Source organism: Lygodium microphyllum, chromosome 8 (assembly GCF_053477565.2).
Source record: "Lygodium microphyllum isolate KBCC chromosome 8, Lygodium_microphyllum_v1.1.10, whole genome shotgun sequence".
Classification (NCBI taxonomy): domain Eukaryota; kingdom Viridiplantae; phylum Streptophyta; class Polypodiopsida; order Schizaeales; family Lygodiaceae; genus Lygodium; species Lygodium microphyllum.
Window position 1 is genome coordinate 156,949,933 of NC_141142.1, and position 72,089 is coordinate 157,022,021.

The 72,089-nt window shown below is 42.9% G+C and overlaps 1 protein-coding gene across 3 annotated transcripts; it reads left to right on the forward strand.

Moving 5' to 3' along the window:
• Positions 1-22,232: 22,232 nt before the first annotated feature.
• On the forward strand, positions 22,233-56,618 carry LOC148033038 (serine/threonine-protein kinase Nek2-like). 3 transcript variants are annotated; one of them, XM_087683751.1, is made up of 15 exons: positions 22,233-22,879; positions 22,981-23,339; positions 23,469-23,535; positions 23,639-23,704; positions 24,380-24,426; positions 24,523-24,568; positions 24,670-24,765; positions 24,848-24,890; positions 25,057-25,106; positions 52,632-52,713; positions 52,800-52,849; positions 53,073-53,146; positions 53,379-53,430; positions 53,536-54,165; positions 54,261-56,617. In XM_087683751.1, exons 2-15 carry the CDS (start codon positions 23,239-23,241, stop codon positions 55,443-55,445), a joined length of 2,589 nt encoding a protein of 862 aa, XP_087539877.1. In that variant the 5' UTR covers positions 22,233-22,879; positions 22,981-23,238; the 3' UTR covers positions 55,446-56,617. The 3 variants fall into 3 exon arrangements, with proteins under 3 accessions (XP_087539877.1, XP_087539878.1, XP_087539879.1); XM_087683752.1 differs by having other exon boundaries at positions 24,670-24,750; positions 54,261-56,615; XM_087683753.1 differs by lacking the exon at positions 22,233-22,879 and having other exon boundaries at positions 23,250-23,362; positions 54,261-56,618.
• The last annotated feature ends 15,471 nt before the right edge of the window (positions 56,619-72,089 follow it).

Here is a 72,089-nt window from a genome sequence, read left to right on the forward strand (position 1 = left end):
CTTTGCTTCATCCACACATTGTTATGAGAAACCAGCCCGCGGTCTTCTAACTATGTAATATCTAAGTATGCACGAGCACTCACATAATATCTGCACCGAAATATATACATAGTTTGGGTCCTCAAGTGTAGGACAATACTATTAGCTTTCTTAGAGTTCGACCTATCTCCCAAACTAATTGAACTATGTCTTGTGCACGATAGAGAAGACTAGCACTACCCCTAGGGAGAGACCACCTATGAGAGGTTTTCAATTGCAGGTATTGAAGACTCCAACAAAAGTGTCGTTCGCTCTTCATCGACACCCAACTTTGAATTCTTATCCTTTATCATCCTACAAGCCCACCAAGAATCATCATGTGCAGAATCCCCAACAAATCACCACTTGTGCTTGCCATTAGTGCAATCCCCAATAAAGAAAAGCCCTACCACCAACTCCAACAACCCTACCACCAACCACCTAGGCCACCAATGTGCCCCCAACGACCTTCCTTCACACCACCACCAACACTCCTCCACGGCAACCATTGATGTCCCTTCCACCCACCTCTTCAATGCATGCCAAAGCTTACTATCTATGACGGTGAGTGCCATGGGACTGGCACTCGTCTAGGAGGGGGATAATGTTAACCGTTAGATGAACAAGGTGGAAAATCTGGAAAAGCTAAAGCAGAAGACAAAGGCCAAGGCAAAAGTGAAACGGAAGATGAAGGTGCGCTAAGAAAAATATGGAAGCACAAGAAATGCAAAAAAGTCCTAAATAAAGGAAAAAGGTGCACAAGAAAAAGCGCAAGTTAATACTTTTGTAAAAGAGTGCAAGCGCATCATGGTTTAATTTAAAGAGCGCCAGGCTCTCACCCATGCAATTTGTAAAGGTAGATGGGCAGTAGGAAGGAAGCTAGGAAGATAGAAGGGCAATGGGAATGGCCGGCCATGTAAAAAAGGGGATAAGGCGATGACGCCCAAAAGGGATTTAGGGTTTTGTATATAAAATTGAAAAGTGAATGAGAAGCTCATTCTTGTGTGTGGCCAAAGGTGGGTCTCCTCTTCTTCTTCTCCTTCTTCTTCTTGCTTGCTTGAGCTTGTGCTTGAGAGAGGGAGTGTGAGTGTGAGGGAGTGAGGGAGTGAGTATGTGAGGGTGAGGGACGAAGGAGGAGAAGCTCTTCATCTTCTCCTCTCTTCTTCTCTTCTCTTCTCTTCTCTTCTCTTCTCTTCTCTTCTCTTCTCTTGCTCACAGCGATGGAGCTTGGAGCGTGGAGCGTGGAGCTTGAGAATGGAGCTTGCTTGAAGCTTGCACTTGGATCGTGGAGCTACCGGAGTGCACTGGAGAGGAGGTAACTCGATCGGCATGGAGGTAAGCTCACTACACCCGTAGATATGGATGGCGCATCGGCTATGTGAGAGGTAGCCATTAGTGCTCCACTTGGAATGCTTGAAACAATAAGCGATCCGTGGGTCTTGGCGGTTGAGTGAAAGCTCCCATAGTTTTCCTTGAATTAGTTCCTTGAGCAAAGAGATCAAATAATGTACCTAAGTACAAGCACAAACATTTCGGAGGTCATTTGTATGACCAATTGCTAAGGTGTAATTCCTTTTGTCCCAGATGCTCCCAGCAACAACCGATCTTGGGTCTATTCGCGACTTGGCGAGATTCCAATAATCTCAAACAAGATTAGACAAGCAAATGATCTTGGTAAGCTAACTTATTTTTGACTTGCCCTTTTCCCTTGGGTTTTACCTTAGGGTATCTTAACCCTAACTCAAACATTATCTGGTCAGGCATTGGACATGCCTTATTCGCAACCCAACCAAGGGTCTATTAATCTTCTAGTTCCAACCAAGCTCAGTTAAACCACATGGCAGCACATGATTCTTCATTTAGACCTTAAAGATGTAGTCTAGATGCATGAGATCCTTCCAATTCTCTTAGTGCGGTTCTATGCAGGATTTCCCAATCTTATCCATCATGCACATGGTGCATTTAGTATAGTTGTACCTCCTAAACAACTTTTATCTCTCTTCATTCCTGGCAACGAGTACTTATTTCTAATGCATCGGATCACATGTGACTTACGTATATGAAAGTCTAGGGTTTTGTCCAACGGTGCAAGTGTATCTCATGAACAGAAACTGACATTTCATGTGTTTCTTTTAACCATGATTGCGAAACATGAATTCTAAATGAGTATTCATACACTGAACTGGTTAAAAAGCTATCATTTTATGTGAGGTAAGGCGATAACCTTATCATTTTATGTGTGTAAAAACTATTATTTCATGTATATAATCTTATGCGAATTCCAACTCTACCGTTTCACGTATGCAACTTAGTACTTAGAGTAAACAGAACCCTAAGACTCATTCTTGTTCCATGCACATCACCAACCCTTTCATCTCTTCCACGAGAAATAATACCTAATTAATTTTAAAGCTTAGAACCTGGGCTTGATTTGTGTTTATGATGCCAGGAGGCATATTCCACGGTGGATTCCGTGAGGTTTTACGGTGGATTCCGTAAACTTAGATAATCGGGGCTCATACGCAAAGAGGATTCTTTGTGCGAGAAGTTGATGGGGACGCCTGTCCTTTTCGGGTGTTTCATTAATTTAGTGTGTACATGGGTGATTCCTTAGCGGGTGATTCCGCAAAATGCATATTAAATTAATAAACGTTTATGAGTTTAGAGTGCGCACTCGTAATAAATTAAGGTTAGGATTTATTTCTAACCAGTTGATTTATTTATGTAGCTGAAGACTGCTAGGTATTCACTTTTGTCGTTTTAATTGTGTTATTTTACTAACGATTGTGAATGCTTCAGTTGATGTGTAGAGATAGCAGCAGTGGCGGAGGAAAGCATTGGAGTCTAGCGGATTTTCGATCTTTCGACTATATTTTGATAGGCGCCACGCCTATATTTTGATTATGTCTATAGAGACATCGACTATTTATTATTATTTTGTATGCGCTTATGCGCCTGGATATGTTATTTTTATTTGGACATTGAGATTGGGCGTGCCAGACTCTTTGGGCACCGTCCATTAGCTTTATTTTCCTATTTTTGGTAGAAAGCAAACTCAAAAGCTAAAAGCTTGTCATATTTTTGTAATTGGGCTATTTTTGAGCATAAAGATTGGAAATATATATTAAATACATGCTTTGTGAAGCGCTCACACAAGGCATGGGGGAGATTCAACCCAATTTGTCTCTTGTCTCATGTCGTGCTTGTTTTTACATTGGTTTTTGTGCTAAAAAGTAGAGTGCTTTGTTCTTGGGGACCTTTGGGAATTCACTACGTGAGCTACCTGCGTCCGATCTGCGCACCAATGGTATCAGAGCGGAGCAGAGATCAAGGGCTTCCAATCGCTACCAATCTCGGGCGAAGGCGGAGCTCCAGGAACAAACGGCCTCTACAGTCAATCTCGTCGCGAACCGTCGATACAGGCAGACTTCTGGCGATCAAGAACCCCTGTTTCCACTCTCAGATCGCGAAGGACCACTCTCTGTCGGCGGAGGACCACTCCCTCAACTCCATGAACAAGTCGTGATAGAACAGTGAGAAATTTCTTATCTTCTTCATTAACAAAGCTTAAGTACAAAGCTTAAGAACTTAAGAGAAGCTTGATAAGCTTCAAAACGTCTCATCGTGATCAAGAGGAGGACCCCCGAAAATTACGCGGAATCAAAACGGCCCCCCCCCCCACGATTCAAAAACGGCGGCCTGCTAGTCCACCAATTAAGCTCTTAAGCTTAATCACCAAGCCTAATTAAGCCAAATCATACAAATCTCTGCAAGTCACACAGATCTGACAAGTCAAAATACTCCGGGTCTCGCACTACAGAAGTCAAGTTCAGCAAGTCACTTGGAATCAAGTCCTGCAAGTTCTGCAAGTCAGCTAAGTTCAGCAAGTTCACAACCCTGCAAGTCTGTTAAGTCTGCAACTCTGCAAGTCAGACTAAATCAGAACTGACTAACGCTCGAAACTCCTAGAAGACTTGTTCGTTTGCAAAAACTCAGAACTGGAAAGTTGTTCGCAGCAAGCTGTTTTACCTATCTGCAAGTTCGTTGAAGTACTTTCAGCAAACGGAGACAGAAATATTTCAGAATTTCTGAAAATTGAAGAAGAAAATACCCAAAAATACATAGCCTTGTAATCCCAAATTTGAGCTACGCTCATCCCGCTAACTGATTTTGAGTGAGAAAGGTTTGTTGAGTTTTACAGGATGACTACCCCACATATGGATGATCCTATGGCTGAAGACGACCTACCCGAGCCTACCATGGAGCAAAAGCTGGATCTTATCATGTTGCAATTAGACGAAGAGCGAAGAGCTAGGCAAGCCTTGCAAGCGCAATTGACAAAGCTACAAGGAGCATCCACTGATAAAGAAGAACCTCAAGCTGAAGATTTGATACGCCGTACCATCGACGCCACTCTTGAAGCACAAACCATTCGCAAGGAATCCAAGATAAGTAAACGAAGTTTCAAGTTTCGCACTTTCAATGGCATAAGAGAAGGAAAGACTGTTTTATCATTCATTAGCCAGTTTGATGACTATTTCCATGAGGAAACTTATCCTGAGAAAGATAAAATCAAGTGTGTTACTAATCATCTGATAGATAGAGCATCACTTTGGTGGACTGTCGTCCGCAAGAGTATAGAATGTCCTGCTACATGGGAAGATTTCAAGAAGAAGTTCATGCAAAATTTCCTTCCACCGCAATTTCATGAGAAGGCAATCAAGCAATGGGATTTGCTTCAACAACGCGACCGTGAGCCTATTCCACAGTATACAGAGCGTTTTTGGAATGCACTCCTACAGCTACGCATGCTTGAAGACGTACCAGAGACGACACATAAGCGGAAGTACATGTCTGGACTTCTTGGACATTACTACGCTGAGGTGAATATGTTCAAGCCTGCTACCCTTGAAGATGCCATCTCCTTAGCTCACGACACTGAAGATAAGTTACGCGGAAGAGATCGACGACCACAGCCATTCCAAGCAAACGGTAATTATGGATCTAAACAATTCAATTCAAATTTCAGAAGGTTTAATCCAGGTCGTTTTTCATCACCATCTTTCCGCAAGAATTGGCCTAAACCACCCGCATTACCATCCACTGTCAATCCAAATCCTAAGCCTATCCAACAAGCAAATCCAAATATACCCAGACTCCCAGCCATTGCAAATAATGTGACCAAAGCCAAGCCTATCATATGTTACAAGTGTCACCAGCCAGGCCATCTCGCAGCAAATTGTCATTCAAAGAAGCCATCAGCACATATCAACTACCTTGGAGCTATGGACGAAGAAGAGCATGAGGATATGCCGGATTTCACTGAAGAAGAAGATGATCCTACTACTACTTCTGACACTTTACCAGGTATGCCTACTTTACATTCATTGTTGACTATGAAATGTATGGTGCATGGAAAAGAAAGAACTTTATTACATGATGACGGTAGTACGCATGACTTTATTTCAGCAAAATTGGTAAAGGAATTGAAATTGCATACAGTACCTACGCACTATCGCATAAAAGCTGCATTTTTAGGTACTAGGTACAATGGCACACAAGAAGTTCAAAATTTAGAAATTCAAATTGGTCCATATATTGAAAGAAGAAATTTCTTAGTTGTCCCATTACAGTCTAGCGACATTATTCTAGGAATGCCATGGAGACACCAACATAATCCCAATATAGATTATTCCACACACACAATGAATATAAATTTTCAAGGAAAATCTATTACATTATTTGGTATGCATGCATCTCATATGTTTCCACTGCTTTCGCATACTCAAGCAAAACGTGCACTACGCAAGAATACTAAATCATATCTCATTTGGGTGAATGAATTACACGCAAAAGAAAATCATCTGCACCCTAGGCATAAGGAATTTCTCGCATATTTTAAGGACTGTTTCGCAGAAGACCTACCACCAGGTTTACCTCCATCTCGTCCAGAAGACCATAAGATTGACCTAATACCTGGCACACAACCACCTTGCAAAGCCCCATATAGGCACAATCAAATAGAGCAAAAAGAAATCCAGACTCAAGTAGAAGAATTACTAAATAGAGGTTTAATTCGACCTAGCAGTTCTCCATTCGGTGCACCTGTGCTCTTAGTCAAGAAAAAGAATAATACTTATCGGATGTGTATTGACTACCGAGCATTAAACAAGATCACTGTAAAGAATAGGTATCCTATACCTAGAGTTGACGACCTTATGGACAAACTGCAAGGATCTTCTATATTTAGTAAAATTGACCTTAAATCTGGATATCATCAGGTGAGGTTAGATAGATCCGACATATTTAAGACTGCATTCAGGACACAGTTTGGCCATTACGAATTCTTAGTTATGCCATTCGGATTAACTAATGCACCTGCTACTTTCAGTAGAATGATGAACCGTATTTTTCTAAAATATCAATATTGTGTGATTGTTTTCTTTGATGATATTTTAGTATTCAGTCAAAGTGAAAAAGAGCATTACGAGCATTTATCATTAGTTTTTCAATTACTGAAAGAAAATCAATTGTTTGCAAATCCTGACAAGAGTGAATTCTTTAAGACAGAAATAGAATATCTAGGTCATATTGTATCAAAAGAAGGAATAAAAGTTGATCCTAAGAAAATTGACGCAATATTGCATTGGCCTATTCCTAAAAATGTACATGAATTACGCTCATTCCTTGGTCTTGCTAGTTTCTATAGGAAGTTTGTACGTAATTTCTCATTACTTGCTTTACCACTGACCAAACTTCTTAAGAAAGGCATTGTTTATCAATGGACTGAAAACCAGCAGAAATCCTTTGATTTACTTAAACGTGCATTGACCAATGCCCCTGTTCTACAATTGCCTGACTTTAACCGACCATTCTTTTTAGTTGTGACTGATGCTAGCGGATCAGGAATAGGAGCTGTGTTAATGCAAGACAACCATCCAATAGCATATTCTAGTTCTAAGCTGAAACCCTCTGAGCTTAAATATTCCACTTATGACAAGGAACTCTTAGCAGTTGTCCAAGCATTGAAACAATGGAAGCATTATTTAATGGGTTCAGAATTCATGATAAAGACCGACCAGCAAAGCATTAGACATCTACTTAGCCAACCCCAAATTTCTGACCGCCATATCAAATGGGCTTCATTCATTCAAAGTTTCCATCCTATCATTCAATACCAACCTGGAAAAGAAAATGTAGTTGCTGATGCATTAAGTAGAAGACCTGCAATTTATAACATTTCTATCATATCTTTTGATTCTTTGATTGCTATGAAAGACACATATCACCAGGATATTACTTTTCATTCTGATTGGCAAAAATTAGTTCAAAATAATTTCATTCCTGTTGATTCATTGTCATATAATGATGGATTCATGTTCTTTGAAAAGAGACTGTGTGTTACTATTCCATTCCGATCATTTGTTTTGAATGAAATTCATTGTCCCCCATATCAAGGTCATAGAGGTATCATTTCTACATTACGCATGTTAACTGAAGATTTTTATTGGCCGCATATGGATGCAGATGTGTCTAATTTTGTTTCTGAATGTTTGATTTGTCAAAGAATAAAAAGACATCATGGTAAACAGTATGGGTTATTAATGCCTTTATCTATTCCATCTAAACCTTGGGAACATATATCTATGGATTTCATTACTGGCTTACCAAATACTAAATCTAACCATGACATGATTTGGACAATTGTAGATAGATTTAGTAAGCAAGCATATTTCATTGCATGTAAGAAAACTTTAACAGCATCACAAGCAGCACAATTATTTTTGAAAACTGTTTTTACCAACCATGGATTGCCGAAAGTGATTATTTCAGATAGAGATTCTAGATTTTGTAATAATTTCTGGATTACACTGTTTGCAAATCTAGGCACAAAGATTGATTTCTCATCTGCATTTCATCCAGAAACAAATGGACAAACAGAAGCCACAAATAGCACTATTTTAGATCTTTTACGTGCATACACTATCTCTAAACCTCAAACATGGGATACTCATTTGCATTTATTACAATTTGCTTACAATAATACACCGCACACATCTACAAAGAAAGCACCTTTTGAAGTTATTTATGGATATAGATTATCTACACCTGTTGCATCTTTGTCTAACAGAATACAAAGTGCCGATGATATTGCTGTTATGCATAACACTATTTTTGATGAAGTAAAGGATATGATTGCTAAAGCCCAACAATCATATACCAAACAAGCCAACAAGAAAAGACAAGCCATGAATTTCAAAATTGATGATTATGTTTGGCTTAGAATAGAGAAGCGTAGACTGCAAAGTGTAGATAGACATCCAGTTGTCAAATTAGCCCCTAGATTCTACGGACCATTTAGAATCATTCATAAGATTAATGACAATGCATTCAAGTTAGAACTGCCATCACATTGGAAAATTCATAATACCTTCCATATTAGTTTATTGAGACCATTTAGAGGACAATTACCTATCCACCCTGTATATGAAAACCCACCTTTACTAGAGGAAGAGACTGAAATACTTGAACCAGAAGCCATCATAGACACTGACTACATGACCACTAGAACTGGCCGAAGGTATTCTAGATATCTAGTGAAATTTAAGAACCATCCTGTAGAAGAAGCACAATGGATGCACGCTAGAGACCTAAATGCTTTCCCCACTCTGTTAGCTCCACATTGAGCTAATAGCAATTGAGGTCAATTGCTATCCCACCCCGGGGGTATGATGCCAGGAGGCATATTCCACGGTGGATTCTGTGAGGTTTTACGATGGATTCCGTAAACTTAGATAATCGGGGCTCATACGCAAAGAGGATTCTTTGTGCGAGAAGTTGATGGGGACGCCTGTCCTTTTCGGGCGTTTCATTAATTTAGTGTGTACATGGGTGATTCCATAGCGGGTGATTCCGCAAAATGCATATTAAATTAATAAACGTTTATGAGTTTAGAGTGCGCACTCGTAATAAATTAAGGTTAGGATTTATTTCTAACCAGTTGATTTATTTATGTAGCTGAAGACTGCTAGGTATTCACTTTTGTCGGTTTAATTGTGTTATTTTACTAACGATTGTGAATGCTTCAGTTGATGTGTAGAGATAGCAGCAGTGGCGGAGGAAAGCATTGGAGTCTAGCGGATTTTCGATCTTTCGACTATATTTTGATAGGCGCCACGCCTATATTTTGATTATGTCTATAGAGACATCGACTATTTATTATTATTTTGTATGCGCTTATGCGCCTGGATATGTTATTTTTATTTGGACATTGAGATTGGGCGTGCCAGACTCTTTGGGCACCGTCCATTAGCTTTATTTTCCTATTTTTGGTAGAAAGCAAACTCAAAAGCTAAAAGCTTGTCATATTTTTGTAATTGGGCTATTTTTGAGCATAAAGATTGGAAATATATATTAAATACATGCTTTGTGAAGCGCTCACACAAGGCATGGGGGAGATTCAACCCAATTTGTCTCTTGTCTCATGTCGTGCTTGTTTTTACATTGGTTTTTGTGCTAAAAAGTAGAGTGCTTTGTTCTTGGGGACCTTTGGGAATTCACTACGTGAGCTACCTGCGTCCGATCTGCGCACCAGTTTACTGCGTTGGTCACTCCACTCACCTCTCCAGCATTACCGGTGGCTTTGACTCCTACGCTTTCCGGGACTTTCTTCTTGGGAGCCATTCGCCTCGCGGAGATTGAACAGTCTGGACTTTAACGGATTTCGAAATGATAGGTTCGGGTAGGAAAGATCGCTGGATGGGGTCCTTTGCCAAGGGGGTGATTTGAGTGTGGCTCCTTGAAGTTTCTCACCAACTCTCACTCCCTCTCCTTCTTTCTCTCTCTCTCTCTCTCTTCTTCTTCTTTTCCTCCTCTTCTCATTCTTCTCTTCCTCTCCTCTACCTCTTCTTCTTCTTTTCTCTTATTCTCCTACTCTCTCTCTCTCTCCTTCTCTTCTTCTTTTCTCTCCTTCTCCTTCTCTCCCTCTTACTCTCTTCACTCTCCCTCTCATCCTTCTTCTCTCTCCTCACTCCTTTTCTTCCTCCTTCTCCTTCTCTCCCTCTTCTTCTCTCTCCTCACTCCTTCCTCTCTCCTTCTCCTTTTCTCCCTCTTCTTCTCTTCTCTCTCCCTCTTCTTCCTCCTTCTCTCTCCCACTCCTTCTCTCCCACTTCTTCCCTTCTCTCCCCCACTCCTTCTTCTTCTCTTCTTCTCCTTCTCTCCCTCTTCTTCTCTCTCCTCACTCCTTCTTTTTCTCTCCTTCTCCTTCTCTCCCTCTTCCTCCTCTTCTCTCTCTCTCTCTCTCTCCTTCTTTCTCTTCTCTCCTTCACAACAACATTAGACAACTCGGTGACATAGAGCCTCTGGACAACACGATGGAGAAGGCCCCTCTCTCCTTCATAGGGACCCACGGCGATTGACGGTTAGGGGGGGTGGCTACCGTCAAGAGCCCTAGGGGGCGCTGTTCCCAACAGGACGCAGGGGTGAAGATTCGAATGCAAGGCCAGGGGGGAGGCGCAGCTACCACACAAGGGTCGCAAGGTTGCTGGAGGCAGGAGGTGACGACACCGGGAAGGGGGGGTGCAGTCTCCCTCTGTCTGTGTACCGGAGGGAGGGGAGGGGCCTCCCCTTATATAGGGGGAGGAGGTGGGTGGCATGGCCAACCCTCCCACTTGGGGGTTACATGCCTCCCCTTCCCCCATCACCACCACTTCCACTCTCTCTCTCCCCAACATGCAGTCGGCGGGGAGAGGGGGGAGTAAAAAAATTTGAACTGCAGGTAACTTTTTTTTTTTGGAAATTAAAAAGGAGGGGGTTTCCTATGGGAGGAAGCTTGGCATGTTACAAGCTCTAACTTAAGCTATAGTTTAAACCTTTGCATTTATTTCAAACAGCCTTACTAGATTCTTCCATGCAATAGCAGGGGTTTTAGATTCTTGCAAATAGCCCATCATGCTATTTGTGACACTAACAAACAACCAATACATGACTTTACTCTGTGTTTGCTCACAATCTTTCTTAGCCTTTACCTATTATGTAGTAGCATTTTGTGCAGAAACTTAAGATGCTATTGCCCTGTCTCCTTTAATGAAATTTCAAGCACCTTTGTCCTTTAAGAAATTTATCATCCTGAGCTTACATGCAAGATAATTATTCTTATCAAGCTTCTTGCTAACAATTTGGTTGAAGTTGTCAGACATTTTGACAAAACAAACAACATGCAAAAAACTGCAAGCTTGCAAGCAAGTTGATACTAGGTATACCATAATTAAACACGCAGTCTTTTTCACTGATTATACAATAGAAATCACAATCTGCAATCTGTATGTAGATGCTTTCTATGTTTACAACCTAGCAAATTCTTAAAGTCTTATAGATTCAAAATTTGTGATATATGCACATGTAAACGCTAACACAATCAAAACTATAGAATACCTAAAAATTATTATTGGACTACTTGCAAGTCTAGAACAAAGACTGAGATGACCTTAGATGCCAAAAACATTCATGCTCACCAAGTTTTATAAGAGATTGCATGCTACTAGTCTCAGGAGCCTCCTATGGCTATAATCCAAGGTAAATCAAGCAAGGTGGAAGAACTTCTTACTTATTTCTTGCTTGCTTACTTTCATGCTCCAATGCCTTCAGCTTAATCTTCAATCAAGCTCCATGCTGCCATGGAATGGCTCTATTACCATGAAAATCGACAAGATGGGAGAGAGAGACGAGGAAACAAAAATCACATGTAAAAAACAATGGAGACTTGAATACACAAAGAGATAGGACTAAAATCTTCTTCTACTTTTTTCTTCTTCTATCATACAAAAAAACTAAGTCTACAACATCATAAAAGACTAATATGAAAGTGCCACAATGTATGTAGTACATGTAATCACTAAATGCGAACCTGCTAAGGAAAGAAGAGATGGCACAATAAATGTGCCATAACCAAGGGTGGACTACATTGGTACAGTCAAGCTATAGATTTTCTGGTCAATCCTCATGTTGGTCACCTAACCTACCATTGAGTAAGATCCTACCACATCACTAAGGCATGTAGTGGATACCAGCTCATGTAGAGCTTAACATCTCAATGTAAGCTTGATCATATCTTTCTCATAACCTATAAACCTTGCAAGAACCGCCCCATTTTTGACACGTGGGATAGTAGACCCCCCAGCCAGCTCACGTTTTTTTTGCGCCGGTTTCAAAATTTGTCCCAAAAATCACTCTTTTTGTCATATCTCGGGCATTTGGAACCTGATTCAGGTAAGAGTCTAAGTTGGGGTTTTGGCACAATCTGGACACAGTGCTGATGTCAGATTTGCCACATTCTGATGACAAAATATTTTGCAACAGATTTCAGGTCTAAGACAGCATGTATTTGTATGCCTATGGCTTATGTGATGCTTCTACTGATGTCTATTGATACCAGATCACTTGTGGATGTTATGCCTCTTATGTGAGATGCATTTGGAGCTGACGTAGCTCAGTCATTGATTGTTTTGAACAATCCCAGATCTGTCCAAAACAGGGCAGCCACCTATTACTTCAATTTTATGCTTACAGGTCTTGACATTTGATGCTCGATTATGCCCGATTGGTGCCTATATATACGGGAATGTATGCCTATGGATTTGAGCTTGGATTGAGCACTGATTTGCTCAGTTTATAGAGGTTATATGTTGCTGGAAACTTCAGGGCTGAAGCTATGTATGCTACAGTTGGGTTATGCCTATTGGTCATCACGGGGTGCTCCCAGCTACTCGATATGATGACATGATGTATTAGGACTATGCCACATGTCTTGTTTATGCTCCGGAATGCTTTTGACTAAGATTAGAGCTCAATTTGGGTTTGACTATCACTTCTTTGCAGCTAGCATTTCATCTATGACATGGTTTATGCCTAGGCTACCCAATACGAGAGTATGATGTCTTGGTGAATGCTTTATGCTTTGGCTATGGATGGAAGTTGTTTGAGCTTGTCTCGACATTCATTTGAGTATTCCCTTGAGCAGTTGGGCATTGACTTGGATTTTCCCATTATTACCTTGGATGCTATATGGGATTTGATGCTCCGATTATGGATCTTGGATTGGATGCACTTACAGGTACTGAGCAGTGAATTGGTCCCTTGTTTTGGCAGTTGCCTATTGAGCTGTGATTGCTTGTTTGCATTTGATATGCGGGATACATACTGATCAGTGGACTTGGATAGTGCTTGGGATTTACAGTTATGGCTTTCTTGCTCCTCTGTTGTCTAGCTTCTATGCTAGTTGGACTCCTGTTGCCTGTCCATGTTAGAGAGCAGATGCTATGTATGCATACCTGTCTATGCACATGGTCTATTGTTATATACCTTACAGAGCCACTTATTTGGATGTTTTTGTATAGATGTTTGGGCTTCACCTGGAGCTTGACTCTTGCAGGATGCTTTGCCACTTGTCGGTCTTTACTTGACTTGGATGTTCCTTGGTGGCATGATGTACTGCAGAGCTATGCGTATGCATATGGTTATGGGCTGATTTCATGGCTGAATATCATATGCTCTTAGATGTCTTATGGTTTACTGTATTGTGGTTGGTTATGTCATGCAGTTGGCTACGACTCTTCTTCATGTGGGAGCTTTTGCATCCTTGATTGATGCCTTTATGTCCTCCCATCCATTGAGGTTTCATGAGCCTTTGGAGCATGCTTCTACCACTAATGTACTAGCAAATGATTGTCTTTATGAGCAAGTTCCCTATGTTGGGACAACCCTTGACTACTTGAGCTCAGTGGATGCTATGGATAGCCCTATTCATGATGACTTGGATTCCTTGTCATCTTCTATAGGTTCTTCTACTTCAGATGTTGTTTGCTTCCATTGTGGGAAGCTTGGGCATGTTCAAAGAAAATGCTTTAGACGGATTAGAGAGTAGCAAAGATAGAGACGAACTCGACATGAGCAGAGAGTCAGCGATGCAGCAGGTATTACCACTCTTTCTAGTGGTGAGGTACATGCAGTTACCCATGATGATGCAGTTGAGCATATCCTCCTATCATCTAGTTTCCCTACAGCTTACTTGCTCAATGATCATGCCCACACCTTTGATTGGCTTTTCGACTCTATGGCATCTTGTCATGTTACCCCTCATAGAGAATGGTTCTCTTCTTACAGGGAGGTTGATGGATTATTGATCTGGGCCTTGAGTAGACTTGTGCTATTGTTGGTACAGGGAACATACACCTAGCTTTGCCTAATAGAACTTCTCTTATGCTCAGGGATATTCTACATGTTCCCATGCTCAGTAAGAGCATGATTTCTGTTAGTCAGTTGCATGATGCAGGTTACTCTGTTTCTCTTTAGGATAGGTCATGGAAGATCTGTCATGGTTGCTTGGTTTTGGCCAGAGGTTCTCGAGTAGGTTCTCATTACCCAGTGCATGTCTCTCGTGTGGGAGATTCTATGGTTGCACTTATCCGGATACCACATGCATTGTTATGGCATTATCGCCTAGGCCATATGCACCACAGAGAGATGGAGATCTTGTCTCGTTCAACAGATCTTGATGCTTGCCCTGATTGTACTCTTGGTCCTTGCAGAGCCCCCTTGGCTTATGGCGATCGTATGAGGCATGCTCCTCTAGATCTTGTCGATTGTGCAGTATATGGACCTATGCCTTCCCAGTCACTTGGTGGAGCGTCGTACTTTGTGACCTTTGTTGATCATGCTACCCATCGTGTTTGGGCTTTTCCCTTGGTGTAGATTGAGGATGCCGCAGTTATGCTTGACAGGTTGATGGATTCTGCTGGTAGCAGGCCTAGGTGCTTGTAGATGGATTATAAGAGTCATGCTCTCTCTCCCAGCTTTTGGATCTCTTGTCAGCAGTATGGCATTGATTTCTTGTGCCCACCGTATTATGGAATTGCTCATGGCATGTGTTTGACCTTACAGGCAAAGGTTGCTTCTATGCTTACCACAGCTAGGTTGTCTTATGGCTTTTGGGCTAAGGCCCTTATGACAGCAGTCTATTTGGTTAACAGGACATCTTGCTTGACCTTGGATGGTATTACACCCCATGAGGCATGGAGTGGCATGCAACCCTCCTATGATTACTTGAGGATGTTTGGCTGCCAAGCATCTGTATGTATGCCACATGAGCCTATGTCACGTAGATGTATCCTCCTTGGTTATGGAGATGGTGACTTTAAGGCCTACAAATTATGGGATTTGGATGCCCAACAGTAGGTCATATGTAGCCGTCATGCTGTCTTCTATGAGACGCAGATACCTCTTAGCCCTCTTGATGAGCGTTCAGTATGCTTTATGGCTGATTTTATAGTAGCTACAGTGCCATTACAACAAGCTATTTATGCTGAAAATGATGCACTTATTGGCCCAGATGGCGTAGCTATGCATAGCAGTCAGGGTCAGGATGTTGGTGGTCAGTTGCTAGACCCCTTGCAGGCTCATGAGAGTTGTTTTCTTGTAGTTTTGCAGGTTAGACAACTAGCCATATGTTAGTCTTCCACTTCGCTGAGGCCACATGTAGTCTTGAGACCCCGTTGGATGAGTGTCCGGGATGTTGGCCCTCTTTCAGTGATTGACTCTGGAGAGTTTGACTGCTCTCCGTTGTCTTATATGTGCCACACTGATGCTTTGTGCGACTCTGATGCTTTACAGCCATGCACTAATGAGTTGTGCTTACTTCATGAGAAGCATTCTTGGATTGCTCTGTTGTATGGAGTTGCGGGATCACTTATCTCCTAGATGCCATGGACTTGGGGATGCTTGACTCTTCTTCTGCAGAGGTTCCTGACACTTCTTGCACAGCTCGCTTTCCGATTGGGTGTTGGGTGAGATGTTATGATTCCTCACATTGTCTTTTTTTCTTTTCTTTTCTTTGTTTTCACTCCCCAGCCACATTGGCCTTTTAGTGGGAGGTTGTTGGGGTAAAAGGCCTCTGGGCCAATCCATGTATACTATGACCGCCCATTCTTTATTCATATATAATATGATAGTGCAATAAGGCTATCAGTTCAGTTGGACAACACCTACATTGTGTGTGCTCTTCTCTCCCGCATCTTCCTCTTCTCCTTCTCCACTGCCATTGCATCCCCTTCAGACTATCATTGATAGATTCAGTAAGCAAGCTCACTTTATACCTGTGCGAAAGACAATCAAAGCTGATCATATGGCTAAGCTATTCATTGCTCATATTTTCAAGCATCGTGGCATGCCTAAGTCCATTATAAGTGATCGAGATCCCCGCATGACCAACCTCTTTTGGCAAGCTCTCTTTGAGAACCTTGGGACAAAGTTAAGGTTTTCATCCTCTTATCATCCTCAAATGGATGGGCACAGTGAAAGTGCTAATTCTATTTTTTGAACCTTTTGAAATCCTATGTCTCTAATAATCAAAGAGAATGGGGAAAGTATTTGCCTTTAGTAGAGTTTGCATACAATAATACGGTGCACTCTAGTACTGGTAAGGCACCCTTTGAGATCATCTATGGTAAGCCTCATTTACCACCCATTCTTCTTATGAAGGATAAGATCTTTGCAGCACATGAGTTTGTTAGAGACATTGATACAACTTTCACTCAAGTAAAAGCTGCTATCCAAAGGACACAAGAGAAGCATAAACACGAAGCAGATAAGCATCATCGTTAGTTAGATCTCAAGTTGGGATAGTATGTTCTTCTTAAGTTTGAGAAGGCTCGCTTGAAGAAGCAGAAAGGTCAAAAGGGTAAAGTGGTTAAGCTTTCTAATCGCTATTATGGCCCTTTCAAGATCATAGATAAGATAAACGATGTGACTTTTTGTTTGGATCTACCAAGTCATTGGAACATTCATAATGCTTTTCATATAAGTTTTCTACGTCCCTATGTTGGAGAACCTCCAATGGAACCAATCAAGGAAGATTTACTTGACATAGAAGAAACAAAAGAGTTCCTTGTGCCTGAAAGAATTTTACATCATCAGGACAATACTCTAAGGTCAAGTAAGATATTACAAAAGTATCTGGTTAAGTTTAAGAATTATTCCCCATTGGACGCTCAGTTTATGACTGAGAGAGAACTACAAGACTTTCCAGATCTTCTTAAGGACTATGTATCCCCTCTACAGTTGAGGTCAACTGTTTAGAAGCCAGAGGGATATCACTAAATTGATTGCTTATTACACATTCTCTATTTAATAAATTCATGTCAATAAATTAATGACTCACTTTTTTTAAAGTGTTAACGATGATCTAGCATGGCCATGAGACCATTTAGAGACCAGTATTCCTAGTGTATCACTTAATGGGGTGATCAAAGCACTGTGACAAGGATATCTGGTACATGCAGTACAAGTTATGAAGGGGGAAAGAAGTGTTTGCCAAGTGTAAGAGTGTACACAAGAACCAAGGAGTTACACATAAATGAAGATGGATTGAGTTCTAAGAAGAGGAAGTGCATTAGCATTGTGTTATGTATTTATATGTGCATTCAGGGACACCTGGAAATGTTTTACTTGTGTGTAATAAGCATTGCATTCATTTGGGGTCATCCTCTCCCCTACAAGTCAAGGTTTAAGGTCTTTAATTTCATTAAGAAAGACAAGAGAGGGAATTCTCTGACTAAGAAAGATGAGAGACGTGATCCTCTAGAAGTGAGGAAAGAAGTGATTTCTCTTTCTAAGATTTAAAATGACACAAGCTTTTGTGTGGAATTCAATCTTAAGGTTGAGGCCCAAGGCAATCTAATGAACTCTCCTTATCTATGACTCAAAGTGGTTGCATGGACCACAAGTTAAGAGTACAGTTTAAAAAAGCTATCTTTTTGGAAAATTCATTTTTAAAATATCTTACAATAGAAAAACGATCTCTAAAAACGGGCTGTTTGGGTTATGGAAACAATGAGATCTACAACTTTCGTGTTGGACGTTTTTTCATCCAAACAATGCACAAAGAGATATCTCGAAATTAGTGTTGCAGAGTGGAACAACCACATCTTGCATGAAGAACAACTCAACTCTCTCTCCAAGAAGAGAAGCTCTTGAAAGCCTATAAAAGAGGAGGCTCTCTTTGGGTGTAAGGGAGAGGTGAAGGAAGCATCACTTTGCATGTATCCAAGAGGAGAAGAGAAGGTGCAAGTGCTGCGGAAGCCCTGCTGAAATCAAGTTCCAAGAGGAGAAGAGAAGGTGCAAGTGTTGCGGAAGCTCTGCTGAAATCAAGTTCCAAGAGGAGAAGAGAAGGTGCAAGTGCTGCGGAAGCTCTGCTGAAATCAAGCACCAAGAGGAGAGCCCTACACCTATTGTGTAGGAGAGAAGGAGACTCAAGAAGGATCAAAAGGTGCCAACTTCCAAGTTGTGCAAGTGTTAGCCGGTTGTATACTGTGCAAGGAACTGTGATCTTGTTTCCAAGATCTACAAGTAAGAACTGGCTTATGTGTAACGGAGGAGCTTGCTCCTTGTCAATAATATAACTCCACAAGGGGGGGGGAGACTGGCCCATCTTCCAGTCCCTAGTGTGTTGCCAATTTCTCTACCTCTCTCTCTACATATTTCTTTTCTCTCATCTATTCTCCCTCTGTGCCAACATAATATTCGCCATATATGTTTTAAGTATATAAGAAAGTTGAGCATGTATCTCGGATTTTATAACACATAGACTATTGTGGTCTAAATGCACTCACAATAAAAAAATTAAATATCCTCTTCCTCATGTGGATGAGTTGTTTGATCAACTTAAAGGAGCACAACCCTTTATAAGTTGACTTGAGATCAAAGTACCATCAAGTGCAAATACACATAGAGGATGTACCTAAAAGTGTCTTTTAATTGTGTTTTGGCCATTATGAATTTTTGGTTATACTGTTTGATCTAACTAATGCTCCTTTTTTGTTGTGTTCCTTGATTATATCTTTATTTATAGTAGTTCTAAAGAAGAACATTGGGAACATATTTCACTTAGTCTTTGAGTTACTCAGGAAGCATAAACTTTAAAAGTAAAAGTGAAAATTTTAAGATAGAAGTTCACTATCTTGGCCATATCATATATCATAATGAATCTAGAAAAGGTTCAAACTATCTTACAATGGCATCTTCCTATGAATCTAGAGGAGTTACAAATATTCATTGGTTTATCTTACTATTATAAGTTTATTAAAATTATGCTAAGATAGCAGTTCCTATGATAAACCAATTGAAAGCTCAAGGTTGCACTTTCTCGTGGGGTGAGGAACAACAATGCAGTTTTGATCAACTTAAAGTAGTTAGTGCTACTACTCCAAACCTAGCCATAGTAGATTCACACAAACCGTTTATAGTGGAAACATTGTTCAACGCCAAAAGTGTCAAGTGAACAAAGTTGAGCACTTGAAGGTAGGTGGGTGTTTACATCCTTTAGTGATTCCTAATGGCAAGTGGGAAAGTCTCTCTATGGATTTTATTGTTAGACTTCCTACTACCAATCATGGTCATGATGCCATTTGGATAGTAGTGGGTATACTCACTAAGATGTGTGGATTTATTCTAACAAAGACAATTGTTAGGACTCCTGAATTAGCATGACTATTTGTGAAGAATATTTATAACATGTATGGATTGTTATAAGTGATCGTGATCAAAATTTTAATAGTTATTTTTGGAGAGATGTATTTGTTGAGATATCGAGCTCCACTCGTGATACGCTAGGGTGACCGTTGTATATTTATGTCACCGACTTGTCAGTTGCAGACGCGGTTGGTACACCGCCCATGAATAATAGCTACATGATAGCTATCCTTATCTACTCTAGTTCGTGGCTCAGTTAGTATGCCACCTTAGTTAGTTGAGTTTGGTTTGAGACCCATATATAGGGTTCTTCTATTTCTTTGTACTAGAGTTCTTTTGGCTTACACAACTAAGAAGAGGAAAACTGTTTTCAGCCTCCACCCTTGTGTGTCTTCCCCCATTGTGCAAGCAAGAAAGCTTCAAGCGAGACTCCTTCCTTCTCTCCCACAATCTTGACAGTATTCAAAATGTTAGATACCATGCTTAATCTAAGTACCATTGATCAGCCTCAAACAGATGGGCAAACTGAGAGGGTAAACCGAGTTCTAGAAGATATGCTGCGAGCATGTGTAAGCAAAAAACAATATAATTGGAAAGATTATTTATCCATATTAGAGTTTGCTTATAACAATGCTAAGCATATGACTACATGGTTTAGTGAGTCCATGCTTATATATGGATTTCAACCTCGATAACCAGTTATGGTGGGATTAGTCAATGAGAAAATCCAACATGTCAAGGACTTTCTACAAGATCATTTTGATATGCTAAAGTAGCATGCTTGAATGTTAAGCAAGCTCAAGATCGTTATAAGAAATATGTAGATGAACATAGACGTATGGTCACTTTTGAAAAGGGTAATAAGGTCTATTATGTGTTCTAGAACATTTAAGAAGTTTGAAGTTTGGACCATCCTAAGTTATCTTAATGGTATTGTGGCCCATTTATCCTTAAATGTGTTAGTGAAGTTGCATATAAATTAGATCTACCATTCTCTAATAGAGTCTATCCACTCTTTTATATTAGCCAATTGTGAATGCATCTTGTACAAAGTTGAATGAGGGGCATATAAAAGGTGTAAATGACATATGTACATGATCATATATTTTTTACAATAATACAAATCTGCCTATCACCTCTCAAGCTTCTTCCCTGTGTTTCTCTCTCCTCATCTAGACTTTCTCTTATTTATGCACTCTCCTTCTCTCTTTCTTGCAGTTTTCTCTGTCCTCTTAGGTCCCTTCATGACACAACTTTGGTAATGATGATAGTTTGGTGGACTAACGAGTGTTAGTAGGAATTATTGAACCATCAGTTCAACCCCATGAACCCGAACAAATCTTGGATTTCCATGAGTATCGTACACATAATCATGTTTGAAAACAAGTCTTGATCAAGTAGAAAGATAGACTTGAAGAAGATTTTACTTGGGAGAATATTACTATACCCAAGAAGTGATTTTCCACTTTTGTTTTCAAAGACAAAAACTCTTTTAAAAGGGGGGAGTAATGTTAGGACAAGGGTCATGAGCAGCCATAGTTCGTTGTCATATTGACCATAATGCTAATACGAGGTAATGGACTATTATGCTATGGCATTAATGGAGTTAAGGGATCAAGAGATGGTCTACATTGGGGCACAAGGATATATGGGCCAAAGGGACAAAGGATAGGCAATAAGTATGAATGGACTTACTAAAAGTCGGTCTAAAAATAGTCAATGGATCTACCTAAAAATACTAGTGTAGTGCTAAAAGAGGCTATCGTCTTGAGTGCCTGGGGGTGAAGTGAGCTTTTCGTAACTTTTGTGTTCATTAAAGGCAAGGCACCTATGTGTGCATGACAAATACTATGTCCATGTCCTCTTGATAGGGAATGCTAGCAAAACCATCTAAACTGGAGATTGATTTTTAGTTTAGATACCATGTCCATGTCCTCTTGACTAGGAATGCTAGCAAAACCATCACTCAACCTCTAAGCACCTCTTCTTATGTGGTTGACTTGCTTGGCATCTACCAAATCCACTCCTTGGGATTGCCCACAAAAAAGACCATTCTAGCCTCATTTACTACCTTACACCACAACCTATAGATTTAACCCTCACAACCTTGTGTCCAACATTCACATAGTAGGCAATAGGTGCTTCAACACTCAGGTTGGTACTTCACACTAGCAATGGCTCTATCCTCCGTCCCTTTTGTGTGTGCATGTTGCTCCCTCCCCCCAACCTCTCTCTCTCTCTCTCTCTCTCTCCCCTTCCTTAGCTTGTCTCCCTCTCTATTTCTCTCCACATGTGACAAGTCTTATTAAAACCTCTCGTCTATATATTGATATATTAAAAACCATTACCAACTATATTTACATAGTGATGCAATGAAATCTCAAAATACTCAATTTTCGTTGTGTGGATTGTGCTCATTGTGAAGGGTGATGCATTTATGGTATAGGCTACCTAGGGGAAGCACTGCTTGATCCCTTGGTATTGAAAGGTAGTTTTGATTGATCTCGTTGGAGGCACGAGTCACAAATGAGGCGAGAATTTTTGTCCCCACTAAGGATAGTCGAAGAGGCATCCTGATTCCTAATAATTTAAACAAATCACGTTTCTCATCACATCTGGAAAGTCGTAGGCATCAACGGAAAGGTATGAGAGAAGGGAGACATTTTAAATGCTGGGAGGTGCGGTCCGCGACTTTCCCCTCACACACACTCTCTCACACACACAGACACACTCTCTCTCTCTGTCTGTGCGTGCAATTAACCAGAAAAACTGCCAACTGGGGCTCCGTTCCAGGAGGAGAATGTTGCTGTTGTGCCATACAACCGAGTCACTTCTGCGCACGCCTCGTCAAAATCTCGCGAGGACACACTACACAGAACCCTGCACGCGGGCGCGCGCACAAAAAATAATTGTTACCCCGAATGGAAGCTGCCCCGCCTTCCCCACCCATGGCCCCCTCCCCCCCTGCGGATGCCGCGTTCTTCTCTCTCTCTCTCTCTCTCTCTCTCTCTCTCAATTCCGTCCTTCCTTTCTTCGCTTCTCATTACATCCCTCCCTCCTTCCCCCCTTTCCATTCTGCCGGCATCGCCTCTGCTATGGGATCCTTCGCTCCCCTGGCAGGGCTTCGCAGAATCGGGCGTCGTACCATTTACCTCCGCCACCACCTTCAACGCAAAGAGACGCTTCTTCCAACCTCCAGAACGTCCAGTTCAGACGTGCGCGCCTTCGTCCGCTTTCTGAAGGCCTTCTCCGTGCTTGATCGATAGCAGCTTTTCTCGATCGTTGTCACCTGATCGCAGCCGGTTGGGGTCGATAATCCAACAGCTATGCAATGAGAAAGGTATGTCATTTAGCTTACTTGTTAATCAAGCTAAAGAGAGGATTTACTCATTCTCCGTACCTGATCGATAGCAGTTTTTCTCAATCGTTGTCACCTCGCAGCCGGTTGCGGTTGATAATCCAACAGCTATTCAATAAGCCTGTATATTGAAAAGGGTACATCATTTAGCTTACAAGTTAATCAAGCCAAAGACAGTTTTTTTTCTACCGAATCTGTTGTAAGAAGGCTAACGGTAGTACCATAAAGCACATTATCCAACATGACTTCTACCTCATTCATGGAACGGGGAGCAACATTTGAAAGGGTTGCAACGAAGTCACGATAGCTGGAAGCCATAACTGGAAAGTCTATTTGCCACGATGATGGAGTCTAAATTGGATCAATATGAAATCATGGAACAGATTGGGAAGGGAGCCTTCGGTTCTGCAATTCTTGTTTACCACAAGCTCGAAAGAAAGAAGTAAGGACCCAATTCAACATGAGGTGAAAGTAACATTTGATTATGGTATTATGTTTATATTAGTTTTGTGCAGTCTTATGTCAGCCTTTGAGTCTCATATGACCAACGTCATCATTTCACACTGGGCAGGTACGTGCTCAAAAAAATACGGCTTGCAAGACAGACAGATAGGTGCCGGCGATCTGCACACCAAGAGGTGAAGAGCATGGAAAGCTTGGGATGGAGTTACCATATCTGTATTTATGCTAATTTCTCAACCAGCTATATTCACTAAACTTGTTTTGTTTATGGATTCTCAGATGGCATTAATTTCTAGAGTTCATCATCCTTATATTATTGGCTACAAAGAATCTTGGGTAGAGAAGGTAATTGATACCTGTATCACTCTTGTACCTTCAATCAATGTAGATAAATGGTGTCTCCAAACACATGATAACTTATACTAGTAGATAAATAGTGTCACACCCTAAAACATCCCAGGGCAATAACTTACGGCATTGGATCATATTTGCATCCAATTCACTGGTAGTGTGGTTGCACTGGATTAATACTCTGCTCAAAGATACCTTTTATTCTGGCATTAGACTTGCTTACATGCTGCTAATCAAGAAATGTACGTTCTCCAATCTGCATGGCAGTCATCTTGCTTCGCAGGTTGTTTCATGATGCTGAGAATCCAGATAGATGTTTATGTCAAACACATGTTTTCACTTCAGTTGGTGATTAGTGTGCTGCCTGGCATTGAAGGGGCACATTTTCAACATCTATGCTATCCTTTTATGTGAGGGGGAGGGATTTTGCTTAGCCTTTCAACCTGTAGACATGGACTCAAAACTTATGACATACTCTTTTAATTACATATCATTACCAACTACTGAATTCGGGTGAACAAATAAATACATGAACATCTTTGAAAAGTTAGATGATAGTTGAGCTTTATTTGAGAGAGGGAGAGAGCAGTTCAAAATTGTTACTTCGGAGGTGCTTGACGCTACTGTTTTAGTGAGTCCTAAATGTTCATTATCTATGTGATCTCACAGGGTTGCCATGTGTGCATCGTGACAACATACTGTGAAGGTGGTGATATGTGAGTACTGACGTAATCTTCTCTTTCCCAAATGTTCCGTTTCCAGTTTTAGATGCAATGTGTGTTCACGTTTTTTATAAGTCATGGATGATGCAGGGCAGAACTCATTAAAAAGGCTAATGGAGTTTACTTTTCTGAGGAGGTCTGTGAAAAGTTCCCTTTGTTTTAAATACTATCAGAATTCTAGGAGTGATATGTGCCATTTTTCACTTACTCATCTGTATGCTAATAATATTCTGTCAGAGACTATGCAAGTGGTTTGCACAGATCCTGCTGGCTGTTGATTATCTTCATTCGAATCATATTCTTCATCGGGATTTGAAGGTGGTGAACCCAAAAGTGTGAGCAGTTGCATTTGCTTTGACATAAACTCGAAATATCAAGATAGTTAGTAGTTACTTACTTCTTTTGTTTTTGACAGTGCTCAAATATTTTTTTGACAAAGCATCTTGATCTCAGGCTTGGTATGTGGTACAGGTGTTGTAAACTCCATTTAGTTCTTTTTAAAATTTAATCTAGTTATAGTATAGTTTGAGAGAAGAGGTTAGCAAACATTGGTTTCCCTTGTCTAGTGTAGTTGACTTAGTTCTGCCTCATTACTCAAATGTTATAACGGCTTGTTGATCACAGGAGACTTTGGTCTTGCAAAGATGATGAAGGCAGATGACCTCACTTCATCTGTAAGTGTCATTGCATGGGCAAGCTAATTCATGAGGTCACTTGTTCTTAATATTGATAAGACTCTTCTTGATTGCCATGATATCAGTAGTTACCGTGTGCTGTCTAATTAGAATACCCAAGCTCCCTTTGTAGTCACTCTGGCAGCAAAAGAGTAGAGAATAGCGGGATACAGTTGAAAGTAAATCTGCACAGATATATGCCAAAGACATCTGCCAGTCTTATTATTGTGAATAAAGAGCTACAGGAAGACTCTGTGATCAGAAGGAATACAATGCCACTAGAGGGTAGCCTTTTTGGTCCTGCCAGAGAGGCACGACACTGGCACTGCATGCCTCCTAATGGGCGCAGATCATTAACATCAGTAATCATACATACTTCAACAGTTATATGGCAATTTGTGATTGGCTTTGGCTTAGAACTGTGTTTAAGAATATTTCAATTCTTTACCCTCTCCTTTTAGCCTCTATTGAGGCTATTCTTTAAATATTTTATTTTGCTTTTTTTTTTGGGTGCTTTTAACCAGTTACTAGGATGGCTGCAATCGTTGATCTTACAAGTCTTTATCTTTTTAAGTGGATGTTTGTAATCATTGTTCTTCCATGGTGTCTTGTTTTACTTTGTCTTCTTGTTCACCTCTTTTTTTATTTAATTCTTTTTCGTAATTCTTTTTCATTGACTTTTTATGTTACATATTGCGTCTTATCTCCACCTTCTGAGAGAATCATAGCTGTTGGTCACATGACAATCCTAACTCTTTATTTCTGTCTCTCTAGATGTAGCAGGACTGTAGCCAATCTTTGGCCCTTGTTATAGTTGAGAGGAAGGGCTGAGAGACAAGGGAGTAGATGTTGCTCCAATCTGTTTCAACCAGGTTGGAGTTGTTCTGGGTATTCTGATTCTAGATTCTATCCCTTCCTATCTGTCTTCTGCACATCCTAAGGTGGTGTGCTCATTTTTTGTGTCAATGCTCAAGCAAATTACCTCTCTATGCACCTGATGTACCTGCCAGACTCAATTGTAGAGGGTGGTTCAACACCACCTCCCACCACCCCCCTGCCCAAAACCCTAAAACTAGAGTCACAGATAGGTAGCCTTCTTGTATGCCTACTAAGAGGTAAAGAGTCTTTGCTCTGCAATAACTCTAGCCTCTCTGGACCTGGCGTTGTCTATATAGCTCCCTTCACTCATTACAATACCATCTGTTTTGGGGCACGGTCCCAGGTCGTGTGAGTCTGCCAGTGTGGAAAGCTTTGGAGAGTGGTGGACTGTAGGATGGAGGTGAGCTAGGAGGTGAGTGTGCCTACGGGGGCAGGTTGCTTGAACTGTGTGAGCCCATCATAGACATGATGGCTGTATGTGTCAGCTAGCCCTGCGTGAAATAGATGGTGGTGGGCTGGGTGTGGCTGGTGGCTGGAACCTGTGGACATGGGGAGGAGGATATGGTGAGGGACAGGTAAATATGACCTGTTCCAATCAGGCAAGGGGGGATGGTGAAGGATTTCACTAGCTCCATTGTCTTAATGGAACCCAGTATGTAATCCATTCTGCTGGAGCCAGTGGGCTGGAAGCAAGTCAGTGTGCTAGACCTGGCTTCTTTATCCCATCATAAATAATGAGATGGTATTGCGACCCCAGCTCTAGTAGGTATTGATCATATTGACTACTATCGCCTTCGGTGCTGTGATCTGTATGGGGGGGTTGTCTTTCATGAAACATATTCTATGCACTCTTGCTATCCTGTCCCAAAAATAATTGATGTATCTCTGCTTTTGCTTTTGCTAAGTAGCCTTGCTTCTTCCACACAAGACGTTTGAAGAATGTCCTTGCTTGACAGTGTGTCCGAGTGCCTAGCTCCACTTCTCTCTATAAGCTAGCCCAAGTAACTTTGCACTCATCATCATACCAGCTATTTTGGGGAGTAGTAGAGAGTGTGGGTCTACATCAGGGCAGGGTGTGTGGGTGCATACATGGCTGATCTATGTATGCTACTGCTAAGTCCCTTGTAAATGGTTGACCAATAGAGAGAGAGAGAGAGAGAGAGAGAGAGAGAGAGAGAGAGAGAGAGAGAGATGCTAGAAGTGGGTGCAGCGATGGAAGTGTAGAAGAGTGTTGTAATAGACTGCACAACACGAGAAAAGAGAACAAAAGAACACTACAAAGTGAGAACTCAAAGATGTGCTCAGGAATGGAATCCATATACCAAACACAAGATAGTCACGTACAACAGTGAGTCATTGGCTGTGTGGGCATTAGCACGGACTCCCTCTCTCCAACAGGATGTGCCTTGGAAGACTGCAGATGATGAATGATAACTGTGAAAGAGGAAGCATGAATATATTGGCGATAAATAATGCAAATAATGCATCAGGTTGGCCAGCAATAAATGCTGTTCAGCCAACTATGAATAATGACTAGAAAAAACACCTATAATAAGCTATAATATCCAGTCCACAAGTAGACATGCCCAAACTCACTCATGAGTTGACTAAATTGCTAACACTCTCTCTCAGATCATGGGTGATTTGATCGAATACAATGATATAATTATAATGACTCATTATAGTTCATACAACAAAGACTACAAGAATAGGACCATGGATACCCAAGCAATGGGTGATCAAGTCACCACCAAGGTGCCTTGGAAAGAACTTGATGTCAATGTCAGTCATACCAGGACTTGAAAATAAATAAGAATCATAATAGCTCTGTGTTTATCAACAACGGCTCGTAGTAGTATACATGACCATCCTGTCACCAATGCCTCTAAGCATATGTGAACATGGATTCCTTGCCTTTGGCTAGACCACCAAAGTGTCCCCTCATGTGAGTTCGAGTAGGATCCAATCCCGCTCTTTGTCAAAAAATAGTCGATGTAGGAAAGTCCCTCTTTGGATTCTTTGCACTTGTATACCTATATAGATGAGGCTCACTTGCCCCACCTCACCATCTTCTCACTCTCTCGCTCTAGCATTGGAGAGTCGTGAGGGATGACTGCATTACCCATACTAGAAAGTAGCAAAAGTAGAGGCAACCAAGCCCTTCCCTCAATTTGAAGAAGACCCCTTCTGCGCCTTGGCCTTCACTTTGGCTATAGGATCCGAGTTGGAGTTGGAGGATGGCTTGTCAAAGGATCTCGTAGCTTGCTTCGTCTTATTATTATTATTCTTCCTTGAAACTACTAACTCCTTACAATCCTTGTGCAAATGTCCCTTCTTACCATAGTGATAACATTGGACGTTCGATGACTTCTTCGTGTCACCCCTCTATCAAGTTGCAAATGCCTCATTGGAGCCACCATACTAAGATGGAAGTCTCCCTTGTAACCACAAAGATGCCTCATGCTCAAGTAACATTGAGAACATATGTGTAAAGCTCACTGTATCAACGAGGTTTGCGCCTGCAAAGCATTGGCTACTCCATCAAACTCCAGTGGGAGCTTATAGAGCATAGTCCCAACAAGATGATCCTTGGGAAGCACAAAATGCATATGCCAAAGCTGATCCTGTACCCATGTAATAGGAAGTAGAAAGATTGGATAGTATCCTTAAGCTCAAACTTTATCTGCTAGAGCTAAATTGGGCGGTTTGCAACAAGGAGAGGTCACATGGGCTGCAATAGACAGTAGAAAGCTGATCAACAACAACAGATATGTGTGAGGGCAGACTATCAACAGTAGAAAACAACACCCAGAGTGTGAACACAACCATTTAATACCGTGTTAGAAGCGGGTGCAACGATGGAAGCATAGAAGGCAGTTGTAATAGTTTGCACAACACGAGAGAAGACACGAGATAGAAGAAAACAAAAGAACTCTACAAAGGGAGAACTTAGAGATATGCTTGGGACTGCATACAATAGTGAGTCACTCGCTGTGTGGGCATTGGCATGGGCTCTCTCTCCAACAGGACTTGCTCTAGAAGACTGCATAGATGATGAATGATGACTATGAAGGAGGAAGCTTGAATATATAGGCAATAAATAATGCAAATAATGCATCAAGTTGGCCAGCAATAAATGTTGGTTGGCCAGCCATAAATGCCATAAATCACATGAATAATGACTAGAAAAAATGTGCAAAATAAACTATAATACCCATCCGCAAGTAGACATATCAAGACTCACTCATGAGTTGACTAAATTGCTATACACACAGAGAGAGAGAGAGCATATGAATGTCTCTAAAAGGCCAATGTGGCCTATGAGACTACACCAAAACATACAAAGAAATGTATCTCTCATCTTAAAAGATATAAGATAAAAGATATGCCTATGAGACTAGAAGTTAGGGGATATACTTTGTAAGAATATATTTGTGGTGTAGATGTAAGTGACATTACTTAGAAAGAAGAAAAATAAAGATAGAAACGTTCTTTTCCTTAGTGAAGTATCTCCCTTAAGTGGAAATGTAGCTCTCTATGGTTGAAGTGCCTCAGCATCTGTCTTTTGTAGTGCTCAATGATAGCTCCAATCTGTCTACGATAAGGTTGGTGAGCTACCCGGAAGTACCTTCCCTACCCGCTGGGCCTGGGTGGGGGTGAGTTTGTGCTCCTGTAGAAGTAAGGTGTCGATCCGTCCGGCAAGGGCAGGCTGCAGCTATTGCCGAACAATCAACTTCCTGGAACCACGTGCCCCACTGCAGTGGAGACTATTCACATTCCAAGATGCAAGGTGTAGGCTCATGGGAAACCTGTGACTGACCGAACAAGCATCTGTTCGGTGTGGAGGCAGCTGATGAGGAGGAGGAACTATGAGGCATGCAAGTACGCTTTGCTGCCAGTCTGGACGGTGAGCTCCAGTCCCCCATGGTGGCCCTCGGCCAGACCATAGGAGTGATAGATGCTCCAGGTGGTACTATCAATGCATCTATCAGCCATGCTAAGAGTCGTGACTCTGTACACTGGTAGAATTGGGCTGCCTATGCCAAGGGCCACTCAATCACATCCTTCGAAGCTCTCCACTAAGGAGGGGCTCAAAAAATGATGCTCAAGTGAGTCGACCAGACCATAGGGGTGATAGATGCTCCAGGCGGTACTATCAATGCATCTATCAGCCATGCTAAGAGTCGTGACTCTGTACACTGGTAGAATTGGGCCTGGCTGCATGATGGACATCAACTAATGTCCATCATGCAGCCAGCCCACCAGTTACTGTGGAGGCATTTGCAATCCATAACAAGTTTCTTCGGCACCCGGTCACCCTTATTTTTCCCGGCCTGCCGATAGAGTATCGCCGAAGCGCGTACAAACTGCTGCCTGATGCCCAAAGTCGTAGCAGCGTGGGCACTGCCCTGGTTGCCCTGTCACAATGACCTGCTGCTTAAAGGAGTGCCCGCCCGCCTTAATCTCTAAGAACTGTGGGATATTCTTTACCTCTTTCACTGCCACCCGTACCTTTGGGACTCCTACTACTGTCACTGCATCCGTGAAAGACGCGGGAAGGACAGTGCCAAAGAGATGTCCAAAATCTTCCATGAGCTGGCGATACTCTATCGGCAGGCCAGGGAAAAGAAGGGTGACCGCGTGCCGAAGAAACTTGTTATGGATTGCAAATGCCTCCATAGTAAAGCCACTGTACCAGGGGACCATGTATACGACCCCCTTCATGGACGCATACGGTGAACTGGCAAGTAACTCGCGATTTGCGTCTGTCAAACTGAGTCGGACCATGAAAATCCCTTGGCCCAGTAGAACCGCCTCCACGATTTGCATTGTGCCGATGCACAGCGTGGAGTGAAGCCAATCCTGAAGCTGGGCCCTGGCTGGAGAATGTCCTACTACCTGACCATAAATTGTTGTTTCCTTTAGCTCCAGCTCCTTAGCTCGGACGGCTAAGAGCTGCTCCTCAGAGAGGACAGCGCACAAGGTGTTTGACTAGGGGGCACTCGCTGAGTGAGCCGGCGTCTGACCAAAGGTTTCCATTGTACGTCCCTTCTGCGAGAACAACCAATCACGTCGCGGTGCTACCTGGTGGGGGGGGGGAAATTGCTACAGATAGAGGGAACAACTGGAGGGTGGGGGATCAATCGCGGGGGGGGAAACTGTTACTGATTTCCGTGGAAAGGAGGCCTGCCGACAGATCAATGGCAAGGGAGGCCTGGCGGGGGGGCAACGAACTGTCGGGCAGTGGGGAAACGGCTAGGCGGGGGGGTTTACGGCAAACGGGTGGCCGTTACGAATCGTCGGGGCCAGGGGAGAGGGGGGTGTCCCCAGACAACGAGCGAGGGGAAGGGTGTGCGATAGCCACGCGCAAACAGGCCGGGCATGAGCAATCGGGGCGGGGGGGCAATCAGTAGGGGCAGGCTAACGGTCAGACGGGCACGAGCACTTAGGGCGGGCGATCAATTGGATGGGTACGAGCAGTCGGACGGGTGTGAGTAGTCGAGGCGGGGGGCAGCAATGCGACGGGGCGTGGAGCGAATTCAGTATGCCAAATGTAAGAAAGAATTAGTTATGAAAAAAGTACAAGATTACAAGATTGCAAGATGTAGGATGGCTCTAGGCCATCGTAGAGAAACTCAGCTCTCTTTTATAGAAATTCAAATAGCTAAAAGAGTACAAAATTCACGGCAAAGAAGTAGCACGGATTGTCGTATGTTAAGGGACCAAGTCCTCCTTGAAAAGGAGATCAATGCACTAAATAAGGTCTAGTTGCCAATGTTAGACCCTTTTAACTTAGCAGGTTGTGCTTGCACCCGAGATGTGGAATCAAAAACAAAAGCATTCTGAGTTGTCCAATTGTGTCAACAGCCCCAAAAATGGAGGAATGGAAACATAATCTTCATATGTGGTTGTGCTAGAGTAAGGCATTTGGGCCAAGCAAAGACCCAATCAAAGGGGCGCAATGGCATGCCAACCACAGCCCGCCAAAAAGCAGACAATAGTGACCAGATTTTTTGCACCAAGGGGCATGAAAGAAAGCGGTGGCGATAAGATTCCCCACAGGTGAGGCAAAAAAAGAAGAAAATAAGAGCTATTGGAAATGCAATGCTTTGCAAGTGCCGCAGCAGGAGGCGGCCCACCAACCATGACACACCAAAGGGAGACTTTACTTTGTACGATGTCTTATTGAACCAACCCTCCATGGCAATCGCTTTCCACCAAACGCAAGATTTGTGCAAATCCCAAACATTATTGACCTTGTTGACCAGCCAATGGTGGTCCTTAATCATCAAGTGGTACACTTGATTAGCCGAAGCCTTTTCCAGATGGAGTCCACCCGCAAGGTCCCAATCCTACCAAGGACGATCAGAAATGAGGGCAAGGATGGGCTCTCTGGGCTGCAATATCGTCAAAAGATGGTCCCACAATTCCCTATAACTGCGAAGGATGCGAAAAAGCCTCCTAGCAATGCGGAAAGATATCAACCCCCGGCAGCTCGCCAGAGTGGCATCAAAGATTGAAGGTAAGCCCAATCGTGCCATGAGATTAAATTTAGGACGAGCCTCTTGCTTCCCATCCCAAAAAATTAGCTTGAACATTGCTAGCAATTTCGTTTGAAAATAGTTAGCAGCCAAATGGGTGCTACTAGGCCTTTTGAAGATCCAACTTACGAGTTGAGTAAGCACAAAGGAAGAGGATAAGGAAAAGGTTGCATCAGCATTAAGAACCTGCCACCAAGAACCGTGAATGGTCATATTACCACGCCTCGCTCTTTTAAAAAGAACCAAGCAACAAAAAAACAAGGATGTCGATCTGTGCACATGGCATGAAAGAGAGACCATCACAGAGCAACCGTGTGAGTGTGCACATCCAGAATAGCCCCATGGCTCCAAGAGATCTAGGAGATACCTACATGCAAAGTGTCCATTTTTCATAGCATAAAGCGAATGTGTCCAAAAAGAATCCTCAAGGTGGAGGCAGTCCAAGGCAAGAGCGGCAAAAAAATATGTGAGCGCAGGAAGCATGATGGATTGTGCCACTCCAAGGTGGATGTGGAAAGGCCAACTTGCAATTTCCAATACAGAAACTTCATCTCTACTTTTTGAGAAATCCATTGTAACAATTGCTTGGGCTGAACATCAACACCCAGGGAGTAGATCTAATTCAATGCAACTAATGAGGGAGGATTTAGCTGCGTTGATATGAAGACCATAGGCTTGCCCAAAAAGCTTCCAAAAATCCAATGCCTTGTGAAGATTCTCTCATTCTACTTTGGGGATCACTAATGTGTCATCTGCTAATGATTGGCCCACAAAATGTTCACCAAAGGGAAGAGAGAGAAACCAATCAATTATCTCATGTCTAGCAAACAAGAGAGCATGGAAAGGACTGGATGTGTTGCCGGAGCAAAGAACAAGGGGATCAATGAGCAACCCTGTCTGACTAAGCACGCAAGAATGAATGGCTTAGTGACCCCACCAGTCAACGTGACCCGTAAGAAGGCATCTATGTTGATTGTTGTGTATCAGATTGGACATCCATGGACCAAAACCCATAACATGCATAAGCTCTACCACAAAAGACCAACCCAAATAATCAAAAGCCTTTTCTAGATCCAATTGAACCAGCACGACTTCCTACTCAGAGTGCTTTGCATAGTCAATGGCTAGCTAAACATTTAGTATCTTGTACAAGATATTCCAGCCCTTGATGAATCCATACTATTAGTGTGCACTAGGTTAGGGAGGTATTTGTGAAGACGATTAGCCATGGCCTTAGAAAATATTTTATGCATGGATCCCATCAAAGAAATTGGCCAGGAATGTTTCAGCATTGAGGGCGACGGCACTTTCGAAATCAATTTCATGACTCCCACCTTCCATGAGGCAAGCATTGTACTAGTTTCCCAGACTTGTTGACACATGGCTATCAAAGGATTTGCGAGGCTAGTAGCATAGGCTTCAGAAAACTCATTAGTCAAGCCATCCCATCTTGGACTTTTGTCCTTCGGCAGATGCAACAAAACATTCATTACCTCCCCCTCTGAGATATCTCTATCCAAATCATCATGCATATCTAGCGATACCCCATCCCTAACCAAGCATAGAAATCCAAGTGAGCCTGGGTGGTTTGCCAAGGAGGAGACGAAGTACCAAGAGGGTCAAGGAAGTATTCTCTACACATAGGCACAATGGACTACGGATCTGTAACCATCAACTTGTGTGCATGCTGGAGACACACCATATTCTCACGAGCAAGAGAGGCATGCAAACCTCAAAAAAAAAAATTTAGACTAACATGAAGCATCTTACGAATTCTCAATCAAGCTTTGCAACTTGATTTGCTGATATAATCTCAACTAGAATTGCTGAATGAGGTTGGTCACTCTTGTAGACAATGAAAGGAGGAACAGATCATGTGGAGAATCAATTAGCAAGGACCGGACAACATTGTTTCAAAAGCGTGCCAACACTCCCTACAAAAGAGAAGTACGATGAATACCATATTGCCTAGCAACCCTCTGCACATTATAGAGCAATCACTCAAAAGAATCACTACCCTCCGAAAGGAAATCAAGTAAGAATCTTTCAATCAACTGCTCCATATAACCATTCAAGATTGGGTGCTTTAGATAGGATGAATTAAAACGCAACAGGAGCTTGCCACTTATTGTGCAAAAGGGGCAACAGGGTGGACAAGCATGTCAAACTACAAAGGGAAATGATCCAACAAACATATTGTTCTAGCACCCGGATGTCCGGATCTCTAGCAAGAAAGCATCATTGTGCATAACATACATGTGATCCAAGCGAGACCATGAGGTAAAGTATTGTGCTAATTGAAAAGTAAAGCCTGAATCCAATGGGCGAAGCCAAGACCAAATGTCGTACTTCAAAACAACCAATTCCAAATTATGCCACACATGGCTCTCAAGTGCATCCATCACCAAGTGCTCGGAGGTAGACTCTGAATGATGGACACACACATTGAAATCTCCCATCAACACTCCTAGTCCACCAAAAGACAAGCAAGCTACCAACTAATCCCACAGATCCCTTCAAGACAAAGTCGTTTGGTGCATAAAGGCCTACCAGCCATAGTACCTCCCCTTGAATAGAATTTCAACCACCAAAAAGCATCCATGGATAATATCCTTGACAGGGACTGGCTAAAACTTGTTACACATGACCTTAAGCACATCGGAATAGCGTCGAGCTGGGGCCCCTACATAGAACAAACAGAAACCATGGCAATCCACGATTTTGCCAACTTCACCATGATTTTTATGCTTAAGAGCATATAGCACATCCCATTCATTATCATGTAGAACATGCCACATATCATGCTACTTGCTGCATGAACAAATGCTATGCACATTTGAAGTGGCAACCCTCATATGTCATGAGAAAGGGATTTCAGTGTCAAGGCAGTCGATTGCACTTTTGCAGCCAAAATATCAAGAGTGCCATCATCCAAAAAGTCAGCCAATATTGCAAATGAGTTTAAGTCCCTACGCTTCACTTTGGGGGTGGATGGGGACCATTTCCTTATTTCGGCCCATGGGTATTGACAATCCCAAGGGGTGATCATTTTCCCATAGAGATCAAAAGGAAGCCATGCACGAGGGTCCCACAAGCGATCAGTAGAGGCCTTCGAAGCAGAAGATTTTTGAGGGCCCATCGGGACTGCAGCGTTGTCAATAGAAACAAAGGATGCCTTATATTTGCAGCACAAATAAGTGCATAAGGGGTCTTGTCAAGTGCTAAGCATGGCTGCTACCAAGCTCACATCAAACTTTTCACCTCTTCTAGTACGGACATCAACCCAATCTTGGTTAGAAGAATCCAAAGGCTACGTAGGTTGTTTCCCTTTATCCACAATAGGACACACCAGGGCCTCATTTGCCATAGGGCCTTCAACCATAGAAGCATCACTGACATCAACCATACAAGCATCATTGACTAGTGGAGCCAAACCCCCACCCACAGCAATGATCTTCTCTAGACATTCATCCATGAAATGCCCCAATTGGCCACAAGAAAAACAATGCTCTGCAAAAGTTCCCACTCCAAACAATAGTGCAATGAAGGCATTCCAGGACAATTCAAGTGCAGCCAGTTGGGCCTTTTGCACAAGGATCCCACAGCATGCACATGTGGTTGTGTTTGGCAGCCCACAAGCTAGGGGGAACCAATAGCGTGCCAATCGCGTGCATAGCATCCTTAAGCAATGGCCAATAGACTGCAATACAACATTCAAGTTCAAGCATTCTTGCTAAAGCAACCATTGGAAGTCCGCCAACGGTCTCTAGGCAAGTACATGCACTATCAAAGAACAATGGAACTCTGACCAAAAGATCATCCTAAGCACTTCTCAATTTGAGCATTATCTCATAGAAGCCTCATGGACCAACAAAGATTTCATCTACACAGTTGCCCTGCAAAATGGAGTTTAACCATTGGTGAATCCAAGAGAGCACTAGAATCCTACCAATGAAAAAAGGGATGACCCCTCTTTCATAGAAAGCCGAAAAAGAATGCAGTACAATCTTGGTATCAATGGTAGCATCCAAAACCTCCTCATTATCCTAGTCTGGAAAGGATTCCTGGTTGTGTTGAACATATTCACTCAAGAGCGTATTGGCAAATTCCAAGAGATGTTCCCACTCCAAGTTTTGGGACTCCTCAACATCCGAAGTCACCTGTGCATAAGAGTGAGCACAATGTTTGGATTGTAAAGGGGCTTGAGAATCTATCATTAAATCATCAGGGATGTACTCACTGCATTCCATCACTACATCAGCAACATGTTTACTACGTTTTACAAGGGGTTGCACATCAAAGCTAGACTAAACCTCTGAACAGGGAGCAACCATCTTCGTACAAGGAACCATTTCTTCCCGCTCTTCATCATCAAAATCAGGCCCCAAAGGCACCACTTGGTCTAGGAAGGCCGTGTTCATCTCTAGCATGGTGCAAAACCTCGGTATTCAACTATTGTCCGACGTTGAATGTCTCCCATCTTCTAGGATGCAGCAACCCACACAAAACAGGGAACACACCGGGCAGGGCAGCTCTCTCTCTCTCTCTACACAGATAGGAAGGCAGCTCATCCAGAGGGATACACACAAAGAGTAGTGACAGACTTCTACAGAGCCGACTCTACTGACACTACTAGCCTAGCAAAGACAAAGCCACCCCGCCAAACACCTTACAGGCCATGCCGTGGAGTCACATTGGATAGAGCCATTTCTCTTCGTCGAGCACAACGACCCCGTCTACCAGGACCACGTTCGAGGAGGCCACACCACAATCAGATTAGAGCCATTATCATGAGACACTGAAGACTCACCACCAAGCATATTAGTGAAGCAGCTAGGGACCACATCATAGCTAAGATCACGTGCAGATCTTGAGATCAGCTACAGCCCATAGTCTCCACCACACTTTTGTACATGGTTCTATCAGATCTGGTTCTCCTTTCCTTTCCTTTTCTTTTCTATCAATGGAACGACACTACACATGGTTCAACCCTAGTATAGTCCCATTGCATAGTTATTTTCAATATTGTTTCATAGGTCACCCAATTATTTGTAACGTTATCTTTACCTTACTGATGAGATGACATTAGACATGGATGTACTCTAGATTTTGTCGCATAGGCCACATTGGCCTTATGTAGACATTAATCTCTCTCTCTCTCTCTCTCTCTCTCTCTCTCTCTCTCTCTCTCTCTCAAAAATGATGAAGGAGATCAACACATGGGCAGCGGTCGTGAAATAGGCACAAGCTGACACAACAGAACACTCCAAATGGATCGAAGTAGCAAAAAAGACCCCCACGAAGGAGGAGTTCATCAATGCAGCCATCGAAGAAGAGAAGAGGAGGAAAATCACAGCCCTCCATGTCAGGGTCGTCGGGTGGAAAGAGGGAAACAGCCCTATGGAGGATGCCAGAGGCATCTATGAGAAAATGGGGGTGGAGGACCCCTCCCCCGTGGAAAAGGCGTGGAGGGTAGGCAAGGAGTCAGACAAAGGACGGCCCCTCATCCTGAAATTTAGCGACTTAGAGTCACGATGCGCCTTCCTCTCCAAAAGAACAACCCTCAAAGGACAGAAAATATATCTGGAAGGCGACCTCACCCCAACCCAAGTGGCCCATAGACGGGAATGTATGCCATAGATCATGGAGGCACACAAGGCAAGCAAATGGGCGGTCTATAGGGACGGGCGCATCATCATCATGGAGAAGTGCCAATGACGGGGCGCCGCCTATGAGAGACAATTGAGATTTGCAGTGTGGAACTGTAATGGAGCCATGAGAACAGATGTTGGGCTCTTCCAGGAAGCCTTCATAGGCAGAGACATAGTCGTGTATACAGAGACACATCAGAGCCCCGGCACACACCTACCAACAGTCAGAGGCTACAAATGGGAGTCGGGGTGCCGCCCCTAGGCCAGATCCTGAGGGGGGACCAAAGGGTTGGGGGGAGTGGCAGTACTCTATAGGGAGGAGCTACAGCACATCATACAAGTCATGAAGAGGGACAATGAAGCCTGTTTCGTGTGGATCAGGATACATACAAACCGCCCACGGGACATATATGTCGCAATATGCTACTTCGCCCCGTTTAATTCCCCGTATGTGACACTGGGAGGGTTGTCCCCGTACCTACCCCTATATGAGGATATCATGCACTACTCGAGCGTAGGAGACGTCCTGCTGACAGGGGACTTCAATGCCCGCACAACGTAGAGCTAAGTTCCCTTCTTTGAGAGCGAAGTCCACATGTACAGAGAGTTGACACCAAAGGAGTTGGGGATCAGCCGGACATCACAGGACACAGCTGAGTGCACAAAGTATGGAGACTATTTACTAGCACTAGGAGGGACACATGGACTAGCCATCCTTAACGGCCTTGCCAGATGGCCTAGGTCTGATGCACTCACATGCTTTCCACATAAGCATGCATCTAGAGGCTCGGGAGGAGGCAGCACAGTGGACTACTTGTTAGGGCCACCTGCCCTGATCCCGGACATACAGTCCTTCAGCATCTCACCACGCCCACTGGCGGTAGCCGCGGACCACGCATACCTCCAATTTAGTATCACATGTAATTGCGAGAGGACCCCCCCAGTGAGCAACCCTCAAAGATTTCCCAGATACCACTTCACCAGGACGACAGCGAGTGCCTACTCAGATCATCTGTACTAGAGCCTACAGGAGATGGACCCACACACACCCCTGGAGGAGTTCACGACACAATTGGCCAGGACCCTTCACACATCAGCCGCATACTTCCCCCCCACACACCCCCACTCCACCCCTCCTAGCAAGAATGCCCCACGGAATAGCTGGTACAACGAGGAATGCAAGGAAACCCGCCTCCGCCTCCAACAAGGGGAAGCCGAAGGGAAATACACACACCTCCAAGCTCGCACGATCTTTCATCGCCTAGTGCGAAGGAAGAAGCAGGCATACCTATCCAGGCTAGAGCATGAGTTTTATCAACTATTCCTAGGGCAAGACAACAAGGAGGCGTGGAAGGCGTTCCAAGCACCTCGAGTAGAGATGCACATTACCTCCCCACAGACGTGGCATAGCTACGCCACCTCACTATACCACGTGCCAGGACAACCCCCCCTACCTCGGCTGCCAGAGGACAGGCCAACCACCTCCACCCTCTTCAGGACTAAAACGGTCTGTGATGCCATTGACAAACTTCAGAACGGTCAGGGGCCCAGGACCATGTGGGACTAGTAGTAGAACCCCTCTCATTCACTAGAGATACCATCGCCCCCCTCTTAGCCCACTTATTCAATAGGGCACTACATGAAGGCTTCCCAGCCAGTTGGTCCGCTAATACAATAGCACCAATTCTAAAGGCCGGAGACCCCATGGTCCTCACAAACTATTGGACGGTCATGGTCGGCCATGTGTTGGCAGCCATGTGCTGGCTAAGCTCTACGGATCCATCCTAGAGCATGAGCTAAGCAAATGGGCGGAGACACACCAACATCGGGCACGGGAGCAAGCCGACTTTAGGAGAGGCTACTCTACACTTGACCACATCCTCACACTCGAAGCCATCATTGAAGAGAATAGGGCACAAGGAAAGTGGGTGTACTATTGCTTTGTGGACTTCCACAAGGCCTTTGATATAGTTCCCTGAGCCAGACTCATGCAAAGACTACAGGCGCTCGAAGTCCCAGCAGAGATGAGATGGGGAATCCTGGCTCTATACGGGTCTGTCACTTAACGGGACCAAGTACCGGGAAGGTTGTTAGAGGAGATTATTAGCACTATTGGGGTAAAGCAGGGATGCCCCCTCTCCCCCACCCTGTTCGAGCTCTACATCGACGAGATATCAGATTATGTGGACAGACTTGGAGGGGAGGAGTCCTGCCTGGGGGGGACATTGATACCTATGCTACTATATGCAGATGATATAGTTCTCCTCTCTAGCACGCTGGAGGGACTACAAGGCCACCTAAACGCATTACCGACCTTCTACCAGGACAAGGACCTCACAGTGAACCTGGGAAAAACCAAGATCATGGTATTCAACACATCCACCCAATGGATCCGCCGATCAGTGCCCCACTTCAAATACGGAGAGGATATAGTCGAGGTGGTCCAAAAATATGTTTACCTGGGGATCACATTCTTAGGGCCGAGATTCGCCTTGAGGAAGGCCGCAGTGGACAGACTGGCACGCGGCTACGTTGCCCTGGGATCTATGGAAAGCCAATGTGCACGTCTACAATTTCAGGAACCTCGAACGAAGCTATGGCTCTTTGATACCTTGGTCACACCGGCACTTCTGTATGGGGTCCTGATATGGGGGTCTAGCCTCTACCATACACGGCGAACCACACAAGATCAATCATTGACCGAAGGGGAGGAGAGATACGAAGGATGGGAGCAGATGGAACACCCCCTGGTAATGACGATCTCCCGGCTGATCAGGAGACCATCAATACCACATGAGATCGTGAGGGCCGAATTGGGAGCACCGCCTATAGTGGCAAAGGCCCTATCCCAGATGGTGACCTTCCTGCACAGACTTTGGAGCCTACCGCGACACAAATACTCCCGCCTCGCACTAGAATCATCCAAACAACTCGCATCGCAAGGGGACACTGAATGCTGGTACGCCCGTACTCAAGCCTAGCTGCAGCTGCATGGGCTACACATGGACCACCTCCCGCCCCTACAATATAGTTTGGACTGCCCACACCTAAAGATTAGCCGAGAGAAGTTGAACCACGTCATTAGGGCAGATATTATTCAGCTACACACAGCCAGGACATGGGTGTTACCAGCCGAGGATCTGGGAAAGAAGATGGCCTTCTACCGAGAGCAGCTCCTATGCCTCACACGTGACGGCTTCATTATACGCCCGAGATACATGGATGTACACCTGTCCCATGGGGTCCGAAGTGCCATCGGGCAACTCCGTATGTCATCACACTAGCTACGGTTCGAGCTAATACGGAGTGGACTCTCTCCCACCAAAGGACAGGATCTGCCAACTCTGCCAGCTGGAGCCAGAGATAGAAGAACATTACATATGTAGATGCCCGGTGTACTACGAGAACAGAGGCCGCTTCCACCGTCTCTTCAAGGAGGGATTCAGACCACTCTCCCAAATACTAGACTTCCCCGACCAAAAATGCCTCGAGCTCTTCCTCCTGGAGCTACGCCGACATAGGGACCACCTTCTACGGGTCCGGGACCAAACAACCGGGAACACACAGCAATGCACCCTCCAAGAATTCTACAGACCCTCGGCCACACCCTCTACAACGAGGACTGCAGCCAACCGACCAATGGCCCCACCCCGAGGAGTCACCTTGGATAGAGCTACAGAGAGAGGCAGAGCTCACCACCCACACCCAGCAGGCCCACACCCCCACAGAGAGGAGACACCACCTACAGATACAATGGATACTACAGCGCCACTGAGGAACCATACCCCGCCGCTTCAACCTCTCCATGCTAGACAAGCCCATGCAGGACATCTTAAGATGGCCCGCTCCATGAGCAGTTCCACACTGTACTTTGAAGTGCATCTAGATTGTATCAAGTCTGTATACCATTTTGTACCTACTCACCTAGTTCACCATAACACCAAATAGTAGCTTTACTGGGACTTGAAAAACTTCCCAGACATTTTGTATGTAGCCTTTTGGTCTCATAGGCCAACTTGGCCTTTTGTAGATGTTAATATAACTCTCTCTCTCTCTCTCTCTCTATATATATATATATATATATATATATATATATATATATATATATATATATATATATATATATATATATATGATCATGATGATAGCACGTATGATTAGGACTAAGCCCTCCACCCCACATCCCATTGTCAAAGCAGACCTAGGGGCAGCACTTATAGTCATGGAGGCACTCTTCAAGGCACTGACCTTTTTTAGCATAGATTATGGGATCTCCCACATCATAGATACTCCATATTGGCACTAACTTCATCTAGACAACTAGTAGCAGAGGGCGAGAAGAACTATTGGTTTTTACATAAAACTATATGGATGAGCCTACATGGTTTGAATATTGACTGCCTTCCACCTTTTTTCTATAGCCTTGACTGCCCTACACTTTCTCTCAACTGATCAAAGCCGAACCAGGTGATCAGAGCTGATATCTTGAGGACTAAGACAATGAGGACATGGATCCACCCACCACTCCTTCTAGGATCGAGGATGGAGTTCTACCTGCTGAGTTGCTTCTTGTGTCTCTTTGATGATGGATTCACTATTTAGCCTGCATACATAGACATGCATCTCTCCCACAACATATGGGCTGCTATTGGGCAGATTCCTACCTCCTCTCATAGGCTACAAATGGAGACAGGTAGATGGACAAACATTGCAGCTGAGGATAGGACTTGCCAGCTTTGTGGCTAAGAGCTTGAGATAGAGAAGCATTACATATGCAGATGTACAATATACTATGACACACAAGGATGATACCATTGCCTCTTCCATGATGGCTTTGGACCTCTTCATTGTGTCATGAGTACAAGAACTAGAGATGCCTTGGCCTTTTCCTCCTAGAGCTCCCATAGTGCCACATAGCACTATCGCAAGATAAGAAGCTAGCTCACACAAAGGAACCCACACAAAGAGCAGTGATAGACTTTTTGCACAAATCCGACCCTACTAACACTACTAGCCTTGCAGAGACAGAGCCACCCACTAGACACCTCCCATTCCATACCATAGAGTCATATTGGATAGAGTCATTTCACTTTATCAAGCACGACAAACCCGTCTACCGAGACCATGCCTAAGGAGGCCGCACCACAGTCGAATTAGAGCCATTATCACGAGACACTGAAGTCTCACCACTAGGCATATCAATGAAGCAGTTAGGGGCTGCATCACAGCTAAGATCATGTGCAAATCTTGAGATCAGCTACAACCTACAGTCTCCGCCATATGTTTCTATTCATAGTTCTGTCAGATTTGGGTTTCCTTTTCTTTCTATTGATGGGACAACACTAGACATGGTTCTACTCTAGCATAGTCCCATCGTAAAGTTAATTCTTAGGATTGTTCCATAGGCCACTTACTTATTTTAATGTTATCTTCACCTCACTAGACATGGATGTGCTTTGGATTTTGTCTCATAAGCCACATTGGCCTACGAGACCAAATCATAGACAGGCAACAAATACTGATTAACCCAAAAGGTGACAAAACACAATGCTACAAGGACAATAGAAGGGGATCATGAAGTTGATGCAATAGGGGTGATGCGAATGATATCCAAGCAAGGAGTAGCCACCTCTTCGAGTATCAAACAAGTCGAAACCATGGAAGTAATCTGCCAAAATAGCAATCCTCAAACTGCATGACCACGGATACCTAAGACCAAGTCAAAAATAAAAGCAGTGCAAGTTTGCTAGATGTGCCAAAGACCATCCATCACATAGAATGAAAGGAGCTATAATGTGGCTGTGGATGGCAACTTGCCCAAAACCCAGGAACAACTCTCTCTCTCTCTCTCTCTTTCCCCCTTAGAGGACAAACATCTCATTGATGGAGAGTTTTCCTTTTTCTACTTTCACTTTTAGATCATTGACATGTTTCCCTTTTATAGGACACTATTTCATTTTTTCCGTCTTATAGGCACGTTTTTCATCTTTTCTCGTTCCAAGTGAGAAACACACCATCATTGTATGTATCGCTCTGGTCTCATAGGCCGCATTGGCCCTTTAGAGACGTTAATATACTCTCTCTCTCTCTCTCTCTCTCTCGTAAAAGGTAATTGTATTAATTACGAAAAAGTACAAGTTTACATGATTACAAGATACACAATGGCTCTACCCCATCGTGTGTAAAGAGCACACTGTCTCTCTACAATAACCAGACGACCTAAGAGTTACAAAGTCATGGCAAAGACGCAAAGGAAATTGCCATATGCCAAGGACGTAAGTCCTCCCGAGAGAGCATGTCAGAGTGCCGGAGAAGATCTATCTGCCAATACAAGAGACCCTTAAGCCTAGCAATATGCCACTGAACATTACAGGCGGAATCAAAAAGAAAAGCATTCCGAATGGTCCAGTTATGCCAGCAGCCCCAATATCGAAGAAAGTGAAACACGATCTTCATATGTGGCTGTGTCGGTGTGAGGTATTTGGGCTGCACAAAAACCCAATCAAACGGGCGTAGCGAGAAACCAACCACCGCTCGCCAAACGGCTGACAAGAATGACCAAATTTTCTTAGCGATGGGGCAAGAAATGAATCGGTGACGGGCGGATTTCACACTGGTGGTGCAAAAGAAACAGTTGCCGTTGGAGATTCGATGCTTGGAAAGAGCTGAAGCAAGTGGAAGACCACCAATCATCACCCTCCAAAGAAAGACCTTATATTTGAAGGGTGTCTTGTTCAACCAGCCCTCCATCACAGTTGCCCTCCACCATGGCCGGGATTTATGCAATCCCCATAGAGTATTAGCTTTAGTAACCAGCCATTGATGATCTTGAATCAGAAGATGATACACTTGGTTAGCTGAAGCCTTTTCTAAATGCAGCTTGCCTGCAAAGTCCCAGTCCTGCCAGGGACTATCCGAAGCAAGGGCAAGAAAGGGTTGTCTGCTCTAGAGCACCATCGAAAGCTGTTCCCATAAATGCCTATAACCACAAGGGATCTTGAAAAGCCTCCTGGCTGTACGAAAGGATATCAACACATTGCGATTGGTAAGGGTGGCATCCACGACTGAAGTTAAACCCAAATGTGCCATGCGGTTGAATTTTGGTCGAAGCTCATGTTTACCTTTCCACGAAAGTAACCGCGAGACTGCCAACAATTCCAATTGAAAAGAATTAGTAGCCAAGCGATCCTCCGTTGGATGCCACTGAGCCTTCCGGAGGACCAGTCTCTAGGAACATACCAAATGGGCAAGCAGAGATGAAGAAGGACTGGAGAACCGAGAATCCGCATTAAGAACATGCCACCAAGAACTCCGGATTTGGGTATTACCATGCAGAAGCCCATGATCCTCAAGAAAATGACGGGCTATAACGACCCATGGGTGATGATCCGAGCACATGACGTGGAAAAGAGACCAACGGAGCGCCAGCATATGAGTTCGGGCATCTAAAATAGCCCCTCCACCCATGCATTTGGGGGTGCACGCATGCGACCAAGAAATCCAGGAAATGCCTGCATGCAAGGAATCCTTCTTCCACAACATGAAACGAATAGACTGAGTAAGCGCATTCAGTGTAGTAGTAGTCCAGGGCAGCAATGGCAAGAAATATGTGAGCATTGGCAACATAATTGTCTGGGCTACTTTGAGGCGAACATGGAAGGGCCAAGCTTGAGACTTCCAATACAGAAACTTAGACACCAACTTGTGTGAAATCCACTGTAGTAGCTGCTTTGGGGAAACATCAACACCCAAAGGGTACCCAAGATGCCTCACAATGGAGCCACGCGGAACAATCATACCCTGCCAGTCCAATGACTGCAAGTCTGACTTTGTGCAGCTGAGAATGGCTGATTTCAAAGTATTGATGCGAAGACCGGAAGCCTGACCAAAGAGAGCCCAAACATCTAGTGCTTTGCGAAGGTTATCCTTGTCCGCACGCAGAATCATAAAGCTGTCATCAGCCAAGGATTGACTAATGAAGTGTTGTTCAGAAGGAAGCGATAATCCAGCCAACTGAGTAGAAGCTGCCATATAAGATAACATCGAAAGAACTGGATGAGTCGCAAGGGCAAAGAAGAGAGGACTCAAAGGGCACCCTTGTCTGACAGAGCGAGCAAGGACAAATGGCTTGGTAACTCCTCCATTCAGCATGACTCACGCAGACGCCACAACACTAATGGTGTAAATCAGACGAGACATCCGAGCACCAAAGCCCATAGCAGACATAAGTTTCGCAATGAAAGACCAGTCCAGATAATCAAAAGCCTTTTCCAGGTCCAATTGAATCAGTACGACCTCCTGATTAGAATGCCTTGCATAATCAATTGCCAGTTGCGCATTTAATACATTGTGCAGAATGTTTCGGCCCTTAATGAAACCATATTGGAGAGGATGCACAATGGCAGGAAGATGCTTATGGAGCCAATTCGCCATAACTTTGGAAAAGATTTTATACATAGAACCCATCAAAGAGATTGGGCGCAAATGTGTCAACATAGATGGCGAAGAAACTTTTGGAAGCAATTTAATAAGTCCTTTCCATGAGGCAAGCATGATCCCCGTTTCCCACACCTGCTGAAACAAAGCCGTCAATGGTTTCGCCAGTTGGGTAGCAAAAACCTCAAAGAACTCATTGGTGAGACCATCCCTCTCTCTCTCTCTCTCTCTCTATATATATATATATATATATATATATATATATCACAAGTGATGCAATTCGAGGATCAAAGATGTTTGGAAATTTTTCTTTTCAAGCTTTAGAACCATAGAGCTACTATTCTACAAAATAGAAGTCCCCCCAATGCCAAGCACGATTAGATAGAGGATTGTTGCTAGCTTTTTCACTACCACACAATCAAGCATGGGATTGACCACCATCACTTTTAGATAGCCAAGAAGGCCAAGTCATAGAAAAGCTTCACCTTCAAGGGGTATTTTCTTGGATAGACCGCTAGCAGACACTCAAATGAGACATCCACACCCATCTAGAAGGAGACCTTGGTGTTGGGTGGTCTCTTTAGTGCACTTGCCCTGATTTTGTACTCCTAGGTGTCCCTTTCATATGTTGCTTGTAAAAGAGAGTTGAGTTTATGCAGGAGGGCCTAGAGTCATCCTGCATTTTTCCATCATGTAATCTTGTATTTTTTTTTCCGTAATTAATACAACTACCTATTACACACACACACACACACACACACACACACACACACACACACACACACAGATTAACGTCTACATAAGGCCAATGTGGCCTATGAGACAAAATCTAGAGTACATCCATGTCTAATGCCATCTCATCAGTAATGTAAAGATAACATTACAAATAAGTGGGTGGCCTATGAAACAATACTGAAAATAACTATATGATGGGACTATACTAGGGTTGAACCATGTGTAGTGTTGTTCCATCGATAGAAAAGAAAAGGAAAGGAAAGGAGAACTAGATCTGATAGAACCATGTACAAAAGTGTAGTGGAGACTATGGGTTGTAGCTGATCTCAAGAACTGCACATGATCTCAGCTATGATGCGGTCCCTAGCTGCTTCACTGATATGCCTGGTGGTGAGTCTTCGGTGTCTCATGATAATGGGCCATGGCTCTAATTTGACTGTGGTGTGGCCTCCTCAGATGTGGTCCTAGTAGACGGGGTCAATGTGCTCGACGAAGGGAAATGGCTCTATCCAATGTGACTCCATGGTGTGCCTTGTAAGGTGTTTGGCGGGGTGGCTCTGTCTCTACTAGGCTGGTAGTGTCAGTAGGGTTGGCTCTATAGAAGAAGTCTGTCATTGCTCTCTGTGTGTGTCCCTCTGGGTGAGCTGACCTCCTGTCTTGTGGTAGTGCAATTCGGCGTCTCTTGAGCTCTAGGAGGAAAAGACATAGGCATCTCTAGTCCTTGTACTCCATGATGCGACGAAGGGGCCCAAATCCATCACGAAAGAGGCTGTGGTACCGTTCTCGTATGTCATAGTATATTGTGCACTTGCATATGTAGTGCTCTTCCGTTTCAGGATCTTGACCACAAAGTTGGAAAGTCCTATCCTCTGCTAGGGTATTTGTCCATATGTTTGTCTCCATCTGAAGTCTATGTGAGGAGGTGCGAACCTGTCTGATAGCAACCCGTACACTATGGGAGACATGGGTGTTCATATATGCTGGCCGAATAGTGAAACCATCATCAGAGAGACACAATAAATGACTCCTATAGAACTCCATCCTCGATCCTAGAGGGAGTGGTGGATGGATCCATGTCCTTGCTATTTCAATCCTCAAGATATCAGCTCTAATCACCTGGTTCAACTTTGATCGGTTGAGAGAAAGTGTAGGGCAGTCAAGGCTATTCTCGAGAGGTGGAAGACGGTCAATATCCAAATCATGTAGGCTCATCCAAATAGCCATCTATGAAAACCAACAGTTCTTCTCGCCTCCTGTTGCTAGTTGTCTAGATGAGGTTAGTGCCAATCTAGAGTATCTATGGCGTGGAAGTTCCCATAGTCTATGCCAAAAGGTCACTGCCCTGAAGAGTGCCTCCGTAACTATAGGTGTTGCCCCTAGCTCTGCTCTGACAATGGGATGTGGGGTGGAGGGCTTACTCCTAATCATGCGTGCTATTATCATGATCAATGGACTTTCCATGCTATCCCAACCATCATAATAATCCCTCTCTACTCCAATCTGATCAGTGAGTGGGCTAAGACGCATGTGGTACAAGCTGCAACCCCAGACCTCTGCTTCATATAGTAATGTAGGTGTGACTAGGGTGTCAAACAACCAGAGTTTGGTGCGGGGCTCCTGGAACTATATGTGAGCACATTGACTCTAGAGTGCCCCTAATGCTGCATATCCACATGCTAGACGTGCCTCTGATACCTCTCTCAATGAAAAACGTGGGCCGGAGAAGGTAACTCCCAAATAGACATATTCCCTCACATGCTCCAGTATCTCTCCCCCAAATGTGAACTGGTACATAGATCTAGTCACCCATGCTGCTAAAGTATTGAAAACCATGGTTTTGGTCTTCCCAAGGTTCAGATGGCACGGCAAACCCTTCGGTGAATTTGAAATGAGAACAATATCATCTGCATACAGTAATATCGGTATCAGCACCCTTGCTTGGCTGGCTCCAACTCCTCCTCCTCAGTCTATGTAATCAAACACTTCATCTATGTATAGACCAAATAATGTGGGTGAAAGTGGACATCCTTGTTTCACTCCTATGGTACTGTCAATCCTCTTTGATAGCCCCCCTGGTGCCTGTACATGACCTATCATTGCCTCATATAATGCATAGATACCCCATCGTATACCCTTTGGTACTCCAATGTCCTGGAATCTCTGCATGATGCGTGTACGGGGCACTGTATCAAAAGCTTTGCAAAAGTCTACAAAGCAACAATAGATCCTCTTGTCTCGGGTTCGACCCTCCTCAATAATGGCTAAGTGTGAGAATATGATCCAGTGTGGTATATCCTTGTCTGAAACCTGCTTGTCCTTGTGCTCTCTTGCCTTGCATTTCAGCCCACTCACTGAGTTCATGCTCCAATATAGATCCATATATCTTGGCCAAAGTATGACCGATCATGATAGTCCTGTAGTTGCTAGGAATCAAGGGATCACCACTTCTAAATAGTGGAATGATAGTGTTGTTTGACCAACTCATAAGGAAACCTTCACATATTGCTCTATTGAACATATGTGCTAATATGGGTGCTAATATGTCACAAGCATGTGAGAAATGTTCTGCTACTAGTCCATCCTCATCCTGTGCCCTCCCATTTTGTAATCTATAAATTGCATCCCTAACCATTTTTCATGTGAAGAAAGACCACTGTGTTGGTCTACAAGCTTGTGGGGGCTGCATAGGTGGCTGTCCTGGCAGGTCATACAACTGTCTCCCATAGTCAAGCCAAGCATTTGGTGATGTAATTTGTATGGGGGGACTGTCTTTCATGAAACATCTTCCATGCGCTCTTGCTATCCTGCCCCAAAAATAGCTGATATATCTTTGTTTCTGCTTTCGCTAAGTAGTCTCATTTCTTCTTCCGCACAAGGCGTTTGAAGAAAGCCTTTGCTTGGCGATGTGTCTGAGTGACTAGCTCCACTTCTCTTTGTAAGTGAGCTCATCATCATACCAGCTATTTTGGGGAGCAGTAGATTGTGTGGGTCTACATCGGGGCAAGGTGTGTGGAAATGCATACATGACTGATTCATGTATGGCCTGTGCTAAATCCCTTGTACATTCTTCCAACGGTCTACTCAAGTCCAATGTATGTAAACTGGTCTGCAAGGAAACAATATAGATGTGTGAGGTGTCTTCTATAAAGTAGTATTTGGGATGTTTAGGCAGGCATGGTGTTTCATGTTTCATATGTACACAAGAGAGCATGAATGTCAAAATAGCATGATCTGCTGCTATGCCAATTGGCCTCTTAGATATCTTAAAGTTTTGGGTGTCTGGTATCAATGCTGGTGAGCCTATCAAGTAGTCTATAGTACTTGCCCCTCCTTAGTGATTTCAACATGTCAAATTGTCAGATCCTGGCCATTGTGGCAGACCATTAAAGATGGCTAGTCTATGTGCACTTCCCAAAGTCAATAGGTGTGTCCCATAGGTACTCACTTCTTTATCCTGGGCTCTCTTGCGTAGGCTTATTTCATTTTATGTCAATCTCTTTGAACATGGCATTATCATGCATATAAAAGTCACTCTGTCTATCTCCAGTGCGTGCATTGAAATCTCCTACTAATAATATGTCCCCAATGCTAGCATATCTCATGATATCCTCATAAAGTACATCAAAGGGAGATCCATCTCATGTGGCATAGGTAGAATTTGTAGGAGGAAAGTAGCATATTGCGATGAATATATCCCGTGGTCTTCTTGCATGTATCCTAATCCATAAATATCGTGCATCATCATCTCTTTTCATTACTTGCACTATCCCTTTGAGGTCTTTCTGGTATAGCATGGTCACACCTCTAGAACCCCTAGTGCTTCTTGGTTTTCTAGCTACTGGACGAAATGCACTTTCCCACTTGTATCCCCGCACATTTGGTAGTTGGCTACCTTTACATTGGTGTGTTTCTGTGCACATTGCTCCAAGTGTAGGGCTCCATTACAATTCCATATTGACATCCGAAGTGTCTCATAGGCCTTGTACCATCATGAAGTCCTTTTGTCAGTGATGGTGACTCGTCCATCCCTATAAACAGCCCACTTTTCCTCTTTGTGAGCCTCCAATACCTTGGGCATGTGTTCTTTGCGATGCGCTATTTGTGCTAGGGTAAGGTCCTCATCCGAATAAATCTTCTCACCCTTGAGGGCTCTCCTCTTGGAGAGGACGGCCTTTTTTTTCTCAATGTTCCCAAAGCGAAGAATTAGAGCCTTGGACTTAAAGTCCTCTTTCCCCACTCTCCAAGTATTGACGATAGGTACGTCTGAAGCCCTAATTTTTCAGCAAGTGTCTTAGCATCTTCTTGTGGATTGCTCTTCTCCTCCCATCCTACTACCCGTACATGTAAAACCCTAGCCTGTCTCCTAGCCTCTTCTTCCAAGGTAGCATTCATTACTTTAGTCTCGTTCACTGATGTTCCCTTATTCTTTTTTACTACCTCAATCCATGGGCTGGCTTCTTCTATCTGCTTCTGTGTTGTCTTTGCCACTTCTGCCCATGAGTGAACCTTCCTTTCACATGCCTTCAAAGCCTCTTTCTCTTATTGTAGTTCTTCTTGCACGTTCATTTCTTTTTTCTTAAATGTATTCAATTCTTCCCCCAGTCCTAAGATTTCAGATTTGTAGGCATCTATCACTTTTAGCATTTCAGTTTTCAGCGTGTGCATTTCGGATAGCATTTGTGCCTGTAAGTCATTCTTAATCTTTATCTGCATGTCTTGCATTTCTGCCCTCTGATTTACTATCAGTTCGTCTTTGACTTGCTCTCGTATTTCTTTCTCCAATCAGATCATCCCTGCCTCTTCCATTTTCTCAGATGGACAGCTCTTTGGCACATTCGGCGCACTCGAAATGCCTTCATTTTTTATTTGGATTGGGGTATTCCTGGTCGTGTGGCCTGTATTCAAGGATTAATGTTATGGCAAACCTCTTCCATGGAATTAATGGACCTGGTCCTTCTTGATGTGGCTGCTCCTTGGCTGGATATTGTTTGCTCTACCCTTATTGTGACACCGGCATGATGTTTGTGTGCTAGGTTTTGGTAGCCTTTTGGCATGACTTGTGAATTGTTAGGATTTTTATGGCTGACCTGAAGGCTTGATGTAAATACTTTTACTTGTTTAATCTAAGCTTCTTCACGAAAAATAAGAGTGTGTGCGTGCATGCACATGTGTGTTTTTGGGGGGGGTGGCTGAGATGGAAAAATGATCTCAGATCATGAAGTTTTTAAAGGGGTTTTGTTTTGTGAGCTCATCACGTGCATTTGACTTCATTTGGCTTGCAGGTGGTGGGGACCCCAAACTATATGTGCCCAGAGTTGCTTGCAGATATACCTTATGGATTCAAGTCAGACATTTGGTCCTTAGGTATGACTTGCAGTAAGAATTTGCTTCAATATAGTCTTTTGTCTCAACATCATTTTCATTACACTAAGAAATTTGAGATATGGCAGGGTGCTGTATGTATGAAATGGCTGCACATAGACCTGCATTCAAAGCTTTTGTAAGTTGTTTTGTTATGTGAAGTTTCCCTTTCTGTGTCTGAATGTTTTATTTGGCCTATTTAAATGTAGCCTGCCAAAGTGTCATACGAGTAATGAATCTCTGAATGATATTTGCAGTTCTGATAATTGACATTTGTTGTTTTCGGTCACAATGCTATGACTGGGTGCAGTTGTCAAATATATCAAAGGTCATCTAAAGTTCTCTTTGAATGCCTTCTTCAGGACATGCAAGGATTGGTTAGCAAAATTAACAAGTCCATGATTGGACCTTTGCCTAGCATGTATTCCGGTTCTTTGTAAGGCCAGCCACCCCTGCAACTTCCAGAATTTGTGACATTTGGAAAATCTTTTCTAAATAGTGGGTTTGCTTATAGTTGATCTTAAGTTCATATCATCTTTCTAGGCTAGTGATTAGATTGCTCTTCCACTTTATGCTGCATATAACTCATTGTTATGTCTCATGGGCAAGCTCGAAGCTTTTACCAAGTATACTAAACACAATGGAATGTGCACTACATGTGTTTGCAGAAAGAATCTGATAAAGAGTTTGTTGAGGAAGAATCCAGAACATCGACCAAGTGTCAGTAATCAAAACCCCAATGCGTTCTGTGTGCACATGCAAATCCTTTTTGTGCCTAACAAATACCTGGACTGCTAGTTCATTTCTTTCCTTTTCTTGGAGCAGGCTGCTGAGTTACTGAAACATCCCCATTTGCAACCATATATAGCCCAATGTCGGTTGCAGAGTGGTCTGATACAAGCTCGAGCTCCAGAACACCCTTTACACAACTTTGACCTCCATGACGATAAACTGATTGATAGTGAAGATACTAGCATTACAAGCAGCGATAGGGAGAGCTACAGTATAAGTGCAAAAACGAGCCCAAGGAAAGCTTATGACTTAAGGGATGCCAAAATCCCTCTTCTTCACAGAGGACATATAGTCAATGATGGGGTTGGGAGAGTTGAATTATGTGACTGGCCCATATTTGACAATGAAGAAGAGAGATTAAAAGGAGGTTTTGTGTCCAAATATGCTCCAGGTGATCTCAAGACTGCAGCAAAAAGTACTGAACCAAAACGTCACATGGACACAATCTATTCATACAAACATGCAGAAACTGCAGATGACCCTAAAGAAACTGGTCCTGCTAAGATTCAAGTAAAGACTTCAACACTCAAGAATCGATCCAATAAAGGAACTCCATCAGTGACTACACCTCAAACGCCCGAAAGACACAGCCTACTTCCATCAAAGACACACTCTACAAAGAAAATTATGCAGGATCAGAGTTCAAAGAACATGCCAAACTATGTATGTCATGGCAAACACTTTCTAATTGAGATTCGTGGTATTTGACTCCTTAGTTGTTTAATTTAAAAGTTTGACAAAACACGTATTTTGTACAGCATATGACAGGGGAATCACCAAGAATTAGGATTCGAGCAGAAGTGCTGCAAGGGGATGTAGACAACAGAACAGCAAAGTTAAGCACACCAACAAACCCTGCAGGGAAAAAACCTGGTTTATCATTGCCTATAAAGGTTGCTAATGTTGCACAACAGCAAAGCTCTTCTCCAGTTCAGTCTCGACACAGTGTGAGCCCAATGAATCACACTCCAAGGAAAGCTAGTGCCATTCAGACAGTTGAAACTACCAATTACAAAGCTGCTTTAGATGCTGCAAAAACATTTTCACAAGGCCGTCTACCAACAGGCTTGACGAAGGGCCAGGTTGTACGTGGTGTTGTCTTTGAAGATGGACCTTTAAAATCTCCCCAACCCCCCCAGTACTCTGATTCTAGCACGAAGGATGAACAACTGATCAGCAAGAAAAGCGACAACTCTCTTGATGTATCTGTCAATGCTCCAATTATGGACATGATTCCAGAATTCAGTCTTTCAACACAAGATTCACTTCTTTACAATAAAATTGGAAGTGATAATGTCGTTGAAAATGGGACTACAAATATTGGAAGTTCAGATTTGCCCGCTCCTGGGAATGGAAGAAAACTTAAATGCTACGTGCCATCTAATGAGATTGCCTCCTCAGATCTGTCCTCACCCAATGACGAACAATATGGGCTTAATGGTAAGACAAAAGAGAAAGGAATGATCAAGATCAATGAAAAGGTGCCAATGGTTCGACCTGCATATAATGATGTCATACATGTCATTCGGCACAGCACCTTTCAACTTGGTGGGGAGCAACATGAACGAGAGAGCAATCCTCAAAGAAAAATGGACATTGGAAGCTTATTGGATCTCCCTAAATCTGATGTAGATGTACTTTCTGTACCCACAGGTACTACTGTTACCAGTCAACATTTGGCTGACCATCCCAACCACGAAAGCGAACGGTACTATGCCAAAAACCTCAATGTCAAAACCTACATAAGAAGAGCAGATGCATTGGAAGGATTGCTTGAGCTTTCTGCCCAGCTACTGAACCAGCAGAGGTTTGAAGAGTTAGCTATTGTTCTGAAACCATTTGGAAGAGTGAAGGCTTCCCCAAGGGAGACAGCCATGTGGCTGACGAAGAGCCTCAAGACAATGCTTGGGGATAATCACTATGGTTCGGACCTTGCCAATTGATGCTGAAATAAGTTTAACTAGATGCATGAGCCTCTTGATTCAGAGGAGGGTTCAACTGCTCCAATATAGGTTCCTGTTTTCAACTCTGTTGATAGTGTATACTTTCTGTGCTTAAAATGAAGCAGAACATCGACCATTAATGAACTCGATTGACAGCAGCTTCCAGCTTCTTACTGGTTCACATGACATCTATTGATTGTAGTCGAACCATGCATGCACTAATAATTCTTCAAACATGTGAAAGCAAACCAGAGATTAGTTGCACAGAGTAGTGGGGAAGGATCAAACACATGTTACTGCATTCGAGCCGTTGAGAAATTCTGAATATCCCATGGGATAATATGCTCTCTAAATCTGTAGTATAGATGCGCTCTTCTGTATCAGCAGCGAATCTGTGAGGCATTTGACCACCAAAAAGTTTAAAGCTAGTTACGTTAGTAGATGTCCTGTAACGATGACAAATTTGAACCATTACATTACTGGATCAAGCCAGTTAGAAAAGGTTCTAAATTTATGGCACCATGTATCGGTTACGGATCACATTCCGTTAATCCAGGCAAAGGAGAGTTTGAAATAATCCTCTTCCTTAGTAGAAACTTGCAGGAAGATGCAGCAATGTCATGTGAGCGGTATGGAAGCAATAGCTCTCAGGTTGTGTGAGAAGTATGGGGTCAACAGAAGCTCTCGGGTTTTTCACAGAAATTCACCGCATTTGGCTCCCGAATCGTCACGCCTTTACCCAAATATCTGGTTCGTTGTGTAGCTGTAGCTCTCTCGAGCTCAGTGTTATTGAACTGTTAATACCATGAAACAGGAGAGGAAACCATAACACTGATGAAAGCCACAACTCCAATGGCACAAGTTTGCATACATTTCCTTTCCTCGTAAGAATGCAAGGTCCATCTAGTTTCGATTTTTCCAAAGTTGTCCACTTATAATCTTGTCATCCTTAGGCTGGGTTCAGACGAGGAGCGGCAAAGATATCTCAAAGGGGCGTGCTTTTGACGTGGCATCCCCCAAATGGTTGAGACTTCACTCCTCTTTCCACCAGACCCACCCTCTTTCTACCGACCCCTTCCCCTCAGAAGAGCTTTGGCACTAAGAAAAAACCTCTCTTTACCGACCCCTCTCCCTCCCCCTCGGAAGACCCACCCTCTTTGTACCAATCCCTCCCCCTCGGAAGAGCCTTCGCACTAAGAAAAAACCTCCCTTTTTGTAGCACATTGTGCCTCTAGCTTCACTGTTCACTCAAAGGAGGCGGAAGGTTTGTCATGGTTTGTAGTGCTACTGCCTCCGTTTGAACCCAGCCTTATATATACTCCTTATGTGACAAGGTTACTAGTCTTAACTCTAATTTAAGAATATCTTGATAATTGTTTCCATGACCTTATAATAGAAACTATGGTCATAGAAGTGAGAAATCCTTGAGGTTATATAAGATGGAGTTCCTTATCCATGGTATTGAACCACCAAAATACCTTTGCTTTTCAACTTGAACATGACTCTTGTATGCTTGGCCTTTAGTGGTATTTCTTACTTGCACTTTTTTTTAAATTAGGGAAAAACATAAAAATCCCATATAAAAAGTTGGTACAATAATGACAGCTTTTTAAATACCATATAGAAGCATTATTTCTCCACACTTGCACCATCTAGTGTCATGATGTTGCATCTCCCTTCTCTCTTGCTAAGAGTGCCAGGCACAAGGGAGCAAAGTAGTCATAGCTAGGCATATATACATGCATAAGGGAAAACCCGCTTTAGAGGTGCTTAATGCATATGGTAATTGCCTAGCTCTATTGATTGCAATTAATCCACAAAGGGGAGTAAGCTTACAACTTTGTAAAAATATTTAAACTTCTAACCAATCATAGTCTTTTCAAAAGTTTTCTTGTGTTAGCACATAAGCCAAGTCGATCCTCTCTTTAGAGACACTCCCCCCTGTCATAATGAAAAACCTTAATGTAGGACATAAAACAATGTGTTACTCTCAACCACCAATGTGTTATGAATGCCAATGAAGATAGTAGTGGAGGATTGCTATCCAACACCTATGTTAACTGCAAGGTGTATGACAATCGTGTTAGTGGATATGCTAGCTCATGTGCGGGTCTATGCATGTTAGAGTGGGTGGAGCACATTATAGATATTTTAGGCATTTTATATTTGCCATTTTCATCGTGTTTAAGTCATTTATTACTGGCTGGCATTTGTTGCTAGTGGTTGACTTCACATCATTTATGGCATAGATTTGGCCTATATTGTAATAACCCATAAGATCCCCTCTCTAAAATCATAAAAGTTAATAAAAAATTCTTTTACTGCACCCCCCCCCCCCCCCCCCCCCCCAAACACACACACACAAAATTACTATTTTCTTCCCTAGAAGTCTCGATTACATGGCAGGGGGGCCATTTTGGCTGCTTTAGTGGAGGCAAAAGAAGGGGGCCCCGTGTCCCCCCTCCCCCTTTCTTAAGCAAGGGAGCGCGTTAATTTTCTCTCTGCCCCCCTTGCTGTTGCCTTGTAAAGAGAGAGAGAGAGAGAGAGGGCTCAATAAGTTCCTTCCCTCCTCCTCTTGGGGAGCGGTCACAAACACCTTCCTTCCCTCGTTATTTTCACAAGAAGTGTCCGTACACAAGTGGCGTGTAAGAAAGTCTTGCAAAAGGGAGTACATTGAGAAAAGAGAAGGTCCCATTCCAAGCTTCGAAATGGCTCCGGAATACTGATTCATATACGTGCAAGCTCTTGCAAAGGATTGCATAATCGGTTAAAGAGATTTAGCTCGCATGACGGTACCTTGCACTTTAAAAAAAACATGTCACAATTTGTGATTTGCATAAGTTCATTGAAATGAATTTTCAAGAATAGAAGCTCCGTATTGTATCATCAACTTAGGAAAGACTTGCATCTAGATTTGCGTGGTATCGTGGAGAGTTTCGATTGTACTACATGATAGAGATTCAACTTAAGAGATATATTTAAGATGCGTATGTAAACTGTTAAACTTAATTGGAAGAGGCAGTTCGGTAAATGAAACCCTATATGATAAAAAAGGCTAGGGTTTAATTGTAAATAAGTCAAATTGGTGTTACGATCATAGGTTGACTTAGAATCAAGTAAGCACATTCATAGGTCTCTATCCTAGCAACTAGCCACGACAAGCCCAGTAACACCCTTAGAGATATCATTTTAAACCATGATACAACTCAATGTTAACACAAGAAAACTTGAATGTCGTATTTGCAAGAAAGAACAACCATTTGCCACGTGACACTGAACAATCATTTGCCACGTGACACTCGATGCTCGCGACTACTCAAGGATTGCAAAGGACTTAGTTTACACTTGGCTTGCGGGAGGAATGAACAAAAAATTCTATAATAAAATCTTGAGGAGTGAAACCCTAAGGTAAACTTAGAAACCTCGATAAAGTTCAAAGGGGGAAAATGGTTACTAATTGACTAGTTTAAATCCTAGATTGAATCATCTAAGATCTGTGAATTCAAGATAAGGACCCCAGTTTAAAGGTTAGCAAATTAAGGCAACTACCATCCATGAACTATTGGATATCAACCCAATGGCGTGATTGCTCGCTCCTATCGCATAAGAATGAGGGACGGAACAAGGGTGTTTTCTACCGCCCCTTTAGAAGGTCATTGCACTTAACACCAAGGTAAGAAAAACCCAAAAAGGATGAACACTAGCCATATTATTGTTTGTGCTTGTAACTCTAGGAGTACCGTATGTGAAAGGATTATTTGCATCGAGCTCTCATAAGAAATTGGTATAATGAATCAGGTTAAATTCATGGAGGGTGTGCCAAAACCACCCCTAACTCGCCGCCAACCCTATCCAAGGGGGTCTAAATAATCGTGACCGAAACATGGACCAAACCCGCCACGAGAGGTCTCTCTAGGGATTAGTTTGAACGAAGGAGGATGCTTAGATGCCAGGTGATGGGACCTAAAATGGGCCGACACTGGCTATAGCACTAGCCGGACCTCATGCTCATGACACACAAACACCCTCACGGCCTCGCGGACCAGGAGCGTCAATCTAATGTTGAAGGACAAACCGCCCTAAAGCTTAATTCATGCGTTTTTAGTTCATAGTCCAACGTTTCCCTAAAACTCCTCAGAGGGAGATCCCATAGTACATAGGCATAACGCCTCGATTACACACACATAGGAGGCACTCCACCGACTAATAGTCGGAGCCCCACTGCAGCTTTCCTACATCTCAGGGATTGGCCCTTTGATGCGCTGCTAGACATATAACACATACGAACACAAACTCCTCTCTTTTATATTTCTCGTATTTCCAGGAGATATACCATGCTCACTTCACAGTCCCTTAGGAAACCGACCCTCTACCCTACAGCAAGGGATAACCTCACACTCTCAATCGTGGGTCAAAGTCCTAAGAAAACAATTGCTATGCAGTCTAGGAGATTTTTCCTTTGATACCATGAGCCATGCATAGTGCATAATGTGAATGGTTTAGTGCACAAACAATAGAAAATCAGCATTGTGTATCGGGCGAAACCAATCTTTTCATGATTTCCATGCTAACGTTTATGTATTGAAACGAGGAGAGACACCGAGCCTTACGCTCATGCTACCTTTTCCTTTATCTTAAAACAACGTCCTATAGCCATGATGCAACACATAAATCAAATTTAAGATTGTACTTTGACGCTCAAACTCTCCTCTCACCCTACCGTTTAATGTTTTGCAATCGTTGATAGGTGTAAGAGTCATTTTATGTGTATTTCTTTCTAGAGAAAGCGATAAATATGGACAAAACATAGAAATGAGGGTAAACCGAGGCTAACCTCGTGCTCTACCTTCATTATACATTGCACAAACACTTATGTAATTTTCTAGAATTTTCTTTTTATCGTTTCCTAATTTTCTCCCATTTAAAGCCAAATTTCCACCATTTTTTTGTATTTTTCTTCTATTATTTCAATTAAAAATAACTAGAAATTAAGATTCATTATGGGTTGTGGCCCTTAGGTTCTTTGATAGTAAAATTTCAGGTTTTATTGATGTTATATCTTATGTTTCCCCTTTATTTTGCAAAAAACCCCCATTTTGCCTCTTAAACGCGTGTTTTACGGGTTTTGTACCATTAATTTCAGTCATAACACTTATGATTTTTTGATTCTCTGAGCATAAGCTGATCAAACTCATAGCAAACACCAACATAATGCATAAACAGCCCATGGGAACAAATATTCATGAAGCATATTGCATAAAACATCAATTCCCTTTGTAAAAATAAAATTACCGTTCTTTGCGGGTTGCGGGTTTTTATTTGTCATGTCTCGGGACTGATTTCCAGCAGCCATTAATGTCCATGACAGTCTGGAATCAGCAATCTACCCTCCTCTTGCATCAGGGAGCAATCCCATCTCAGTTGGACAAGCATCCGTCAATCCTTCTTCTTCCCACATGAATCTGCCTCTAGAAGAGAGAGAGGGAGGAGAGAGAAAGACTGAAATCAGAGATTTCCATAGAGACCACCATTGCGTGAGCAAAGGGCGGCGATAAGACCAGCATCCAGAGGGGATTCACTGCCAATGATCAATTGTAGTGGTTGTGTTCAGTCTGTAGATCATGATCAACAAGATCATGGCGAAAAATGCGCCAGCATGCTGCCGCCATCCTCCTCTCTCTCTCTCCACGATTTTTCCCAAGACTTTCATGTTACATTTCCTTTTTGGGCTCCCAAGGGTCACTTATCCATTTTGGCCAAATTTTGTTCACCCCTTCGTATCTTGCCCGGTTTCTTGGCCATTTCCCCGTCCGGACTCCGAATTGAGCTTTGAAAAATCCTGGGCGTCCGGCTTGACATCCCGCATTGGCTGGTAACTCTTGACAACCCAAAAATTATCAAAAATCACCAAGTGTTGCTCGGGTGCCTTTAAAGCACTTTGACGCTTAAAATCGTTCTAGCTCGAGCCGCCTTCTTCGACGTTGAGTACTCCTGGAGATAATTTGATCAATTGCAAGAGGTTCACATCTGGTTTAACTTCGCAAAGAGAACTTGCTAAATCAAAGTCATGATAAGTAGCCAAAGCTCTCTTTTCCCGCCAAACCATCCTCTCTTTTGGTCTTTGGACCGGTTTTGGTGCTTCTTTCTTAGCTCTTGCCTTCTTTCTTGGCACTTCCTCATTCTTCTTAGGGTCGCCTTTCCTGTCAACCGGCTTTAGCGGTCCCCCTTCTATGCTAGAATTCTGGACTTGCGTCCCCTTATCCCCTTGCTTAGGGTTTCCCTCAACCGGCTTTGTATTATCCTTGTCAACCTCTTTAGCCTTTTGGCCTCTTGTCACGGCTCTTAAGTTAGAGGTTTCAGCATCATGAACTCGTACAGCCTCAATAAGGCTGACCCCGTTGCCTTGTGGAAACTCTTCTATATTTGTTTTTCCCCTCTACAATATTTGCCTTGGTGCATCATTTTGCTGCAAGTTATTTCCTTGTGCTCTATGATTCACTAGGCCCGGTTGTTTACTCCCTTGTTGGAGAGAGCTAATCTTACTCCAACAGGTAGTGGCTAAATGACCCGACTTCCCACAAATGTCACATTTCACATTTGGACAATTTCTGGGGAAGTGCTGTCCACCACACCATTTACAACTGAATCTAGAGGGTCCACCCTCTTCAGGGCGTCGACTCCCTATCAAATTTTGTTGCTTCTTCAAGAAATTAACGTCGACAACTATTTGTCTATAATGTTCGGAGATCATGTCGGTATAATGCTTCATCATGTCCTTAACTTCGCCAAGGACATTAGATGCACTCGACTCGTAGCCTCGATCATCAACCCGTCGTTCCATTGGCCTGACAATCTGATTTGGCATTGGCTGTTGACCCATAGGAACAACGTTAGAATTTGAAACTTGGCCTCCAACATTTGATGAAGCCAATTGACTTGCCATAGGCATAGTCACACTGGGAGGAGCTGGCAATAAAGGTACATTTGAAACCACATTCCCTCTCTCAATAGGGTTAGTCATAGGCATCCCTTGACTTCCATTCATCAATGATGGATTGCCGCTAGTTACTAAACCCCCATTAACATTCATTCGAGAGGAGTAGGCCGTTTGTAATCGTGCTTCTATTCCCTCAGCCCGCGTAATAGCGGTATCTATATCTGCTAAGGCCACACTGCTCAATTGTACTTGGATATTAAAATCCAACCCATGAAAAAAGTATTGCAATTGGGCAGTTGGTGGAATGGGAATGTAAGTTTGCAACTTACGGAATACTTCCTTCAACTTCTTAGCATATGCTTTCACATTCTCGTGAGGATCTTGACGTGTTACATTCAAGACCCGCAACCAATATTGGCCACCTCTTTCAGGGGCATATTTTGCTCGGAAAGCGGCATAGGATTGATCAATGGTGGTTATGGTTCCATACTCTATGTTGTGATACAATACCGCAGTCCTTCCTTTTAACGTCATATTGAAGAATATCATGAGATGTCCCTCGTCTTGGATGCGATAATTGAACATCAATATCTGAAATTCACAGTTGTGAAATTCTGGATCCTCTTCCGCTAACCCATTAAAAATGGGCAAGGGAATTCCTAAGGCTGGTAAATCCGGCGTCCCTGTAGGAATCGCAATAGGCTGTGCCATGGTGACAATTGGATTAGTAATAGGATTTTGAAGCGGCGGATTCACACCCCCACTTGAAGTGGGTAGGCTTGGTGGAGAAGAGGAAGAACTTACGCTTCCCCTTGCACCTAATGGAATAGGTGGAGCAGTTAGGTGACTAAGACCACTGCTTCGTATACGTACTAGACTACTCCTTTGAGGAGAATAACAGCTTACGATCTCTAACCGTCGTCTAGCCCTCTCAACATGTTTTGCTTTTTGGATTTCGGCTTGACGGTCCTTGTCAGAGGACATAAACCAACTTCCTTTTGGTCCCTAGAAACCCTAGATCCGAAAGCCACCACTTATAAGTAGCTCCCGGCAGACACACCACTGATGGGACCTAAAATGGGCCGGCACTGGCTATAGCACTAGCCGGACCTCATGCTCATGACACACAAACACCCTCACGGCCTCGCGGACCAGGAGCGTCAATCTAATGCTGAAGGACAAACCACCCTAAAGCTTAATTCATGCATTTTTAGTTCATAGTCCAACGTTTCCCTAAAATTCCTCAGAGGGAGATCCCAAAGTACATAGGCCTAACGCCTCTATTACACACACATAGGAGGCACTCCACCGACTAATAGTCGGAGCCCCACTGCAGCTCTCCTACATCTCAGGGATTGGCCCTTTGATGCGCTGCTAGACATATAACACATACGAACACAAACTCCTCTCTTTTATATTTCTCGTATTTTCAGGAGATATACCATGCTTCCTCACTTCACAGTCCCTTAGGAAACCGACCCTCTACCCTACGGCAAGGGATAACCTCACACTCTCAATCGTGGGTCAAAGTCTTAAGAAAACAATTGCTATGCAGTCTAGGAGATTTTTCCTTTGATACCATGAACCATGCATAGTGCATAATGTGAATGGTTTAGTGCACAAACAATAGAAAATCAGCATTGTGTATCGTACGAAACCAATCTTTTCACGATTTCCATGCTAACGTTTATGTATTGAAACGAGGAGAGACACCGAGCCTTACGCTCATGCTGCCTTTTTCTTTATCTTAAAACAACGTCCTATAGCCATGGTGCAACACATAAATCAAATTTAAGATTGTACTTTGACGCTCAAACTCTCCTCTCACCCTACCATTTAATGTTTTGCAATCCTTGATAGGTGTAAGAGTCATTTTATGTGTATTTCTTTTTAGAGAAAGCGATAAATACGGACAAAACATAGAAATGAGGGTAAACCGAGGCTAACCTCATACTCTACCTTCATTATACATTGCACAAACACTTATGTAATTTTCTAGAATTTTCTTTTTATCGTTTCCTAATTTTCTCCCATTTAAAACTCATTTTCCACCATTTTTTGGTATTTTTCTTCTATTATTTCAAAAAAAAAAACTAGAAATTAAGATTCATTATGGGCTGTGGCCCTTAGGTTCTTTGATAGTAAAATTTGAGGTTTTATTGATGTTATATCTTATGTTTCCCCTTTATTTTGCAAAAAACCCCCATTTTGCCTCTTAAACGCGTGTTTTACGGGTTTTATACCATTAACTTCAGTCATAAAACTTATGATTTTCTGATTCTCTGAGCATAAGCTGATCAAACTCATAGCAAACACCAACATAATGCATAAACAGCCCATGGGAACAAATATTCATGAAGCAAATTGCATAAAACATCAATTCCCTTTGTAAAAATAAAATTACCGTTCTTTGCGGGTTGCGGGTTTTTATTTGCCATGTCTCGGGACTGATTTCCAGCAGCCACTAATGTCCATGACAGTCCGGAATCAGCAATCTACCCTCCTCTTGCATCAGGGAGCAATCCCATCTCGGTTGGATAAGCATCCGTCAATCCTTCTTCTTCCCACATGAATCTACCTCTAGAAGAGAGAGAGGGAGGAGAGAGAAAGAATGAAATCAGAGATTTCCATAGAGACCACCATTGCACGAGTGAAGGGTGGCGATAAGACCAGCATCCAAAGGGGATTCACTGCCAATGATCAATTGTAGTGGTTGTGTTCAGCCTGTAGATCATGATCAACAAGATCATGGCGAAAAATGCGCCAGCGTGCTGCTGCCATCCTCCTCTCTCTCTCTCCACGATTTTTCCCAAGACTTTCATGTTACATTTCCTTTTTGGGCTCCCAAGGGTTACTTATCCATTTTGGCCAAATTTTGTCCATTGGCCGGTAGCTCTTGACAACCCGCACGGCAGTCTGAAAAATGATCAAAAATCACCAAGTGTCACTCGGGCACCTTTAAAGCACTTTGACGCTTAAAATCGTCCTAGCTCGAGCCGCCTTCTTCGACGTTGAATATTTTTTCCTTGATATTCGTAAATTTTTTGCTATTTTTAAGCACTTCTCGGCATCAAAACTCCGCTTTCACCAGGGGGGGCTCTGGCTGTAAATTCCCTGCCTCAGGGTCCTACTCAAATGATTTACATGACTCTAGATGGATTCTCGAGGCCTTGTTACTAGTGCAAGAGTGAAAACTTGGAGGAAATAATATGCATCCTCACAAATTGCAAGAATCATCATTTTTGGACAGAACTTGTATCTAAGTTGAAATGCCAATATAGAGTTTACTTCCGAGGAACTTGTCTGAATTGTTTTCGTGTGAATGCTATAAGTTACTCAAAACAAACCTTGTTCCCTGAAAGGTTTAATTAAGGAAGATGATTTTAAATGTCACACATAAATGTGATAGGACCTAATTAAATAACTAAAGAATGCCTATCGAGGGAAGCGGGTGGACGGAACCCCCGATGGGTCTGCTGTCCTACGGCAGGGTGGTCCTAGAAAACTGGGAGGCTTCTCACAAGGTTTTTCAGACGTTTGTTGACCTTGAGAAATTGTTAGGATAGAACCTTGATTCATGCCGTTTTAGGGGACTGGAATGGGGCTATGCCGTACGGGCAGAGAGGTTGAGTGACGCATCCCTTTTGTTTCCCATTCTCTTTGAACCAAGTGCGGCATGGGTCAGCTTCGGCTCGGGTACCTTTGCATAAAGTAGGATGTCCAGGACCTGATGCTAGAATGCTCTTAGGAGGCCTTGGCCATTAGGAACCCAAATTCAAGTTGATCCCAGTGGGTTCAACCACGAACGTTTCGTTGCGAGGCGCACTCCAGAAACCCTAGGCGACAAACCCCATAACATTCCATGGGAGTGTCGGGCTGCATCGTTTAGATTCTTCTCTTGATGGACCGCTAAAAACGTGCCTAGACAGGGCACATTATAGTTGGTATCAGAGAAAACCAAAAAATAAAACAATCAAGATAGGAATAAATCGAGAAGAGTGAAGTGATGTTTTCACTAGGAAACAAATTTCCTTTTCCTCACTTGTGGATTGTTGCAGCTTCCAGACCTATGAGGCATGGAGCAGTTTCCTCATATTTCATATCATGTTTAGGAGGGCTATAAACTCTTCAAGTTATCGCAAACAATCCAACATGATGGGGATCCTAGATTGACTCTACAACCCTTCAGTGTTGTATGTCGAAATGTGTTGGACTTGGAGCACGGGTTACTGCTACATAGATGCCAATCGATTCGCCTATCTTCAAAACAATCTGATGGCTAAAATGGTTGGAGGACTTGAAGATTATCAAGTTATTCATCTTCCATGAGGCACGTGTGAACTCGATCCTACACATTGGATGCTAGCAAGTAGAACAGACTTGCTACATCTATAAGGAGGTGGTCAAATTCTTGCTAGCAGACATAATTAAATTAATGGGGCGAAACGAACATCATGGCTATCAAAAACAGGGATTTCCTAAACTTCCCATGACTTACCGCTTCCTGAGAATCCATTCCCCAAATCCATATTATTATTCCATCCACATAGTTGAATCCAATAGGAAATTATTGACCTAGCGTTGATGCATCCCTTGAAAAGAAAATAACCCCAATCAATCTCTATCTATCCTCGACTAATTGTACTTGGGGCTTACGCTTCTTTATGGATAAATAAGAATTCTATGATTATTTGATTTGTTTCACAATATTGATGAAAAATAATCTACGCATTGAGATAAGTTGTGAAGAGAAGTGCAAATGCAATCTTAACATGAAGGTTTAAATTGAAAATTAGATACAACCCCAAAAGCAGAACACCTTCCCTTCTTCTCTTGGGAAGGGGTCACAAACACCTTCCTTATCTCTCTATTTCCACAAGAAGTGTCCGTACACAAGTAGCGTGTAGGAAAGTCCTGCAAAAGGGAGTACATTGAGAAAAGAGAAGGCCGCATTCCAAGCTCTGGAATGGCTTTGAAGTGCAAACTCTCCCAAGTAGTTGGTAAGGCTGTAACCGTGGAGGGAGGATTGGGCAAAGACGCCACCGCTAACACAAATGGGCTATCGGGTATAAATACCAACATGTCACTCCAAAATTAGGTACCACTATGACGTCTTGGCCTATGGGTGGAGCAGTAGAACACAATTATCATGGAAGAGAATCATGTTTTTGCATCATATAGTTTGTGTAATTTGAAGGGTAGATGCATAGGTTTGAATCTAATTCATGACGATCACGATAACTACAAGTCAATTAACATTTAGGGGTGTCTGCAATGCTAAGCTGATTAGTAAGCACAAATTTTACAAATGCATCCTAGAATACTGATTTGTATATGTGCGAGCTCTTGCAAAGGATGGCATAAATTGTTAAAGAGATTTAGCTCACATGACGAATTCATGTACCTCGCACTAAAAAAACAACATAAGTCACAATTTATGATTTGCATAAGTTCATTGAAATGAGATTTCAAGAATAGAAGCTCCGCATTGTATCCAACTTAGGAAAGACTTGCATCTAGATTTGCATAGCATGGTGGAGAGTTTCGGTTGTACTACATGATAGAGATTCATCGTCTATCTGATCAAGCTAAACAGGCTGGAATAGATAGAGGATTCCAATGAAGAACCATCATGGTTAAAAGAGTACATGGATGTATTCCCGTAAGAATTGACAAAATTACCACTGCCTAGGGAAGTTGACCATGAGATTAAGCTTATAGTAGGTGTTGCACCAGTTGGAAAAGGGCCCTAAAGATGTCCATTCTTGAAGCTATTGAGTTAAAAGAACAACTCAAGCAACTATTGGACCAAGGGTACATATGCCCCAACAGTTCTTCTTAGGGGGCTCCAGTCTTGTTCCAAAAGAAGAAGGATGGAACACTTCACCTTTGTATCGATTATAGAGGCCTGAACCAAGTAACCATCAAGAATAAATATCCTATGACGAGTTATTTGATCAATTTCAAGGAGAAAAAATCGTCTCCAAGATTGATTTGAGGTTAGGATACTACCAGATCCGCTCTCAAACTTTGGCGACACTATTTGCTTGGTAACAAGTTCTCTTTGGTCATCACGGACCATAAGAGCCTCACACGGACCATAAGAGCCTCAAATGGATCTTCACCTAGACCGATCTCAATATGAGGCAACGTCCTTGGATTGAAGTCGTGCAGGAATATGACTTTGAGATCAGATATTGACCTGGTAAAGAGAATGTGGTCGTTGATGCCTTAAGTCACAAGGCATTCCTCAACTCTCTTGTTATGGAGGAACCCTCAATGGCAAAATCATTAGCGACTATGGTGTCAATGCCTAGCAACCCTATCCTTGAATTAGCTAAGGAGGAAGCTAGCCATGACCCAGAATATCTGAAGATGATAAATGAGATTTTGGAAAAGGACCAAAACCCCAAACTTAAGGTCAAGTATCAAGGATTTTGTGTCAATGGGGGACTTGTCTATTTTAAGACAAGATTATGCATACCCTCAAGTAAGAAACTCAAATAGATAATACTCTGGGAAGCACATGACTCCCCCTTTTCAGGCCATCTCGGATATGTCAAGACCCTCAATACGGTCAGGAAGAGCTACCATTGGGAAAGGCTTAAGGAGATGTACTCAAATATGTCACGGAATGTTTGTCTTGCCAACACATTAAGGCAGAGCATGTCAAGATGCGTGGGAAGGTGCAACCTCTTGACATTCCCCAAATGAAGTGGGAATTTATCAACATGGACTTTGTTGTTGGATTAACTTTAGTTCAAGGAGGATACAATTCAATTATGGTTATAGTAGATATGCTCACCAAGGTTGCACATCTCATTCCAACCAAGACAAACTATAAAGCTTCAAATATTTCCAGATTATTCATCAAGGAGATATTCAGACTCCATGGGTTGCCTAGAAGGATCGTTAGTGACCATGACTCCCTCTTTACATGTCACTTATGGAGAGGGTTATTCAAGGCTATTGGGACTCAACTCTATTTCAGTATAGCCTATCACCCTCAAACTAATGGCCAAACGGAGAGAGTCAACCAAGTCATTGAAGATATTCTTAGAGCATATTGCTATTGCGAACCCATGAAATGGATCCAAATATCTACCATTGGTAGAGTTCGCCTATAATGTTTCTTACTAGCAAAGCATTCAAATGACACCTTTTTAAGCATTGTATGGGCATGATGCCGTACTTCATTGAATTTTTCAGATCCTACCTTAAGGGTAGAAGCTTCTAAGAAAATGCTTGAGGAAATGGATGAGCAGGTCAAGGACATTAGACAAGACATTAGAGCCGCCAAGGATAGGCAGAAAGCCTATGCAGATCTAAATAAACAAGAGTGACTCTTCAAAGAAGGAGATATAGTTTTTATTCATGTACGACCCAAAAATAGGTCCTTATCATTGGGAGAATTCAAGAAACTAAGTCCAAGGTATTGTGGGCCCTACAAAATCCTCAAGTGCTTAGGGCCCGATGCCTACAAACTCCAACTTCCCGCGAACATAAAGGTTTACAATGTATTTCATGTTAGCCTACTAAAGAAATATGTATCCAATCCTAGTCATGTACTTAATGATCAACAAGTTGTAATGCCAAGCCAAGGAGTCATTGAGCTCTGGCTAGATAGAATCCTAGACATTCATGAAAAGAGATTGCAAAGTAGACCTCTCCCAGAGTACCTCATTCAGTGGAAGGACTATCCATAAGAAGATGCCACATGGATTGACGAGAGTATGCTCAACCAACAATACCCCCAATTCCTTTCAAGATGAGGACATCTCGATTCCTTAAGGGAGAAAGGATGTAATAACCCATAAGCCCCCCTCTAAAATCATAAAAATTAATCAAAATATTCTTTACTCCCCCACTGTCGATGACGCCAGCTAGCGGAGGGAGGGGGAGATGAAGTATGAGTCGACCCGGAGCTAGAGGCAACAACAGCGAGGATGATGATAATGACGAAGAAGTTCATTAAGTTGAGGACAATGACGATAACGACAATGGGGAGAAGGGGCACATGTGTGCCACCTCCAACCCCCCCACTATCTCTCTTTTTCCCCCTAGAAGTCCTGATTGCATGGCAAGGAAGGCATTTTGGCCGCTTGGTTGGAGGAAAAGGGAGGGGGACTCGTGTCACATCCCCCCCGTCGGCTTGTAAAGGAGAGAGAGAGAGGGAGGGAGGGAGAGAAAATCTCAAAACGAGAGAGAGAGAGAGAGAGAGAGAGAGAGAGAGAGAGAGAGAGAGAGAGAGAGAGAGAGAGAGAGAGAGAGAGAGAGAGAGAGAGAGAGAGAGAGAGAGAGAGAGAGAGAGAGAGAGAGAGAGAGAGAGAGAGAGAGAGAGAGAGAGAGAGAGAGAGAGAGAGAGAGAGAGAGAGAGAGAGAGAGAGAGAGAGAGAGAGAGAGAGAGAGAGAGAGAAGGCTCAAGAAGTCCCTTCCCTCCTCCTCTTAGGTTGGGGTCACAAACACCTTCCTTCCCTTGCTATTTCCACAAGAAGTGTCCGTACACAAGTGGCGTGTAGAAACGTCTTGCAAAAGGGAGTACATTGAGAAAAGAGAAGGCAGCATTCCAAGCTTCGAAATGGCTCCAAAGTGCAAACTCTCCCAAGTAGCCGGAAAGGCCGCAACCGCGGAGGGAGGATCAGGTAAAGACACCACCGCTAACACGAATGTGCTATCGGGTATAAATACCAACATGTCACTCCAAAATTAGGTTCCACTACGAAGTCTTGCCCTATGAGTTGAATAGTAGAACGTAACTATCATAGAAAAGAATCATGTTTTTGCATCATATAGTTTGTTTAATTTGAAGGGTAGATGCATAGGTTTGAATCTAATTCACGACAATCACGATAACTACAAGTCAATTAACATTTAGGGGTGTCTGCAATGCTAAGATGATTAGTAAGCACAAATTTTGCAAATGCATCCTAGAATACTAATTCATATATGTGCGAGCTCTTGCAAAGAATGGCATAAACCATTAAAGAGATTTTGCTCGCATGACGAATTCATGTACCTCGCACTTAAAAAAAAACATAAGTCATAATTTATGATTTGCATCAATTCAGTGAAATGAATTTTCAAGAATAGAAGCTTCACATTGTATCATCAACTCAGAAAAGACTCATATCTAGATTTGCGTGGCATTGTGGAGAATTTTGGTTGTACTACATGATAGAGATTCATCTTAAGAGATAGATTTAAGATGCGCATGCAAACTATTAAACTTAATTGCAAGAGGCAGTTCGGTAAATGAAACCCTATATGATAAGTAAGGCTAGGGTTTAATTTGACTTATTTAGGTTTTAATTGTAAATAAGTCAAATTAGTGTTATCATCATAGGTTGACTTAGAATCAAGTAAGCACATCCATAGGTCTCTATCCTAGCAACTAGCCGGGATAAGCCCAATAACACCCTTAAAGGTATCATTTTAAACCATGATTCAACTTGATGTCAACACAAGAAAACTCGAATGTTGTATCTGTAAGAAAGGCCGACCATTTGCCACATGACATTCGATGCTTGCGACTACTCAAGGATTGCAAAGGACTTAGTTTACTCTTGGCTCGTGGGAGGATTGAACAAAAGTTTCCATTATGAAATCTTGAGGAGTGAAATCCTAAGGTAAACTTAGAAACTCCGATAAAGTTCTAAGGGGGAAAATGGTTACCGATTGACCAATTTGAATCCTAGATTGAATCATCT

Bases quoted from the DNA above. Each gene is read 5' to 3' on its own strand.
- LOC148033038 (XM_087683751.1), top strand. From the start codon at position 23,239: ATGATGGAGTCTAAATTGGATCAATATGAAATCATGGAACAGATTGGG. The intron at 23,705-24,379 runs GTAATTGATACC...GTGATCTCACAG, and splicing joins AAGAATCTTGGGTAGAGAAG to GGTTGCCATGTGTGCATCGT. The intron at 54,166-54,260 runs GTATGTCATGGC...TATTTTGTACAG, and splicing joins CAAAGAACATGCCAAACTAT to CATATGACAGGGGAATCACC.